Source organism: Podarcis cretensis, assembly GCF_951804945.1.
Source record: "Podarcis cretensis genome assembly, chromosome: 11".
Classification (NCBI taxonomy): Eukaryota; Metazoa; Chordata; class Lepidosauria; order Squamata; family Lacertidae; genus Podarcis; species Podarcis cretensis.
Genome location: NC_137180.1, coordinates 29769217 through 29841305, shown reverse-complemented (window position 1 = coordinate 29841305; position 72089 = coordinate 29769217). Strand labels below are relative to the sequence as shown.

General features: G+C 40.0%; 2 long non-coding RNA genes across 3 annotated transcripts; both read right to left on the bottom strand.

The window, feature by feature from the left end:
* Positions 1-13769: 13769 nt before the first annotated feature.
* Positions 13770-16093, bottom strand: LOC307226955. 2 transcript variants are annotated; one of them, XR_013843737.1, is made up of 2 exons: positions 15898-16093; positions 13770-13997 (listed from the first exon to the last, which is right to left on the bottom strand). It is a non-coding gene; the product is annotated as an uncharacterized lncRNA (long non-coding RNA). The 2 variants fall into 2 exon arrangements; XR_013843738.1 differs by having other exon boundaries at positions 15993-16093.
* A 22357-nt stretch (positions 16094-38450) lies between these two features.
* LOC307226861 lies at positions 38451-60119 on the bottom strand. Its single transcript, XR_013843610.1, has 6 exons — positions 59961-60119; positions 57875-58028; positions 51785-52034; positions 50772-50929; positions 49609-49769; positions 38451-39915 (listed from the first exon to the last, which is right to left on the bottom strand). It is a non-coding gene; the product is annotated as an uncharacterized lncRNA (long non-coding RNA).
* Positions 60120-72089: the final 11970 nt, after the last annotated feature.

Sequence of the window (72089 nt, the reverse complement as noted above, 5' to 3'; positions counted from 1 at the left end):
AATAAATTGCCACAGAGGTGTGGGAACCATAGGACCAGTAAAAAATATGAGGGAGCTGCTGCCCCAAAATTGTTGGTGCTCATTTGCCATTTGAATGATGTGTGTGCCTTGTGATTGATTATGTGATTGATCTTGTGATTGATTATGCAAGGGCGGGGGTGGCACTGTGGTCTAAACCACTGAGTCTCTTGTGCTTGTTGATCAGACAGTCAGCGGTTCGAATCCCAGCGATGGGGTGAGCTCCCATTGCTCTGTCCCAGCTCCTGCCAACCTAGCAGTTCGAAAGCACACCAGTGCAAGTAGATAAATAGGTACCGCTGTGGCAGGAGGGTAAACGGCGTTTCCATGTGCTCTAGTTTCTGTCACAGTGTCCCATTGTGCCAGAAACGGTTTAGTCATGCTGGCCACGTGACCCAGAAAGCTGTCTGTGGACAAACGCCATCTCCCTTGGCCTGAAGCGAGATGAGTGCCACAACCCCATAGTTGCCTTTGACTAGACTTAACCATCCAGGGGTCCTTTACCTTTGATATTGTGACTGCTTATGCAAGTCTTACCTGCCCCCCCTAATTTTATTCAAGTTGGGGTCTGAGCTCTTGTGCCAATGAGCCCACCCAGTAAACTCTGATGCAAGAATATATTGATGCTTTGAGGGTAGAAGGCAGTGGATAAAAACAAAGCAAAATATAACACATGCTTTTATATGCCTTTGCTTGTTTTTGCTGCCTATAGGTTGGCATGTCCCAATGTCCTTAGGTGCTTATTTAATTTGTTTATAATTTTCACTACTCTTCTAGAGCAGGTATTAAAGCTGGGGAGGCGGCATAGAAATTTTAAAAATAAAAATGCTGAAAACTAGTACGTAACAATAAATATTTATTTCTGTGTGTCATCAAACTTTAGAATCTATTACCAGGAAAATGTAGCCTCATTTTTGCATCTCTGCCTTTGGTGCACATTTTGGTAACCATTTATCTAGCTTTTGCATTTGGGCACAGCCCAATTATTACAGGGAAATAAAATATTTTAACTTGAAAAATGGAAATGGTGACTCATAAGCTCAAACTGATCATTTGTTTCTACATACCACAGAATGTGTGCTGTAATTTCCAGTAAAACACATGTGTACATAAAGCCAGCTGGTCCAGAATATGGACCAATTTTAAATGGTTGATTATTCCTGTTTATAGAAATTGTCTGAATTATGACATCTGTTAAAAAGCAGTGACATTAAATAAATTATAAACAAAGAAATTAGGAGTAGCATAAATTTTAATTAGAGACCTGTAAGAATACTCTTATCTATTTTCTTTTTCCAACACGCCTCAATATTAAAATGGATTAAGTGCTTTTCTTTGCCTATAAGCTATTCAATGTTTTTGGAAGAAAAAGGGGCTTCCTCTGTTATATGAATATGATTTGCATTTTCCTACTCTAAATACAAATACATTAAACTTATATTTAGAAATGCTACTGTTTCGGAAAATATTGTGGGATGTGGAAATAGTTTGAACATTGAGATGAACAGAATGCTGCTTGGTTGTGCCTCAGAAAGGTTTGAAAGCCATATATCTAGGTTCAGATTCCACTGTTATGTCCAGGGGCAGATCTACTATGAAACTAAAGCTTAGCTTGAGGGCCCCTAATCCCTGTGGGACCCCAAAAGTGACTTTAGTTTTCATTGCTTAAAATTTTTGGTTCTTATAGACCCAATTTGAGTTGCGCAACTCAAACTGATTAATTTTTTGCTGTATATGTTTCAACAACCCTAAAGTCTGAGAGTCGGTAGCACAGTCATAGGTGTAGCCAGGATTTTTGCTGCGGGGGGCCAAGCTGACATGATTGGTCAATTAGTTAAGTACAGTATTTCTATTGCTTTACTTGAGCTAAGTGGGGCAGCTATCTACCACACCCCCTCTTGGCTACGCCCATGGGTGTTATAAAGGTGGAGTGCCATGGTAAGTTAGCCGTTATGTGGCAAATGTATTTTTCTCCCTTTTTGCTAGAGGCCAAGACCCTAGAGGAGTTCACAAAAGTACTTAAGTGGATACCAAAAATATAAAGTCCCGGAAAATTTGTCATGATCTGTCATGGATGACCCTACTGAGGAAGATAACAGTGGTTACCCAGACCTCATTGCTGGTTGTGAAGGGGGCCCCCGTAACAGTTCAAGCTTTAGGGCCTCCAAAATGTAGGTCCACCACTGGTTATGTCCACACTAGATTTCTAAATGGCTATTTTAAGACTCTCAAAACCTGAAGGGGCTGTTAAAAGGGCTGTTGTTTTTACTTACATAGGTGCAGAAGCCAAGGAATGTCAGAGCCATGGGGGAACAGACCAAAGGCCTTTTTAGTCCAGCATTCTATACTCATCGCGATGAATCAGATGCCTATGGGAAGCCCACGAATGGGGAATGAGTGCAATAACCTTCTCCTTTTATAAGCCACAGCAACTAGTACTCAGAGGTGGTACACAGCCATCATCACCTGTTGTTTTTGTTTGTTATTATGTATTTTGTGTTTTTATATTGTAAACTACCCTGTGATCCTCGGATGAAGGGCAGTATAGACTTTTAATAAATAATAATAAATGATAATAATTAAAATATGAATTTGTATAACTCCCCCCTTTTAAAGCACCAATTTTGTATTATTACATCTTCTTAAGCTGCGTTAAGCTTCTCTGTGCATGCAGCTTGCAGACGTTGATGCTGTCATCAGGCTACACCACTGCATGAAGCTGTCATCAAGCTACATCAGTACACCAGAGGAGTTTACACATTTCTGTAGTCTGAGTACACCTCAGAAGCTGCCAAGCCCATGGATGGATTTTGGTATGTCCTCATATTTCACTTGTAGAGGGTTGGGTTGCTCTATGTATTTCACTTGGGTTCCTCCCCATGTGTAATTATATTTGTCTAAATATTACACTCACTGAACATTAAGAGATGAATACGGTGGACTAAAAAGTCAATAAATAAAGAGTTGCTTTTCATTGCCCTTATATCTAATGTAGTTTATAATATATAATCAGCATGCAGAAAAATCAAATAATAAAAACACATCTAAAATCCAACCCATAACAACCATAACACACAAACAATAACCTGCAAAAGCAAAACCTGATCAACTTAACTTTGGAAGAGCATCATCATCATCATCATCATCATTATATTTATTTATATCCCACCATTTTCCCAGACCGGGACTCAAAGTGGCTTACATAAATTAAAACAACACACATAAAACACAAAAGATAAAAACATATAAAAGGTAATAGTCAAAAAGTAATTAAGCTATAATAGAATTAAAATATAAAAATGAATCTATTAAAATACAGATAGTAAAAACAGCACAGCACCATTAAAAGCTTTTTCCTTTTTTAAAAAAGTTCACAAAAATCTGTTATACTAAAACAGTCGTCACCTGTTTGCTGGCAGAAGGACAACAAGGAGGGAACCAGTCTAGCTTCTCTAGGGAGTTCCAGATTCCGTGAGAAGCTACTGAGAAGATGCTCTCCTGTGTCCCCACCAACTGTGCCTATGAGGGTGACAGGACTGAGAGAAGGGCCTCCTTCGAAGATTTCAGAGCCCAGGCAAAGTATGGGGAAATATAGCCTGGGACTGAAGATTTAGAAGAGCGTCATCATGTTGCAAAAGAAGAAGGAAAAGATGGCCAGGTGGTTCTTGCTGAATGATTTTTTATGGATGGAGCAACACATCTGAGAAGGCTCTAGATCCTGTGCCTACTATACTTCGGATACTGGGGGTACTCACATAGCAGGAAAGAAGAAAAGGAGGATAGGCAGTCTCAAACAAAGCACTATGGTCTGTGTTTTCCAGATACTCTTAGCAAAAGAAGCATATATGATACTTAGAGCTTAGAGGTGGGGGAACTTTTTCAACCTGAGGATAACACTCTCTTGTGAGCAACCTTCCAGGAGCATGGCTAGAGACAAAATGTGGGCAGAGGAACAAATGTGACTCCCTCCTTTGTACAGCAGACTACAAGTGGTAGAGAAACAAGAGGCATCATTGCAGCTGAAGAGGACGTGACACATTCTAACCAGTTAGAAGCACTCCAGCAGGGTGCTGAAGCTGAGCCAGTGACGGGGAAATCCTGGAGAGAGTCCAAAGGATTGGAGAGACCAGGAAGACCCCATTTAGTTCCTGGGCCTGAGGTTCCCCACCTGTAACTTGGAGGTTCCTTTTCCTTGTTTCAGCACCCATGGCATGACATTTGAATATAGGACTGGGGCTAGGCTTCAGGCCATTTGCAGTGTAATCCTCTCCAGGTTTGCTCAGAAGTAAGTCCCACTGAGTTCAATGTTGCTTTCTCCCACATGAGTATGTTTAGGATTGCAGACGGGGATTTAAATCAGCACATTGAATTGTGTGCAGCTTTAGGATGAAAATAATATGCACCCCACTCCACAGGAAACCTCTGTTATATTGCTGTGTTCTCAAGGAACTGTCATTTCACACAGAAATCAAGGGCAGCCCCAGATATCTGCATATTAACACATGAGCTAAATTAAAATCACAGTTTTGGAGGTTAAAAATGCTATAATTGGACAACACCCCATTCAAGTCCCCCCCCCCATATATCTTTGGAACTGACATCTAAATTCTTACTATTTTGCTTTTATGCCATTATACATATCCCCCCCCCCTTAGGAATGAACATGGCAGCAGTACATCACTGTGGCAATTTTGTTTTGGCATCAAGTTGTTATTTTCTGTAAAATGATAATTGTCAGATAACGATAACTCAACAACCTAAAAATAAAATAACATAAAAAAGACTCTCTTTCCATTTTCACTTTTGGCTCTCTTCAAGCTGACAGCTGAAAGATACCAAGTTCCATTGATGGCTGTCATTAGGTTAGGATGACTAAATCTCAGCTCCTTGGCAAGTTGCAGAGAAGTCCCCTAGAGAACTTCTATTTTCACTGAGATACAAAAAAAAAAAAAACCTGAAAAATATCTTCTCACTTTCTTGTCTCTTTTTTATGGCGCCTGTTGAATTCTCATGGGTATCTCAGTTAAAATCTTGAATCTGTCATTCTTTTCCTTATTTCAGAACCACCAGTAGCAGAGGCTGTACAAGTCCAAAGTATTATTAATTCACTGAAAGATATTATATGGCAACACCCAAAAGATTGCTATTCCCTCCTACATATTTCTTCAAAGAAAACTGTTTGAATTTTCTTAGTTGTGTGACAAAAGCATGATTGCCAACAAGTTAACGACTCACTCTATAAGGGCCAAGTTCAAATGATTAAAATCCACATGCTTCCATGTCAAATTTAATTAACTATTGAGGCAGATAGCAGAATCTTGGGACATTTTTTCATTTTATGGAATCTTCAAGCTGAAATTGCATCTGTTTATAAAGACATTCTTTAGCTCAACAAAAGAAAAGTGCTCTAATAAAAGACACTGTTCTCATTTCTAAACCAAACCCTCATTTACAAAGAATCTCAGATACATGCTTAAATCCCACTGCAGCACATTTTAGGCTGTGTACACACTCCCATTTACTCTGCATCCAGTGGGCTTCCAGAACTGGTTTGGGAAGCAGTATATGCACGACATTAGCCACAATCTGTATCCCATATGTATCCTGTCATTTCTTATGGAATACTGCATTTTGAGGCATTTCCGCCCCCCAAACCAGGTTCAATCTGAATTGAGAAAACGAACAACCTAGCTGCATTTTAAGCCAACAATGTGTACATAACCTTAATTGGTTGATTTAAGTATAATCTATCATTTCCATGTGGGCTCAGCAGGAGTAGTGAGTTTTAGAAACACATTGGTCTTGATCTATCATGGCTGAAGTGTGCGTGGAGGCAACAGTTCACATGTCTGTCCCCCTACCAGAGTGAAGACAATGCATGCGCAAGATGCTGTGCATATGAGTCTTAACGCTGGATTTCTGGATTTAGCTTTGACTGAACTACTCAATGGTTTGGGTGGATTTTGGCCATTCCTCTATAAACAGCTGGCCAGGCCCCTCCAAATTAAGAGTGCCAGCCACCTCTTGGGCAGCTATGCTTATACTCAGGCAGCAGAAATATAGATATAGATGATATAGATATAGACACATGCAGCGGCACTCTGGCAGCCTACCGCCATGTGTGCATATTTCTGATTCAGAGGCAGCATACAGTACAACAGCATAACACATAAATATAAGATTATTTCAAGGTACAATATCATTGTAAATACACATGTTTAAATAGAGGCATATGTTGATGCAGTCATTTGTACCATGTTTGCAAGCAACACCAAGTGAATATGCATGCTCTGTACACTAAATAAATAATAAGAGAGAGAGAGAGAGAGCATGCTTGTGTAGTATAAATGCTAACTGCACAGCCAAGGTTTAAAAAGCAAACGCAGCCCCTGGGGTGGTGCCACAGAGCCAGCCTCCCAACAGTGGTATCACAGCTGTTTAGGAGGGTAGTATGGGAGCAGGACAAAGCAGAAGCAATTTTTTTTTTGGGGGGGGGGGAGTCATAGCAGCAGGAGCCTGCACCACCCTAACCTCTCCACTACCCTTGTTTAACCTCACCATCGCCCTGCCCCATCCCCTACACTGTCCTCATAAGAGGCAATGACACTGGTACGAGAGGTCAATTCTGTGTTGCTACCACACCAGCCACTCCCGAAAATCAGTATTTCTTTGTTGTGGTAAAGCCACTTAAGGATTTATTTGTGTAGCTGCCTTTTCATCCCACCCTCCTTCCAATGAGTGCAGAGTGGCAGATGTGCCCCTCCCTTTTCATCCACTCTGCCCACAGTGGCTCTGCAATTTTTCACATTTCTGTAACAATTTGCAAAAAGGTTTTTTTAAAAAATGCTCAATAAAATTCTTCAGCATTTTACTATGAATTTCTCCTAACAGGAACAATTTTGGTATGCAATTTTGATTAACGTATGCATTTTTCAAGCAATTTCTCCTAATGTAAGTGCATTTCTATGTTATTTTCACAAATATCTTTATTTTTATTTACATTTTTACCATAGAATCATAGAATTGTAGAGTTGGAAGAGACGCTGAGAGTCATATAGTCATATAGTCTAACCCCCTGCAATACAGGAATCTCTGCTAGATCATACATGACAGGTGGCCACCCAACCTCTGCTTAAAAACCTTCAAAGACGGAGAGTCTACCACCTCTCCACTGTCATATAGCTCTTGCTGTCAGGAAGTTCTTCCTGATTAGTCGGAATCTCCATTCTTGTAAATTGAATCCATTGGTTTGGGTCCTGCCCTCTGAAGCCAGAGAAAACAAGCTTGCTCCATCTTCTATCTCATCTCAGTTTCCTCTTTCCCAGGCTAAACATTCCCAACTCCCTCAACAGTTCCTTATAAGGCTTGGTTTCCAAAACCTTGATAATCTTGGTTGCCCTCCTCTGCACACTTTCCAGCTCATCAATATCCTTCTTAAATTGTGGCGCACAGATCTGGATACAGTACTCCAGCTGAGGTCTAACCAAGCAAAAATAGAGTGGTACAATTGCTTCCCTTTCCACTTTTGTCCTTTATTATGGAAATCTTTGTACGAAATGTTCCTTTCATATCTCCAATTTTCTTGAACAGATCTCTGGTTCTTCCCATTCTATTGCTTTCCTCTATTTCTTTGCATTGCTTGTTTAAGAAGGTCTTCTTGTCTCTCCTTGCTATTCTTTGGAAATCTGCATTCAATTTCCTGTAGTGCTGACATTAAAAGTGCAGCAGCAGGTTGTCCAATGACTCTTCTCTTCCCTGATCCTTCACCCCAGTGCCCAAATTTCTTCTCCAGCTAACATCTTCACACATCACTGAAGAAGAATGGCCTTGAGATGGAGCCTATTTGCTTGCAGTACTTAACAGACTGCAAGTGATTGCCCAGCACAAGGAACTGTTTGGGGCAACGGGGGAGGGGGTATTTATCTGAAGAGACCCAGCCTCTCAAAGCCTCTGAAAATTCCCATCTTCCAAAGCAATGCCTCTGAAGTTTACTTTCAATCTGCACAGTAGATATATGAACAGTTCTACAGTAATGTGCGTTCATTTTGTAGGGTTTTTTCATTTAAGCGTTGTTAAGCTTCTCACACTGTGAATTTTATGAAAAATGACCTGCTTATTGAAACGATTGCACCTCCTGATGTCTTGTCTCTCACCATCTAATGGCGCTTCTTTTTATCTTCTTTCCTATGCAATCTGCCAGTGCTTATGAATGCTGGGACTCTGTCGTTGACAGGCAATCCTAAGGACCACTTAAGAGACATAATGCTTGCAGAAACAGAGGCTCTCCGGTGGGGTCTAATCTGTGAATTAGCCCAAGGCAGAGCTGGCGTAATATTTCAGATAAACAATCAGGCACGACTCCGTATCTTGTTTACTCCTAAAGCAATAAAATGCCAATTTTTTATTTTTTAAAAAATCTATTTTACCGAAGATCTTCACAAGCAATCTTTCTGTTCTTGCTAAGTGGAACGATTTAAAAATATATGAGGTTGGGCGGGGGGGGGGGAGCCATGTGGAGGGGTTTTTTTTATTCATGTGCCGTATGCCCCAGGTGCATAATGCAAAAGACTTTGTAGGAGAAGCAACTCACATTTGGATTTCTCCAGGAAGGCTGTGCATTGCATACTTTAGCTCTTCAGTTCAAAGCAAGATATTTTAAGCCTGGGAACACAGCAACATGCCAGCCTAAGGTTTAAAGAACTACCATACACTGCAGTGGTAGATGGGGATTTGGCCTTTGGTCAAAGACTGACTTGTAAATAGCCTATTCTTCTAGTAGTAGGGTAGCAGTATTTTAAACTTTCAGTGACTTTTATGCAGCTGTCCAGAGGGCATAATCAGATAGGCTTCCCATTTTTAAGAAAGCTCCACCAGGAGGACATTTACCAACAGAAGTTCGAGAGTAATTCAGTTTTAAGAAATTGTCTTCAGGCAATGGGTGACCTGATCCCTTAATCCATTTTGAGGAACCATGCTCAGGTAAAATACCGGTTGTTTTATGTATTCTCTCTGTCTGATTTACTTTTATGTGTGTTTCTTTTATTTGGATCCCCTGTCTTCCTCTGACAAAAAGCAGTGAAGTTTTGATCAGTAGGAAATCAGGGCACTGAATTCTTTCACATTTGTAAAATGGTGTCTCTGTTTAAATTGAATGTATGGTTCATCCGAAGCTGGCTTAGGATATTAATGGGTCTTGGGTAAGCAGCATGTCTATTCTTTGCAGTTGGAAGAATGTATGTCTGTCAGTCCCATTAAAACACTATTTTTACAGTCCCATTAACTATACACCAGAGGTACACTTTGAGATTTAACTGTCAACTGCAACCAAACTTGGCTTTTTAAAATAAAATATTATAATAATTTTGTTGGTTGAATGTAATCTACTGATTATTAATGGTGCATGTTTTCTTTGAAATTTACTTTTTTTACATTTTTAAAGCTGGTTTTTATCCACAAGATTTCAGCCTAATGAGGTACAGTCAGTTTAGATAGCTAATGGCAGAGTATAAGTAAAAATGGTGGTCTTATTAAACATTAATTAAGTTCTGGTTTAGAAACCCTCTTGAAAAGTGTGACAAAAATCAGCTGGGGTGAGTGGGTGTATGGAGCAGCATAAGTCAAAACATGAAAAGACCTCATTTAAAGACTACATCTGTGCTGGCATATCTTTCTTATAATTATTTTCAGTTTTCATTTCCTGATATTGTGGGCTCAATCCAGCCAATGTTAAGCAGCATAAAGTCCCATTCATCTCAGAAAGTCAGTTCAGCATGTTCCCAAATGTCTCCCATGAAATAAATGAGATTTAAAAGTTATTAACTTTGGCTGGAATACGCCCAGTGTTTCAGTGTATTCTCTCATGCTTTCAACATGTCTTCAACTTTGAACTTCTAACATTGCATAATCCATGATGGCTTTGGCTGATGGGAGTTGTAGTCACCCGCTTTCTTTTTATTCAAGTGAGGAAAATGTGTGATTTATTTATTTATTTTTGCACACAGCATGTGCTATCCTGCAGTATAATGCAGGGTGTTCTCAGAAATGGCTAAATACCTAAACAATGTACAACTTCAGATATACGGGGTTTTTAAAAAAAAATCAGATGGAACTGAAAGGTGCTGATTGTGTCAACAACTCAGATGGGGATTTCCAAAATTATTCATGATCCCCACAAAGCATTTAGTGCTAGTGCTAAGGAACATAGTGGCGAGGTTGGCAAAACACCCATTTTCCTACAACACAGTCTGGAAGCTGAGCACAGATTGCAACAGGATGCCAAAACAACCAAAAATTAAATTGAGATTGTACAAGTAATAAGCAATCTTTACTGGGGGGCTGGGGGGAGCATGTACCACACACAAATTGGCCTAGGTAGCTTTGAAGTTACTTAAATTACCTTTTCTATCTTGTTTGTAGAACAAATTCAGAACCTGGTGTGTGTGTGTGTGTGTGTGTGTGTGTGTGTGACTATTAATGTCTCAGATTTGGTGGCTGTCAAGCATGCAAATGCTGGCAATCCCACGCATATGTGTGAATGCCCAAAAAATTCAAAGATGCAGCAGTGATGTTGATAATACACTGTTGAATGTTAATAATGCCCACTGCACAGGCATCTGTGAAAGCTATTCATGTCAATATGAAGGACAGCAAAGAGGAGAAGAGATGATTAAAACCTTAAGTCAAATAATTGGCAGGAGGTGTTGTGGCTGTGTAGGTGGATCAAGGACTAACACAGAGTCAATTGTGCACATTTGGCCTCAGCTTGTTTCAGCTCGCATCTGCTAGTTATTTTGTATCCAAGCAATTTGTGTGTTTGTTGTACAGTCTCTCTCGTGATTATTAGACACTTAATGCTAATCTTATCTAGAAAGAAGAAGACAAGATATATGTAGTACATGAAATTAATTCTTTTCATGTTTTGTAAAGTGCAGGACCAGCCCAAGACATTTTGCCACCTGAGGCAATGGAGAAGAAAGCACCTTTCCCCAAATTCTTGTACAAAGGCCAACCAGGCTGACAGTTGAATTTTACTTCAACACTGGCCGCACTCGTAGATCCCACGCTTGCTATCCAGAAAAATCCCCTGGTCTTGCGCTGAACTTGATCCAACAAAGTCCAGCAATCTTGATCTGACAAACAAGAGCTGGGTGTCGGGGGCTGAAGCGGGCTGTTTTAAATCCCCCCAGGAGTGGACCTGAAGGACCTCAAGTCCACCCCCGATAGCCCAGCCCTCCAAGCCAGCCTGCCATTTGCCAATTCAGCAGGCTGTCACAGAGCAGGATTTCAAGCCGGGAACAAGAGCCGAAGCTCGTGCTCTAGCAAGGATCAGACCCTGACACATAGCCTTGCATCATCAGCAGGAGGAGAGGCGCTGGCCATTCCGCAAAGTCGCCGCACCCCTAAAAGGGGGTAAGTGGACTTATACAAAGGCCAACTAGGCTGACAGTTGAATCTTACTTCAACACTGGTAATGGGACAGCATTTTCCACCTCACCTCAAGGCTGAAGGCTAGTTTAGGAAGAGTAGGACAGGTGGCGCTTACTGTTAAAGCTCTTTATGGCCTGAGACCCCCATTTCCTCAGATACCACCTCTCCTTATATGAGCCCAGATACTCTTTACATCTTGCTCCATGCGCCCAGACTGCTAGAAATGCTGTCTGTGGTAAGGATCTTTACCATAGCTGCTCACAGGCTGTGGAATGACTCCATTGGTGGAGCTTGAAACAGGTCTGTTTGTTCAGCTTTTCAGAGACAATGCACAATGTACAACCTCTGAAAGGCCTGGGGCTGCTATGTGGGCATTATTTGAGGCCCTGTGTTTCTGCCACTGTTGATTCTATGGTATTTATTTATTATTGCTATTAATGTTACTTTTAATGCTTATGAACTGTTGAAAGCTGACTTGAGCCTTGGGCAGGTTAGATATAAATGTTTCGAACAGATAAATAACGAAACACATGTACAGTGGTACCTCGGGTTACATACGCTTCATGTTACAGACTCCGCTAACACAGAAATATTACCTCGGGTTAAGAACTTTGCTTCAGGATACGAACAGAAATCGTGCTCCGGCGGCGCAGCAGCAGCAGGAGGCCCCATTAGCTAAAGTGGTGCTTCAGGTTAAGAACAATTTCAGGTTAAGAACGGACCTCTGGAACGAATTAAGTACTTAACCCGAGGTACCACTGTATTGCCTTACACCTCAGAAACTATCATGTATACCCAGATGTTGAAAACAGCAAATAGGTGCTGTGCTGCTGCAAGAAAAGAGCTGGTCTTAAGAGGGAACACTTCAGTGGTGACTGATAGTGGTGCATGGGGGAAAGTTGTCCGGGTGCTCTGGTGGACCAGCCTAAGAGAATGGCAGGGAGGCCAGCCAATCTCATAATATGGACTAATCAGGGTATTGTGTGTCCACAGACAGTCTCATTGGAGTGGTCCTCTTCCTGGTTGCCTCTCCAGACACCCGTTGCCTCTGCTGGCCTCAGTCAATAACATAAATCTGTAGCTCCATTAAAAACAATGAATGGGCATGTTTCTGGGGGTTGGGGTGTTAGGGGAGGAGTAGTGCCTCTGGTGGGGGACACATTGTGCTCCTTCTGGGGCTGTTTGTCCACCTCTGGTCCCCTCCCTCCATTCAGCTCCCACCTGTGGCTCCTAGAAGCTGTCAGCATGTGACAGCGGCCACACCCTGGGAATGGCTTTAACAGGATGCCTAATCCAGATGAGGGTAGTTGATGGGTCTCAAACCTCCTGTGAGTTAGGGACTTCCCTGCACGCAGAGACACATAATTACTCTATGAGTTAGTGTTCATGCAAAAGTGCAATGAAGTTGCTCCTGCATGACCAACTTTTTGGTTGATTCTGGCATGTTTTTAGGAATCTTATGATTACCAAGATAATTGATGCCATGACTTTTATTTTCCCCTATCCTATCCATAATTACACAGAAGCAAGTCCAACCATGGGAGCTGATTTTTTGGAAGTGACGCGTAATTGATTGATCATTTATTGGAGCTTTTCCCCATAAGCACTCACATGATTGCAACCTAAGCCATTTCTTCCTCTTTAACTGTTGTTGTGTAGTTTCTCTCCCATTATTTACTCCAAAATTATAAAAGCAGTGCAGTGTAAATCTTTATATAATAACCCAGAAACCTTCTTAAATACAAATAAATGGTTGGCCTGCTGTTTGATTTTGGCATACTCATTTACCTTTCTTTACCTTATCTAAAAAGGTTGAGTAGGACAAAATATTAAAACACAATTACAAAAGCCATTATGAAAGCTATAACGGTCCTCATTCAAAGTCTCGGCAGCTTTTCTATGGATTCATATCGGTCTACAAAAGCTTTTCATTCTCCCCCAACCTGATGAGGCAAGAGGTAGTTAGCAGAATATAATGGAATGGGAAAAGAATGTGATGACCAAACAATATTGGTTGGTTTCAGAATAATCTACTCCTTGTGCTGTTACTTTTTGTTTCATTTGCGCAACATAAACACAGTTTATGGACAACTGTGTGGTGAATTTAAAACCCCAGAGCTCACTTCCTATTGCAGATAATGGATTGTTAATTGCTCACTGATAAAGATTGAGGCCCCAGCACCTGCAAACTGCAATAATAGCTGTATTTCATACATATGCATAGCAGTTGGACAGGTAGCAAAATAGCAACATTAACAGTAAAATCATATTCAATAGGGTTTATGTCACATTATATTTTGCGAAGAATGTGTATGACCACTGAATCAGACATACTTCCTTTTATGTTTTGTTGAATAGTACTTTAAATTGCAGAATTAAATGCTCAGAGCAGAAACCTTGTCAGTTGCAGTGTCACTGAATCAAATGCTATAAAGATGAAGTAGTCCTGCTGTTCTTTCTGTCAAAGCCTTCTGGCTATACTTCACAATTTGTACCTTTATTTGTTCCTCCATTTCGATTCCGCAAATGAAATGTTGAAACAACAGCATGTGCTGTGAAACACAGAAAGTAAATAGGAGGACTGAACTTAGGCAGAGGTGGAGAAAAATCTCAATATGAACGACTGATGTTCCCAATTTTGCAAATAAAACATTTTCTAACGTACTTAAAGGAAGATGGGAAGTGTAGGTGTAAAATACATTTTACAAAGCCAGTGCAGATCTTCTCTTGGGACCAAACTAGACATGGCATTATTCTCGTCATTTAGCTTTGCACTATGGCAGCTAGCATGATTTTATTTAACAAATAGGAGCTTAAGCCAGATCAAGGCCATGGAGGGGGAGCTTTAACCCTTTGCTCCCAGCACAGTCCCAATCTAAATGTGGGGTGGAGGGCAGACCCTCCAAGTGTCCCTATCTTCCAGGGACAGTCCCGGATTTACAGAAGCCATCCCAGTTTCTGATTTGATCACGAAATATCCTGCTTTTCCTTAAGACATCCCTATTTTCATCAGATAAATGCTGGAGGGTACGGTAAGGTAAAGGTAAAGGGACCCTAGACCATTAGAATCATAGAATCATAGAGTTGGAAGAGACCACAAGGGCCATCGAGTCCAACCCCCTGCCAAGCAGGAAACACCATCAGAGCACTCCTGACATATGGTTGTCAAGCCTCTGCTTAAAGACCTCCAAAGAAGGAGACTCCACCACACTCCTTGGCAGCAAATTCCAATGTCGAACAGCTCTTACTGTCAGGAAGTTCGTCCTAGTGTTTAGGTGGAATCTTTTTTCTTGTAGTTTGGAACCATTGCTCCGTGTCCGCTTCTCTGGAGCAGCAGAAGACAACCTTTCTCCCTCCTCTATGTGACATCCTTTTATATATTTGAACATTAGGTCCAGTCGCGAACGACTCTGGGGTTGCAGCACTCATCTCGCTTTATTAACCGAGGGAGCCGGCATACAGCTTCCAGGTCATAACTAAGCCACTTCTGGCAAACCAGAGCAGCACACAGAAACGCCATTTACCTTCCCGCCAGAGCGGTACCTATTTATCTACTTACACTTCGATGTGCTTTTGAACTGCTAGGTTGGCAGGAGCAGGGACCGAGCAACGGGAGCTCACCCCGTTGCGGGGTTCGAACCACCGACCTTCTGATCAGCAAGCCCTAGGCTCTGTGGTTTAGATCACAGTGCCACCTGTTTCCTGGGTATGGTAGGACGTCCTTATTTTCATTGGAGAAATGTTGCAGGTTATGCAACACCCGAGCCAAGGAGATAAATAACTATACAACCTTTAGAAGACATCTGAAGGTATAGGGAAGTTTTTTTAATGTTTAATGTTTTATTATTTTTTATGTATGTTGGAAGCCACTCAGAGTGACTGGGGCAACCCAGTCAGATGGGTGGGGTGTTGTTGTTTTTGCTGTTGTTGTTTAGGGTGTCACTATTTTCATCAGAGAAATGTTGAAAGGTATGGGAGTGCCCCACACTTGAAGTTCATAATAGGAAGATATTTGAGGAGTTGTTTCTCAAACTACAGGCCTGTCTGCACTCCTGACCTCATATTTATTTGTTTGTTTGTTTGTTTGTTTGTTTGTTTGTTTGTTTGTTTGTTTAAAAAACACCTCCTCCATGCTCACAAAAAAGAGCATATCAGAAAGTGGCTAAGTTAGAAACTTCTTCATTAGTAAGTTAGAAACCACTTCATGCAGGGACTCGTGGTGTCCCTCAGATGTGTGTGATGCTTCACTACTTACTTTTATGCACTTGGCAGAAACATTGAAAAGTAATAAGCTGAAACACAAAAACTGTAATTTACTGCCACATGTTTAGAACTGCTACAAAAAAAGGGGATTTGGAACTAAATTTTGGATGCAGTGGAGGGATCCCACCAATATTATATTTGGTCAATTTTGTTCAGTCTCTGGTATCTAAAATGGCAAATGGCATTTACCCCAATGAGATTTCATTGCCCTCATTGCTTTCATTTGTATCTGAAACTGGCATAAAGGAGAGAGAATTGAGCGAGGTATCTTGCTTCTCGCATACTTCGAAACCTTTGGTGGTCCAAGGGAGTGAGCTCCCCATCACTCCTTAGCATTCAGTGCTCTATTGATGCAGCAGCCAACCATCTGAGAGTCAATCATCTTTGATGCCTTCCCACATGGATGGAAGCTATGTGTCAATGATGCATCCACATGGGTGGGGCCAATTGCAAGGCTCTTTCCCATGGACTCATTGTCATGTCTCCTAGAATTAGCTTGACCATTCTATCGGGGGAGGCACACAATCTACCCACAGCCACAGGACAGCACATTACGGGAATGTGAATCTCACCTGTCTGGAGGCTGCATCTACAGGACATGATATTCAGTGGAGGTGGAGGTGGCAATGCTCAAAACCAGATACAATCTAAAGATATTGTGTCATCATTAAACATAGCAGATTGCACTATATTTCTTCCCTTTGGTTACAAAGTGCTCTTGTAAGGGGGGAGCTCTAAACAATTACATTTCATTTTGTGAAATAAAAATAGCATTTTGTATTTGGTTGCTACAATTTCTTTTAAGAGAAGGAGCTCTTTATCTTCAAAAACGGGAACAAACATCTCTGCATGTCAATTGATTGTATTTAAACTTTATTTTCAAAAGCATTAAAAGGAACTCTGGAACAGAGAATAATAAAAAAAAAATGCCAGCGCTCTTGTATGAACCCATTTCTGAATGTCAGGTACCTGAACCACACTCACAAATCAGAATTAGATTTCTTTTTCAGGTGTTGTAGGCACAGATTTAAGTTTTCGGCCATTATCTGAGATTCGTATGGCCTGTGCATTGTAAAAAATCATTGGAAAATGAACAAATGAAAATCTAACTTCAGAAAAGCATTTTGCACAGGCTAACACCTAGGCTAATTCTTAGTCCAGAGAATACCAGTAAATAATACACATCGTGCACAATGTGGAAGCATTTAGCTTTCGATCTGCATTTTGAACTTGGCTGTAGATGATCTGCTAGGTGCCGTGGTTTTAATACCTTATTGGCAAAGATGCAGTGTAGACATTCAAACAGCATATTAGTAACTGACTGAAGCCTATCAGCGCATGCACACATGCATACATGCACACATATATGAGAGCTATCCGTAGGATTCAAAGTGATGCTGATCATTCAAAGAATAGGTAGGGGGAAACCTAAAGAAAACCCCAATGAGAAGCTGCTGCTATGAATTATATGAGCTGTTTCTTCTCAAGTTAAGCATTACCCAAGGGTAATGTGCTGGCTGCAAGGATGAAACATGCCTAGGCATGTGCTGAAGCAAGAGACACAAGTGAATCCTGTTAATTAACACTAAATATCTGCATCACTGAAGACCAGCAACACACATAAATTCACAGGGTTGGATCCCAACAAAGTTTGTTGAATTTAGGTCTCACTAAAATCAATAGTAGGGACGCGGGTGGCACTGTGGTGTAAACCACTGAGCCTAGGGCTTGCCGATCAGAAGGTCGGCAGTTCAAATCCCCACGATGGTGTGAGCTCCCGTTCCTCGGTCCCTGCTCCTGCCAACCTAGCAGTTCGACAGCACATCAAAGTGCAAGTAAATAAATAGGTACCGCTCCAGCGGGAAGGTAAACGGTGTTTCCGTGCGCTGCTTTGGTTCACCGGAAGCGGCTTAGTCATGCTGGCCACATGACCTGGAAGCTGTCTGTGGACAAACGCTGGCTCCCTCGGCCTATAGAGTGAGATGAGTGCCGCAACCCCAGAGTCGTCCGCGACTGGACCTAACGGTCAGGGGTACCTTTACCTTTTAAAATCAATAGTACAAGTTAGTCATCATTTACATCATATGGAATGAAGTGCATTGTCCCATGTGTATCAGTCGGGATGAAGTGGATCCAGCACACCAAAACTAGATAAACCTGTTCATGCAACTTTTGCGAGCACACTATGGGAAACAGAAGAAGCAGTCATGGTTAACTCAACCATCTTCATGCTGCTGCTTCTTGCCGGATCCTATCAGTCTGTAGATTAAGGAACTCCAGCATTATGGTCAGATATTTTGCAATACACTGGTTCTGAGGAGGAAATAAATGTTAGAAATAAGGAACATTAAAGGAAGGTGCCAGGGCTATGAATGCTGCCTTGAAGAAGCTGATTCCTTTACTCCAACAGAGTGGTGGCATTATATGAATTAAGTTATCATTTCATCTTTAATAATCATGTGGCCTTTAAGGCAAAACCAAAAAAGAGAAGACACACTATAACCATGAAGACATTGTCTGTTTCCTTATTTTACTCTTCACCCTTAAAAAAATATTTCTGACAGATGACTTGATTTCAGTTGTTGGGTAAAATAAAGCATGCCATATAACTCAATTCAGATGTAATATGTGTAAAATTTACTTGAGTGGATTGACATTATTTATGTTCCTGGGTTAACCCAGAGTCAAGAAACAGCAGGTATGAGTCACCCACTATTTGACTGTGTGTGGCGATTTCCGATAAGTAAGGCGTGAATCCAGTAAGTGTTTGTGCTTTTGATGTTGATTTTTGACCTTGTGGAATGTAACTAAATCGTGTGTGCGCGCGCGCCATGTATGTATAAAGACTTCTTAGTGCATTTTATGTGGGCCCAGTTGGTGATTGAAAGGAAGATGGTATTCCCCTCCGTACTGAATAACAGTTGGAAAGCTCATAAAGGAATCTCCTTCTGAGGGAAAGTTAGAAGTAGAAAGGATAGGTAAAATTATTATAAAGCTTGCTGAAGCCACATGTGAGGGTGGTAGACCCATTTGTTGAAACCAAGGCCTCTCCTAACCACATACAAAATATATGTGTAGTGATTTTAATAACAAGAGAAGTGTGTGCATGAGGGCAACTGAATCCTCTTCGCATAGAGTTTCTGCAGATGAACTTCCCAGAAGTTCTGAATAATGTGTTCGTCAATAAAGAGGAGTCATTTTCACAAACACTTACAGAAATCAGACTAGTTTTATTTTCTAAATATGAATATTGTATCTAACCTTTGGCAATGTCAGTTGTTCTATATACATAATAACTTAAACTAGCAACAAGTAAAAAAATGTGGAAAAGAAAAAGATGGGATAGAGATTACATAGTGATTTTGGGGTTGTAAGCAAGTAGAGCTGGATACTCTTCTTAATGTTTTTCTTTTTTAATCATTTCATTTTTTTAAAAGGCATCAAAATCTGGGCTGCATTGTCACCACTGATGTAACTTCTGTTTTCCTGTTGCTGTTGAGCAAATTCTTAATACTCAAAGGCAGTTCAGTTTCTATCAACTGAATCCTCTTGGAGTTTCCAGATTGTATGGCTAGCAAGTCACTGGCATATCCTGAGGCCTTTTGCTGCTTATGAATTGTGCATCCTGGTTCTTCTTCTTAAAGCACTGTGATAGATCATTATTGGGTATGCATGGAAATCATCGTAAAACAAACTGAAAACTACCTACCAGCATTCCTCCTACATTGGGGGATTTAACAAGTGTCCAAATTAGTCAAAAAGAAATTTTGCCATGTTGAAGAGTAGCAGTCTTGAAAGTGATGTTTACTTAAGTCAGGAGTAGCTACCTTGGTGCCTTCCAGATGTTGCTGAACTCCAGCTCCCATCAGCCCCAGCCAGCATTGCCAGAAAAAAGTCAGGGATGGAAATGGGAGTCCAACAACATTTGGAGGGCACAACCACTGGCTAGCCCAATTTAAATAATGTGTTACAATATCTTAGCAATGGTATTGGAAGTCTAGAATTAAAGAAGTTGGCTGTTGAGGGGAAAACCCAGTCCAGTGTATTCTATCACAGATTTGCAAATACGGTGCTGTCAGCTCTCAGACAGTCTAGCCTCATTATCATGTTCCAAGTTTGGTTGTTTGAGTCAGTGGTCTTGGTCCATGTGAGCAGCTGTTCAATGATACTAAGTCTTACAGATGCTTTCTGCAGGAGAAGCTCAGCAGCAGTTGCTCTTATCACTGTTTGCCCCAGCAGTAGTCACCTACAGTACTCACTCCATTGACAAATCAAGAGGAATACAATGATAGCAGCTCTGGAACACATTTTTGCATGTTTAAAGATGAAATTACAAACTTAACATACATATGCAGAACCCTGAGATTTTGACTAAGCAGATTAGTGTGGAGAAAGCTCCTTAGTGAAAGAACTCTTTTGGCGACATATGTTAAAATGCTGCTACAAAACCCCACAGGGGTTAAAAACTTTTAGAAATAATTAATTCATAGAAGAAACATGCCCTTTGCAAATCAAATTCCTCTCCAAAAGATCCCTAATGTAATTTATTCATTCTCTGGGCAAGAGAGAGGCTAACATTTGAACTTTTATCAGACAAAACTCTGGATTATTTGTATACTACCAGCCTTTCAGCAACCTTACAGTAGTATTGAATGCCTAGTAGCAGTGCTTTTTTTCTTAAAAAATGTTTAGGGGTACAGTGGTACCTCAGTTTCGGGTTACGAACTCCACAAAACTGGAAGTAATGTTCCGGTTTGCAAACTTTACCTCGGTCTACAAATGGAAGCCAAATGGTGGAAGGGCACCAGCGGCAGGAGGCCTCATTAAGGAAAGCATGCTCGGTTTAAGAATGGATTCGGTTTAAGAACGGACTTCAGGAACAGATTAAGTTCATAAACTGATGTACCACTGTACTCTCATTTTGACTCAAGAAAATCACCGGGAAAGGAAATGAAGCTGTCATCGGAGGTGGTAACAAGGAAACTGACCAATCACCATGCTAGATTGCAACTCCTGCTTCACACATTAATCGCTTGCTTCCATCTGAGACTCAGGAAATACCATGACAGCAAATGTGGCTGCCATCAGGGGTAGCAACGGAACTGATGATTCACCCTGCTAGAGAAGAAACTATTTTTTTTAAAAAAAAAAAGTTTCTTCTCCCATTAGCTTCACAAAATGCTTTGTGGTATGCGTACCCCTCCGTCCCCCCAGAAAAAAAGCACTGCCTAGTAGTATTGAGTGCCTAAATGAACTTAAGGATGGAGCCAGGAGGCATTTTTGTTTGTTTGTTTCTATGCTCCTAGTATTGGGGAGATGAAAAGCTGTCCTATTCTCAATAAAGTATACTTAGGACTTCATATCATTCTGATTCAGGATCAGAGAGGAATGTGAGAAATCAACATTTATTCAAACATTTGCCACACTTGTTTACTTTGCTTCTATCCAGACTTTCTACTTTGTATGTTGACAAAAGAGTAGCACAAATGTTTCCAATGATACTTGGGAATGAAATGGGATTCAGTTAGATAGCTTATTGCTACACTGTACTGTACAACAGACTCCTGGATTTTGATTAGCTGTACTCCAGCATCATGCTGATGCAACTAGACCCATTGTTCAGGAAGACTTCCACATAATATGAAAATCAGTACAGTAATTTAATTTCTTTTCTTTTTGGTTGTCCTCCATGCATTCTATAAAATAGCTGTGCCCATCATAAATTTGAGAATTTTGCCCTTTCCTGGAAGAAATGATATTCAAAATTAGCACAGAGCATCAATATAAATGCAGCCTTTATTTGGACAAACAGAGGAAGTGGACTGATCATCGAGGTGCAGACCCCAAACTCTTGTGGATTGCTCATCTTCTAGAGTATAGCCACTGACCTTGATGGTTGATCTGTCAATAGCATTGCTGAAATATGGAACAGCAGGCTGACTTACTCCCCTTGAAGCAAGATTTCTCTTCCTCTGATTCACAAGCACAGCTCTGCCTGGTTTACAAAGGAGCGAAATAGGAAGCAGACAATTAGGCCTGCTTCTAACACCAAGGACAGAGCCCGCTTTTGCTGCTGTGAATTAGCTTTCCACCTACACAGTCCTTCCTATCAGCATATACTGTTCTTTGTTATTACAGCCAAACCATAGTTAGTCATCAAAGCAAAATCAACTGTTTCAACAAACATGAAGGCTTTTAGGGGGGAAACTCCACTTGTCTCCCTGATCAGCTAACATCCCTTTTTCTTTCTGGAAAAGTTTCTGGAATGGCTGGTCATTCTGTGTCATTTGGCATCTAGATCCTACTATTTTCACATTGAACATATGCTATCCTGACTTTCAAGTTAGATTTGTCACTCAGGCTGTACATACAGTATTACAGTAAAAATCTTCACTTAGATAGTAATTGCATCATCCTGATAATGTTAGATCTTCCTGGCGATCTTGATACTTCTAATCACAGAGTACTGGTACTGAGTCTATGACTGCAGTATATGAGAATGATGTTTGTTTAAGAAGCACGCAAGTTGGCTTCACCCACCCTACTGCATTTTGTGACTGCTGCATTGTATTGGAATGATTGCTTTGCATGTGGAAGGTCACAGATTCAGCCCCTAAAAACTCCAGGATGAACCAATCAGCACAGACAATACTAAGCTAGATAGACCAATTGCCTGATGGGTTATATGGCAGCTCCCTAGGTTTGCGTATGCAGGCCATGTAACTGATGGGCCCCAAATGAGGCAGAGTTATAAGGGGAAACCTTGTAATTATAGTCTCTGGTACCTGAAATTCCTATTCTGTGCCAAATAATATATATCTGTTCAGGTTCACCTGAATAGAGCTGTGAGGCATATTAATAAAAGTATCTGCCTGTCTCGTCAAGACACTGTACCATTATCTGACTGTATTTTTAATATAGCCCCCATAGAGAAAAGAATTAGAATTTGCTTTAAGCAGCAGCAAAATCTGGTATTGTGGGTGAGGATGGGGGTGTTACAGATAGTATATTTTCTATTTTCTCTTTGAGAAATTGTGTTTTTTAAAATACCGATATATTCCGTTTATATTCAGCTCCCCAACCTCTGCAGATTATGTTAGCCTGAAGCTCATTGAAATTCTAAAAGAAATTGCCTTTCTGGGTATTTCCTGTTAAAATGCTGTAAGATTGCTCATTCTCTTGATATTTTAGTGAACAACGAAATGATGGCAACATGAAGATTCTGCTTCTGGAAAGGCAAAGGATTCTATTTAACTTCTGTCAGGTTGTCCTAAAGGAATTCTGCATGATAATATTTATTTCTTCTGGGAGACATTCTAGATGTGAATAGAAGGGGATTGGGCACCGGGCAATGATGCAGAGGCAGCTGTGAGCACAAGTACCATATTTTATTGTAGTTGCTAAAGTAACAGCATCCCTCCCCTCCAGTATAGCCAAGAAGAGGCATATAAAGCGAGTTCAACTTACACATGCTGCACCCTTTCCTTTCAGCATCTTTCAAATTGTTTTAATGAAATCCCTGTTTTGTGAAATCGAATACATTTCTCCGCCATATATCACGAGCAATGGTGCCTGTGTGAAAGGGTGAGAAATCAGGCCAAACAGAATAAAGCCCTAACGTATATTTATCCGCTGATTCTGAACAGCAGGAATACTGCCAATATTCTTTCAGCCTCCTTTATTATCCTTCGTTCCACTTTGTAGAAGTGTCAAACACCAGAGGAGTAGCTAGGTTAGCATGTAGAAAGCAGAAAACACAGATAAAGGCTGAATGTGTGAACGGACTTCATTGAAAAGCACTGTGGCAGAGATGCAAAAGTTCTGTCTGTGCTTTTAAATATGTGCTTGCCCATTTATTTATTTATTTATTTATTTATTTATTTATTTATTAATTATTTATTTGAATGATTTCCATCATGGCTTCCAGAGCAACTTATAGATCACTATTTAAAGATGAAAAACAGTCCTTTTCTAAACAGATACAACAACAAGGGAAATCAGTTCCATAAATCAAAGCAGTTGAGTGGGCATAAACAGTGTAACGTGTAACATAAAACATGTATCATAAAGCATTGAAAAATGTGTGCTTTGCATTAAAGGTGCATGCAATTAAAAGGCAGGGTTTGGATGTGTTCTATAAAAAAAACCCACACAAAATAGGATGGAACTATGATTGAACAGAAGTGAAACTGAAGTGGGATGGAGTAAGGCTTCTCAGTCCATTCCAAACTTCCTTGGAATGTCCAAGAAATATCTCTCCTGGCCACAGAAGCTGTCAGTTCATAGCCAGGGACTGGGACTTACAAGTGATTCCTGCCTGTCAAATATGGGGTGGAGGTGGAATTCCGATTTGCTCAAAAATTAATTAGCCAAGCCATTTCCCAGTTTTAGAGGAAATGGCTTTGCTTATTTCTGAGCAAACCCAATGTGAGCCACTGGTGACTCACTCAATAAAATATTACCTTCAGAATCTTTTCCTTCAAGCCAGACCATACATTATGAAGGTACCCGATGTCCACACAGATCAGTATCACAAATCTGCACAATCTTTGTCATTATGTAACTCCTTTTGGGCGCAGCAAAAGAGCCATAAGTTCAAAGCTGTGAAGTAAGAGTTACTAAAGCTAGACTGGTCACATTGTAATAGTAAAATTGGCACATTTGATACCAGCAATGAGTAGCACAATAAAACACATGTATTTAGGACGTAGCCTCTCTTCACAAACACACAAGGAGAAAGCAGATACTTCGTGTTTCCAGGTGGAGGGTATTCTGTTATTTATTTATTTCATAAAATTTATACACCACTTGATTGTAAAACAAACAAATAAACCCTCAAAGAGGATCTGAAATACATGTTGATCAAGCTGTAAAAGACTGAAGTGGAACAAAATCTGGAAGCTATCTCTAGTAAATACAGTCAACCCCCTTCTTCCTCGCAACCTTAGCCAGTTTTGAGTGATACTTCTGTTATTCCAGGATGCTCAATTTCCTGCATCAAGATCAAACTTTGATAAGACAAACTCTCTGTGGAGCACATTTGGTAGTACTGCTAGCAACACGGGCAGCAGTAGTCCTGTTGCTGCTGGTATAGCTGTTGTTGTTAAGCTTTTAAATGCACTACATGCTCTGTGCCCTGTGCTGAAGTAAAATATCTACTTAGAGCATGGTTAACATGCTGTTTCCTTAAATTTAACAAATCAAGACTGATTTGCTCACTGCAAAAATGTGTGGAGGATTTTCTTTTCTTTTCCTTTTCCTGTCCGTTGTCATTAATAATATGCTGAGTCATGTACTTATGGGTTTTTCATCTGTTCTGTAGGCCTTGTAGTTTTTCCTTGCATGTCTGCTAGCTTTTTCCTTTAATTATCCGTACATTGTTGTTTTTGGCAAGGCTGCACTTTCCATCTTGAAATGTTTACCTTCCAAAAAGGCCTCTCTCCTTCTTATCTTCATTGGCTTATTGATATTTCCTGTTCCAACAACTCTCTTCCTCCCCAAATGCTGTGTAGGAACATTAGCCTCTCGTCAGCCATATCCTCACCTTCACAGCTCACTTCTCTCTCTCCCTCTCTCTCACCACATTTATACCATATCTTTAAAGCAGTATGCTACCACTATAAAGAACCATGGCTTCCCCTCAAATAATTCTAAGAGTTGTAGTTGGCTAAGGGTGCTTAGAGTTGTTTGGAGACACACACCCCAAATTCCTCTCACAGAGCAACAATTCCCACAGTACCCTGTGAAGAGGGATTCATTTTTAAACCACTGTGTAGCACTGTGAGAGGAATAGGAGTCTCCTAACTCTCAGCACCCTACAACTCCCAGAATTATTTGGGGGAAACCAAGACTTTTTAAAGTGGTTTCACAGTGCCTAAAATCTACAGTGTGAACGTGGCCTCTCTCTGCTCTCCTTTTTGAGTAACAAGCTATTTCCTCTCTCAGAAGATGTTTTTGGACTTGTTCCCAAATAGCTCTGACATAAATTATGCCCGTTCTACCCTTGTGTTTCCAGTGAACAACCTTCCAGATGGGTTTCATCAACCTAGGCATTTTACTCTGAAATCCTGGGTAGTTCTGAGTATGTAAATCATGTGCATTGCCATGGACAATGGTGATAGGATTGGTGAGCTTATCCTCACTGGTGATATGCTCCATGGAGCTTAGTTTTGATCCACAAGAAGCCTATTGCACTGGGTTGCCCCAGCTGAATCTGTTATATTTATTTGCCCTCAATGAATTTTCAGTTGACTATATGTTGTTACCTTTAACGAAGCTAAGCTTTTTTCTGGAAATCAGTTTAACTGAGTCAAAACAAACAGGACTTGCTAACTCTTGAAAGTGAACAGGTGAACACATCAGTAAAGCAATCCTATGCATGTTTAATCAGAATTTCAAGGTCCCATTGAGTGCAAAAGGCTTACTCCCAGATAAGTGCACACAGAATTCATGCAGTCCTGGGGAAGTCTATAAATTATTTTAAGCAGTTTGGTATTGATTTCTTGTTTTTATTATTATTTATTTATTTATTTATTTATTTATTTATTTATACGTACATGCATACATACATACATACCCCACCCATCTGGCTGGGTTTCCCCAGCCACTCTGGGTGGCTCCCAACAGAATACTCAAAACACGATAAAAGATCAAACATTAAAAACTTCCCTAAACAGGGCTGCTTTCAGATGTCTTCTAAAAGTCAGAGAGTTGTTTATTTCCTTAACATCTGATGGGAGGGCGTTCCACAGGGCAGATGCCACCACCGAGAAGGCTCTCTACCTGGTTCCCTGTAACCTCACTTCTCGCAGTGAGGGAGCCACCAGAAGTCCCTCGGAGCTGGACCTCAGTGTCCAGCCTGAACAATTGTTAATAAGTAACAATATTAAGTAGCTCATTAAATAAAGCAGCAACATATCAGACCAAGCATATGAGTTGCTGCACTGGCTCTTGGGACAGATGCTAACCCTAGCATTGAAAGAGCTTTACTTCCACCAAGTTCTCTATAATAAGTGGTTTGCAGCAAATGGTTTAACACAGTGGTAGTCAATATGGAGTCCTCCATACATTGTTGAACTAAAAACTCCATCAATCCCAGCCAGCACGGCCAATGGTATGAGATTATGGAAGTTGGTGTCCAACATCATTTGGAGACCTATACAATCACTATTCCTGCTGTAAGTGTTCTTAAATTGGGTGACAAGCCTATTCTCAAACAAAATTGCCTGTAATGGGTGACAACTTCAAAAGAAGGGAATTTTAGAATTGCATGCCTAAACATTTTACTATTAATATTACTACTCTGTGAGGAACATGGCCTTACAGGATATGGAATGGTAGCATCTGTCTCATCAAACATATTCAGGAAAGCAGATGTATCCTCTCAAATATTAATTTATTGTTCTATCACTCCATGTTTTTAGTGCCTCAAGACAGCTAATATTGCATTTCCAAAAATGTCTATGAGTAAAAGTTTGTTCAGGTGTGAGTTCTTCAGATAACACATCACTTTTTTAAAAAAATTGTACTAAAGAAGTAGGTTTTAAACTTCCCTCTGTAGGCAAACTCTTGTGTGGGAAGAGATCTTAAAGTGCACAAGGAGATGTAATTATAACTCCAGCAATCTCCCATTTAACTTAAGAAAAGTGTTTAAAAATATGAGCAAAGGGAGGAAAGGAAAACATGTTTCAGGTGTGAAAAGTTCTACAATCTTTGTCCTTCAGTTTTCCCATTTTACAAATAAGGCACTGAGATTATTTGCCTGAGACTCCCAGTGAGATACAGACAATTCACATTTTGCATGGGGGTTACGTTCCAGACCTCCACTCATCAGTGGGGCCCGTATTGTTCCACCCTGCCCCCATTCCACTCTTTTACCGACATTTTTGGGTCAACTCCGGGTTCAGTGCCATGCACAATCGCATGTCGATTGGATACACGTAAATCAGTCCTTGCCTGTAATTGATTTGAATACAGTTCTAGGTCCGCATATTTGCCCCTAGCCAGCAAGGCAAATCTGAAAGCTAAATTTTACATGCAGTTGCATAACTGATGTGGAAGGGCATGCAGATCCTTATCTGTGTAAGCCCCATGCAGCTGTCCAGATGTGGATTTTGATACAGAAGATGTGCAATCTCATAGGGACCATGGACTGTTGCACGCAAGTAGTTGCATCCAGCTAGAACTTGGATCTGAGCCACTATCTGCTCATCTGCTGCTATTCGTATTTTCATAATTTGAAAATTTAAGGTAAAACAGGCTGACAGTTCCAGAATCATTATTACCACTGAATATTCCATTAAAAAAAACAGAGATTGACTATGTCAAGAAGAGGTATGAGAGGTCGAGAATAAATGAAGCATCTAGCCCCTTGGGCCTCAAAAGCAGAAGGCAAGAGCCCTCAGCCAATATATTACCCATGACAACATACACCCATGTGTTGGGAATTCATTTATGGATAAATATAGGTCTAGTTGTCTCTTGCCAGTTTAGAATGTAGGCAGCTCTATAGCCCAGACCTGTTCACTACTTGATTGAAATAACCTGAAAGGAAGCCGCGTTTTGAGGACTTGGGTCTGTTTGGTGAGAGTACATCTGTTTTATATGAGACACGCAATCTGTCTTATTCCAACCTGCATTTCTGGGTCACTTGAGACATTTAAACTGCACTTATAATTAACAGCTATTTTTAAACAGTGAAAAAATAGAGCACTGGTAAGGTACAAAAGCATTAAAATTGCCCCAGTTTTGCTTTTCAATAGGACACACTACTGCAATATGCTTCAAGATCAAAGAGAGCTCAGTAGAAAGAGACAGGCTGATCAGTAGGGATAAATAGTTCCCATTATGACGGTGTAAGAATAGGGTTCTTTCAATTGAAACAATTTAATAACCACATTCATTACATTGGTGTCCACTTGGTTTTTTATCTGAGCAATTTTTGCATAACTGGGGAGCAAGTTCAATTGAGCTTATTCTCTAGAAATTAAGATGTGCAGGGTTTGACGTTCAGAAATTGAGCACTAATAACCTGCAAAGCAGTTGTCTTGAGAGTTTTCCCCTGGATAGACTTAGATTTTGCAGACCACTAATTATGACCTTTAATTATGTCAAATACAAATGTGTTCTCCAGAATATATCCCCCCCCCCAAAAAAAAAATGCCGTTACTGGTTTTCAAAGCAGCTACGTTTACACCAGAAGGGCTTTTGGTTGTTTGAGCAACTTTATAAAATTGTGTTACAAAAGCAGGAGTTATGAAACAACAAGGCCACTCACAAACTTCCCCATCAGCAGCCTCGGGAGAAGAGCAAGACCTGATTCCTAACAACCCTGCTAAGCCAAACAACCAAGCAGTGTCACCAGGGTGACACTTCCAGCAACATTACAAAAAAAAAGCAACAAGAGGGTCATTGATAGATTTCTTTCTTCTTGCAATGCTGACTTCAGCTACGAACACCTATGTATTAGAAAAGGGTTGGGTTCTCTGCCAAATGGCTTGGCTCGGAATGATTAAGTTTGTAAGTTCTCAAACGCACAGCGAGGCAAATGTACAAAGTGAGCTGCAGTGTTTTGTGGAAAGCTAGCAAGACCTGCTTGTGCACAAATGTGTTTTCAAAGGAAGATCTGACTCAGAGTTTTGTTCGTGTCCCATCCAAGCTTCCCTACCCATTCCTTCCTGCTATCCTCCTAGCAGCAGGGGGCGGGGGGGGGAGTCATCCACCAAAACCTTTAGGAAGAACAAAACATTTCCCAGTGAATGCTCAATCCTATCTTGTTGGGGGGGGGCAGTGTTTGTCACTATCGCCAAACCACCCAAGAGGAAAGAACTGCTGGAGCATGGACCGGGTGGCAACTTCATGCTAGCCCCACTTTTCCTCTCCTCCTGCCCCCACGTCTTTTTTACAAGAAGACAAAGTGTAAAAACTGTGAAGTCACTCTTGCCTCAGTTAAAAGCTTTTAAACGGATGCTTTTTTTTCCAGAAGCACTTCTCTGTTCACCCTTTTCCCTAGATAGGATTTGCAATATAAAGCCATGCATGGATTTGACACACAAAAGCGGGGGGGGGGGGGGGGGAGAGAGACTTGAACAGATCATGGTTCAGATAAAGCCATGGAGATAAATGTACTTTTCTTAAAAGTAAAAAAATGAACAATTCAAGTCAATTAACATGTTACTAATTGTCCATATGATTGCCAGTTTCTATAGGGATGAGTTGAAAGCGATATAACAGATTTATAAATAGAAAATTATATCATTGCTATCTCTCAAAAACAATTATTTTGTGCTCTGTATGATAGATATACTCAATATTATTAATTTTTGTTTAGATACAACCCTGGCTAATTAAAATAAAGTAGGCTAGCTTTTTTTCAGAATGTTGTTTCCAGCCCTGGAGCTCAAATAACAGTGCAACAGCAGCATGAAATGTGGTTATAATAGCCCGAGACCACATTTCCTGGAACTAAAACATAGGAGATAATAGTGTGAAGGTACAAATTAAATGCAAATAAAACAGATTCTCCATTGTTGCTAATCCCTGGATTGGATTTCAGTGAGGAAATTAGCTGTAATGTTTAACCTCTTTGTGTAGTAACCATTGACACATTATTTGTTTTATTTTTCAGAGTTTATGAAGAAATTATTTGACAATTTGGGAAAGTTACCTTCCAACTTTTAAGGAAGTGATAAGAGTAAATGGTTTAGAGGCCATGCGTTTAAGTTCTTGAGGTAGATTTTTATTTAAAGACAGCCATCAATAAGAAGAGAAATAGCATCTTCTGTTGCTATCTACCCATATTTATTTATACTTATACCTCCATAACTTCTTAAAATCTAGAAGACAGCAAGCCCAAGACATATATATAGCAATCATCATCATCATCATCATCATCATCATCCAAATGGTGCTTCCTATCCAGGGCTGGCCCAAGACATTTTGGCACCTGAGGTGGACCTCAAAATGGCATTTCCCCCCTTCCCTCCCTTTTCCTTCATCTTCACTTCTGCCCTGCCAGTTTGAGCTTGATAGTATGTAAGTTAAGAGTGTTGACCTGCTTTCTTGTTTCCCCCTCACTACCATCACCTTAAAGCATCCTTTAATGGTGTCCAAAGTGGTTCCAGTTTATGTTATCATAGAGTTCACCCTGCTATGGAAAATCTTCAATAATGTCCATGCTAATTATTATTAAGCATCATGTATAGCCATTACTTTAGGGGGGGGGTCAACCGAAATACCCTCTTAGGAGAACATGTAACCACCCAAATCCAAAATGTTTTCTTTGAACTCACATTTGCTTTGGTTTAGTGTTAGGTTCTCCTCATCCAACCACTTTAAGACTGCTTCAAGTCAATTATCATGGTCCACTGATGTGATTCCAAATACCAAAATGTCATCACTTAGATTAAGAATTCCTGGGAATTCTCAGCTAGAAATCCATGTGTGACATTCTGAAATGTTTCTGCAGCAGAAGCAATTCCAAAATGGAGGTGCTTGTAGTGATGGAGGTGCTTGTAGTGATGGAGCTCCAACTGATGATGGTCAGCTGTGCAGTCAAGTTAGGAATATACCTGAAGGAGCGTCTACACCCCCATTGTTCAGCCCAGAACTGAGGTTCAGCTCCGAGGGCCTTCTGGTGGTTCCCTCACTGCAAGAAGTGAGGTTACAGGGAACCAGACAGAGGGCTTTCTCAGTAGTGGCACCCAGCCTGTGGAACACCCTCCCATCAGATGTCAAGGAAATAAACAACTACTTGACTTTTAGAAAACATCTGAAGGCAGCCCTGTTTAGGGAAGTTTTTAATGTTTGATGTTTTGTCATGTTTTCAATATTCTATTGGGAGCCACCCAGAGTGGCTGGGGAAGCCCAGCCAAATGGGCAGAGTATAAATAATAAGTTGCTATTATTATTATTATTATTATTATTATTATTATTATTATTATTCATTCCAGTCTGCAACAATTTAATCTACAGTAGGATTAATGTGTCTCTCTCAGTTAGTGAGTACACAAATCAGGATTTTACCTGGTTGCTTTGGTTTTTGGACCAGTACTATTGAAGAGACGCTGAGGTAAGACCTTGTACTCAGTATTGTCAAGCTCTTCTGGAAGTTTTATTTTTCTTCAGCTATTCTGCAATGCAGAAGGGCATTGGCAGACTTTGGGCTCTCAGATTTTAGTAGCACCCTGGGTGGTGCTAACATTCGGCACACACACACATACAGCCTCTCACCACTGCAGTGTGGCACCCAGTGCAGCCACACCAGTCATGCTACCTTAAAACTGCTTCTGAGAAGGGTACCGGTATATGTCTTTGTGACAGCTTCATTGTCTAATCAGTGTTATGAATGTGAAGTTTTGCTTGCTTGCTTGCTTGCTTGCTTGCTTGCTTGCTTGCTTGCTTGCTTTTTAGCTTTTCAATTCCTTTAAACACTTCTTGATGAGTTTGGAGAGTTTGAGTCAGTTTGTCAACATATATTTCTTGGGTCATCTTAACCAGTCCTAGCACACTGGCTGTCTTGTAACTAAGCAATGCATCAGTGCCATCAGCTGCCACATACACTGAACTTGTAACAGATAATGTCTCTGAAGGTGGGCTCAGAACATGCCACATGCTGATAGTGGTTCTGGACTAGTGGTAGCTTCTGAGGGGATGCATCATATGCACACTGAGCCCTCATATTTACAGTGTCAGTGAAAACTTCAGTCTTATGCCCCTGTATGAAAATGTGGCAGTGTGTCAGAAAGTTCTGTTTGGAAGCAGTTGTTTGCTTGCAGCACACAATGTAAACATATTTGTCCTCTTCTTGTGGAGCTTCAGTCTGAAAATCATTTGCTTGCTTTTGGCTGTAACTGTGTGGTGCAAACTGTCATGAAATGCAGAAACTTGAGTAATTTCTTTTCCCAAATTTATGGGTGGGCAATTATCTCAGGGGGGATAGGATGCTCCAGAGTTTTAGCAGGTTACCTGAGCTGTCTTCAAAGACTTTCGCTGTGCTTTGGAAGATTGATTGTCACCTTGCAGGTATGTCAGCTGCTTCTTGTTGGAATGGACCTAGAGTGCATGGGCTCCATTTCTCACTTTCTATGGCATGTCTTTTGGATAATGAAAAATTACGTTGATTTTGGGGACAAGAAGAACGTCATGAAACTGGAAGCCAAAGCAGATCTCTCAGCACAGGTGTAATATGCCCAGGTTATAGCATTCTGTACCACCATCAGCTTCCAACCAATCCCAAGGGAAGCCCCACATAGAATGCATTACTGTCGTTCAGTCGTGAAGTTATCAAGGCATGAATCACAATGGCTAAATGCGCTCTGCTTTTTCCATGACAGAGGACATCAGACCATATCTATAGGTAATTTTTACTTTTTCTACTTGTATACTTTTTATATGTTTTCTTTATTGTTTATGACTACTTTTGTTAGATTTGTAAGTATTTAATTTTTCACATTGTAAGCTGCCTTTGAGGAAAGGCAGCATACCCCAAAAAATGGTGAATGGATGAACCATACAATGAAAGAGGAAATAATAGAGGGATAAGGACTGGAGAGATATAAAGACTGAGGTGAAGCAGAATTTGGGGAAGTGGAGTTGTTGCCATGGGCTGCTGGAGTAGGAACAGGATTAGAGGCAGCTGGAAAAGGTAGTCAGCAAAAGCAAAAAGGAGACAGTGCAGAGGAAGCAAACAAGAGATTGAACAGGATGGAGTGGAGCAGATGTTTGAGAGTATGATGGTGCCATAAACTCTCTCAGTAAAGATGAGAGTGCAGTAATGTGACCAGGTTTGGGGTCTTTTAAAACTGAAGCACTCCCTGTCAGTAACACTTGAGAAGTCTCTCAGTACTTAACAGTGTTTATTAATATCCAGCAGCAAGGACTTTTAATAATGTGGAAGGAAAACCTGTGGCCATGTATCACTCAACCAGAGGATCAACGTAAACATGAGGCATGTTTGAAACAAAACTGGAATTTTATTTAAATACACTTGATGAGGATTAAAGCTTAATGGTTACTTTCATAAGGCACACCACTTTGTTTCAGTCAGATCACTTTACCAAAGAAATTAAGAATTTTGCTTAAAACTTCAATTTAAACCTGTTCTGCTTAAGCTAAGTCTTCCTAGAATGGCTGTTTGTACTACTAAGCCAGTAAAACACTTTCAACCCCTTCTGGAGCTTTTTGTTCCCCTCAGGGAGACGATATTGGGTGTCCTGCCTAGCAAACCACTAACCACCTATCTAAACCCTGGCTAAGCCCAGTTCAAGCCCTATCTCACAGTTTGTCAGGTTCTATCTTTTAACCCAACTCCCTCTTGATCAGATGATAATGTCTCAAATAGGGGGTATATCTGATGTAAAGGCTATTCCAGTGTTACATTATTATTTTTAATGAACCCATATTTCCTCCTCCATTGACTATTGTAACTAGTTATTTGAATAAGAGCTGAGGGAATAAGTATATATTATTATTACTTATATACCACCCTAATACTATTAAGTACTTTCTTAAAATATACAATAAGTAAGTCCCTGCCAAAGCAGTTTAATATCTCCAATAGGGCATTGTAAGGAACACATTAAAGGGGAATAGGTGGCAAGAAATATTAAACTAGCACCATGCTCAAACTTGGGATAGTAGAAGTACCAGTTTGTGTTCAAAAATATAAATATATTACCTTTGAATGTAATTCAGAACAGTTTAACTTTTCCAACGTATATTTTATAGATGTCTTTGAAGTCCTTTTGCCGCAAGTGTGGCTTTTACCCCCATTAGGTAATTTAATAGGTAAGATCAACTTACTCTTTTGCCGCACCCTGCCCTCATTATACACTGCCACCATTAAAGCAGTTTTGGGTCATTGGTCATTATGGTTACAGTATTTTTGTGAAATCTATTCCTTGTTCATTTCACTATCCAGAAATATCTGCTTCTTTAATTGCTACAGTTTTGTTACATCTTGTTATTGTTGTTGTTATTTGTTCATTTAATTAATCCACAGAGAGAGTTCTGAACAAATTGCACAATGGATTTTCTTTCTTTTTTCTTTTCTTTTTTACAGGTGCAAGTGTGTAACAGAGTTGTTTAAGAGAATGGAAAATGAAGTATAAGGGGAATGCAAATATGCATAAGCCTCATTGTCATTTAACCCATTTGGAGTGCAGGACAGCATAAAAGGCTGATCTTTTCCTTACAGTTTTACATAGGCGATGCTGCAAACTGAGCTTTTTCTTCTACTATAACCTTGATAATAATGTGTTCAGTTAATCTGCAGTGTAGAGTCATCCCCTCAAAAAGTAATTCACTTCTTCTTTTTTTTCTTTTTTAAAGGTGGAAAATAAATATGGTGCCGTAAAATTGTTGAGTAGAGGAATCTATCTGGACATTTCACAAAACATTTCATTATGCTGATAATTCCCAGAAGTGCTCTCGAGAGTGCTTTAAGCTGAGGATTACTGCACTGGATCTGATGGACTTTTTTTGTAGCCCCTTTAAAAGGCAGTGAACCGTTTTTCTATTTTATTTAAATAATGCCCCTTAAAATGGATTTTTAGAGGTATAATAACTCCTTAAGAGTCAGTTATGCTAAACAGTTTCTCTTGATAGAAATGTTGTAAAACTCGTTAACTGCACAATTTCAGATGCCGGCTTGGTGAACACTAACTGACATTTGAATGGTCGGAGTTTGTAAAATAAATTGAAATAGTTGTTGTATCACGCAGCTAGCTGTGCACAAGCTGTAGGCCACGAGGGGCTTGAACCTGACAGAAAATTACTTCAAGATGAATGAAAAGTGCTTGTTTCTCTTTATTAGTTTTTGGAGAACAATGAAAATGTTGAATTGTTTACAGAAGGGCTGATTAAAAATGGTCAGTGAGGCCATGTCCCCACTGCTAACTGTTAGCCACCCCCCCCCAGCCACCCCCCTCTTCTCCCCACCATATGCATCTTCTTATACCCATAATAGTCACACATTTGTGTGTGAAATGTGCTCATTTTGACATTCCTCTGTTGCTGCGAGCTGCTGAGGCCATTGTTAGGTAAAGGGCTGTTGTCAAGCCTAACAAGCTGGTCATGCAATTTGCTGGACACCGCGGCAGAGAATAACCCACGATGAATTGCTTCAACCTCAAACAATGCTCAGTTCAATATTAGAATACAGAAGTATTCTTTGGCTTTGTGTCGTCCTGATCCTTGCAATATTTTGAAATATTCTATGCACACACACGCAAATCTTTTTTTCCCCCTCTCTCTCTCTGTCTCTCTTCAGAAATGCATACCTACTGCCCAGAAAGAATATCATGGTAACCAAGCCTTACATGGTTGTTATTTCTAACATATGTTTTTGAATGGTGAAAAGAGAAATTGATACAAAGAGTTAAAGAGCGAGAGACACTTTTGTAACTCAAAATTCTTTTTTTTTTTTTTGTATGTCTTCCACTCCAGGCACAGTGGGATGCTTCAAAGTGCTATCCAATATTCTGTCAAACTGTTTGGTCCAATTTCAGGGCAATTCAAGTCAAGACCCCTTTAGCACAGCTTTGCCTGTAATTTCTTTTACTAATACATATGGTATTGTTCAACGAATTATAAAAGTTTGGGAGTAATTAATATTCCCATGGGGTAAGAGAGCAGTGCAGTCCCTTTGAAGCTTCAAAAACATTTCTCATGATTCTTTAAAAGAGAGAGGGAGAGAGAGAGACGGAAATCACTTGTATTTACATGGTACTGTTTTTAAAAAAGCCTCCCTCTCCTCCCCTCCCCTTCCAAATCCCTTCCCCCTTCCCTTAAACACACACACCAAGAGAAATCACCCATTAACATGCAGGAGTATGAATGCTATTTGTGGCATTCTGTCACTATACATTGCGTACCGCCCCAATGTGAAAGCAGGATTTTCTTTTTTCTATCTGCAGAACATGCATTCCAGGGCCTATTATGTGTATAAACAATAGCATATGTAATTACCTTTCCAGGGTGGCAATTACTCTTCAGATTCAATGGCTAGAGTTAAAGTAAAAAAAAAAAATCTGTTCCCATTGCTCACAAAGCTGCCAACCTTTATGGATCAAATCTTGGTCATCGGTAGCACAGGACAAACCCTATCAATCCAGTTTTAAAAACATCCATGGGGTAGGGAAGGGGTGGTGCAGTCCACAGTCCACATTGCGTTGGGGACTTTGTTTCAAATGTGTTCATTTCAAGCCTTGCCTACCCATCAATTGCTTTATACAATTCTCCTCATGGAAGGGGGGGGGGGACACAGAGAGAGACACACACACAACTTTTTGCTAGGGAGGATTTCCTCAGCAATTCTGTAGGTATGAAAATTCCATGCCTGTCATGTCAACGTTGGTGGCTGGTGTAAAATGCTGACTTGCTTGACTTCCTTCAAGTTATGATGAGTTTTCTGGAGTAGAGGAAAGGAAATTGCATTTCTCCTCCACCTTTCCCTGCCTCCACCAGCCCCACTCCCCCTCCAGCTGCCCAATATTATTCCATATGGCCTGTGAAGCTAAAATACTGAAGCACTTCAGGCTTAGATTTTCCTCAATTAATCATCACATAATCAACTAAACCTTTAATGACAGTTTAAAATGTCACTAATCTGCAAATAATAATAATAATAATAATAATAATAATAATAATAATAATCCAGGATTCAGGATTCAGGACATTTGAAGAAAGTTGTGTAACTGTGAAAGTTTATACATTTCCACAGAAGTAAGTCCCATTGAGTTTGATGCTCCCATGAAGGTGAATATTGCAGGAATGGTGAACTTGTGGTCTTCCAGATATTGTTGGGCTCAGGCTCACATCAGCCCCAGCCAGCATGGCCAATGGTCGGGGTGATGGCAATTGTAGTCCAACAACATATGGAGGGCCACAGTTTCCACAGCCCTGGAGTAGAGAATTGCATCCTAACACTGCAATTCTGTACCCACTTAAGAACATAAGAGCTTTTGAATCAGGCTAATGGCCTACCTAATCCAGCATTATGTTCTCGCAGTGGCCAACCAGATGCCTGTGGGAAACCTGTTAGGAGAACCTGAGCACAAGACCACTCCACCTTACTGCAGTGTCCAGCAACAGGTATTCAGATGCATTGCTGCCTCCAACCATGAAGGCAGATAATGGTCATCATGTCTAGTAGCCATTGATAGCCTCATCCTCCATCAATCTATCTAATCCTCTTTTGAAATCATCCAAGTTGATGGCCATCACTATCTCTTGTGGGAGTGAGTTACATTGTTTAACTATAAGAAGCCTTTTCCTTTATTTGCCTGAATTTTCCAACATTCAGCTTCATTACTACTTAGGTAAAGGTAAAGGTACCCCTGCCCGTACGGGCCAGTCGTGTCCGACTCTGGGGTTGCGCGCCCATCTCGCTTAAGAGGCCGGGGACCAGCGCTGTCCGAAGACACTTCCGGGTCACGTGGCCAGCGTGACAAGCTGCATCTGGTGAGCCAGCGCAGCGTCATTACTACTTACATGGTCATTACTACTTACATGGTAGTAAACCCTGCTGTATTCAGTAGGATGTGTGCCTGAGTTCACATACAATTATTTTGCTGAAATAATCTGCCTTTCTTTGCCAAATTTGAAGGTCTTAAAGATCATTTTCGCTTCTGGTTGCCATCCAAAGCTAGCAGATCATTTGAAATTGTACTTGATCTTCCTTCAGGAACCTCACAAGAGCACCTTCTCTGAGAGTTTGGAACAATCACTTAAAAGCCAGACAGTTAATTGATTAAAATAATTTATTAAGTTGACAGCCCCAACTCCCATTAATTTATGGGAATGGGGCTTAAATCCAGTGCTGAACATTTAATAAAATCAAACATAAGAATTTTCAACTGTACATGTAATACATATGTTTAATTTAATAGGATTACAGTTACTGTGGCTTCAGATGTGTCATTGATACAGGGGAAATGAAAAACATGCCTGGTACTTTTAATTCCTCTATATCTAACAACACTCTCTGTGAGGGACTGGCATTAAAAACCACTCAGAAACTTTAAATGGTGCAGAACACTGTCATTAAATCCTGAATGAGGCAACATGCTGGGATCTTGTGAACCCCTTACCTGCCATTTCCACTCTTGGGTTGGCTGTGGGGCCAGCCTTGAACAGCATCTGGAAGCTACAACTGATACTGGATGCTATGGCCAGATTGTTCAGATTGTTTACTGGATCTGACTACTGTGAACATATCATGACAAGGTTTTTAAAACTTTTTACTAGCACCTAGCTTTTTTCCAAAGTGCTAGCTGAGGACCACCATCTCCAACAGAAACCTGTCCATAGATTAAGATTCAGAGATCCTTCTCCAGATTTCACTTCCTCAGCATGCTTGCCTGGCACTTGGTTTGCTTCCAGATGACCTGTTTAGTAAGAACTCATCTTGATCAAGTGTTTACTGAGCATTCATTTGTATTTGACCCGGGGGGTGGGGTGGCACATGTTATATGGCTTCACATCAAGCCATTTCTATTGTATGCTTTCCAGTGCATTTCCCATCACTTTCCTTACCACAAAAAGTCCCTCCAAAATTGGAAGCCGATTATGGAAGCTCAAGTGTGCCAAATCCACTTTAACTGCTCAACCCGGTCTGCATCTGAATCTCACCTGTGAAACAGCAACAACAGTTTATTATGGAAAAGGTTGTTGTATCAATAAAGATCTCACCTTGAGCATTTTGGAGGATCAGTAAGATTAAAATGTAATATATAACCATAATAATTTGGCAGCCTGTCCAAAGTACCTTTCACTCTGCCGTTTGGACAGCAGAGTAGCATACAACTGAAATGATGGAAGACAACCCAGGTAAAGGAAGATACCTCTTTACTTTGAAACTTTCATGCAGATTATGTGGGAAACCAGCCACATGGACTACATAGTCCACACTTATTAGCTATGTGGATGAGTAAAGGCCAGTATCAGACCCTGTGCTTTGAAACAACAGGAAACAGCTGGTGTGGAGTTCTTTCAAGTCTACTGCCAGAATGAATCCAAAAATCTTGTCCCAAATACTTTTTGGCTCTTAAAAAAACATTTCCTAGTTATTATGGAACTTTGATGCCTTTAGCATAGAAGGAGGTGTGATCTGACCGCTGCAAATGTTTCTGTTTTTCGCTTGAGGGTGTTCTTCCTGCCTCCAGAGAAACAGCCTCCGTGAAAGTTTCCACAAGGCTCACAGTTCTTCTGTTGGAAAGCAACCATCAGGCATTTATTTCCTGTGACATGAGTGCCTGCACCCCACCTCCTCCTCAAGTCATTCCGTCCAGGCGACTCAGATTATGAGTTTTGACAAACCCCATAAACATGTCATTATGGGGAAGATGGGTTGTAGTCATTGCTCAGTAGTCTTTATTATTTACTACACAATGAATAGACTAGCACAAGGAAAGACTATGAGAAGATGAAAGTAAGGTTAGTTAAACATTGAATTAACGGCTCTGTGCTTTATAAGATTGATAGCATCTAAGCTTGAGTTCAAAAGAACTGTGTAAATGTTGTTCATTTACAGGTGCTGTTTGGTTGTTAGGACTGTTTTATTGTTCATAATACTGCTGTCTGTAAAGATATGAGCTTTCCACACTGAAGTTAAAAAAAATAGATTTTACGTAAGTCACAAAGTGACTTCAGGAATTGACCTCTGTAAATATTCCTGTTTATCCTCACCTATGGCTCGTATACACATTATAGCTTTGCACAGAATTTGAGCAGTCAACATGAGGGTGCATGAACTCCGCCATGCACTTAATTAGAATTCCATTCACTTTATGGAAAAATCAAAGGGCAATGACAGAGCATCGTTCTGCTACTTGTGTGTGCCTTCTGAGTTCACACAGCATTCATCTTGCTCTGGGGACTTTGATGATATATTTATATGAAAAAATAAAATCAAATATATATATCTATATATGAAGGGTTGAAAACCTATGGTCCTTCAGTTGTTGTTGGACTACAGCTTCCATCATGCCTGACAGTTGGTTATGCTGGCTATGGCTGATAGAAGATGGAGCCCAGCAACACCTAGAAGACTACAGGATCTAATGGCAGTTCATTGGCTTTGGCTGCAGTTGTTCTTGGTGGCAAGCTAAAGATATAACAAACTCTGCCTCTGTCCTTTAGCTTTTCAACAAGTGATACTCATACCACTTGAAACAAGGGAGGGAAGACTGTTTGCCATCAAGGCACAGCTGCTTCCACCTGCCATGTCCCACTCTCTTCCACCTAGGAGCCTTTATAAGGGAACAGCTGCCAAATGAACTGTGAGGGGGTTCTGGACTCTTGAGTCTAGGTGTAATGGTTGCAGGAAAGTTGCTAGCTATGTACTTCCTAGCATTAGCTATCGAGCTACATTTGGATCTTAATTGGCCTGTTGATAAGCTTTATGCTCACTTAATCTTCTTTGATATATTCTATATAAACCATCATGAGCCTGTTGCCCTCCAGATGTTTTGGACTACAACTCCCATCAGCCCCAGCCATCATGGCAATGGTCAGGGACAATGGGAACTGTAGTCCAACAACATACAGAATTACATTCCTGCTCTTGGGGGAAGCAAAGAACAAGTCTTTGCTCTTTTCTATGTGACAGCCCCTCAAGTGAGATTTCAGGGTGCAGGGACCTCAGTTGTGTTTGGATCAGTAAGCATTTTCTTGACTATGATGTAGCAGAATAGAAAAGGTACTTAGACTCCAAGCCAGACTTTTGAATTATATCTGAGACTATAGCAGTAGAGAAATAGGAATGAAATGGAAAGAAGTGTGAAAATGATGGCTGAACTGGAAACTGACCACAGGAGGGGAGCAGTTGTATCCTAAACATTAGGAGGTTTGGGGTACAACTGTTCCACCCCTGTGGTCCTAAATCCTTCAAGGAAAGACTCATCTAGATTGCAGTACAGTAGCCAGATGCTGAGAATCATTTGTTTGGAAAAGCTCAGTCATCCCTTCTATAATAAGCTTCTATATTAATGAGCCTCTTTCTATGATTCATCACAATGCCTTTCCTTATATGCCACACCCCTAAGTAGCCAGAGGAACATCCTCTCCCTCCACTGGGCATCCCCCATGCTGCGTCAAAATCTGTTCTGGGGCACTGGGGAAAAACCCAGAGCAGATTGGGGAGGTGCAGGGGGTGTGGCAGGAGGAAGGGAAGAGAAGGCTCAGTTGTATGAGCAGGGGTCATTCCATTTATGCAGTGGCATAGCTGAATGCAACCCAAAGTGTAAGAATAGTTTAAAATTCTTCTTCATCCATGATGCTCATTGGCTGGCCATAAGCCATTTTAGATATCTCCACCTGATCTACTTTATAGGTTTGTTGTGAAGAGGATATGGGGTGGGGGAAGGGCAGTGCCACTGAAACTCTCAGGCTCCTGGGAGAAAGAGGAGGATACATACAGAATAAATGAGACCCGCATGTCACTGAATCCACAGATTAACTCACCAAGGAATATTGCATGTGTAGAACTGCATCAGCCCCGGGCAGAAGAAGGTGCAATTCTGTGTAAATAGATATCCCTCAAAAGATAGATAGAGATTATATACTAACCAACAATATTAATTATAATGTGTTGGTCAGTCAGTTGGTTAAGCTAACCCAATTCAACTGAACAAACAAATGGGCCTGAGCTGGCAGCCTTTTCAAAGAGTATCTCCAGCCTCTTTTATCCTGCCTGGTCATTAGAGCTGCTGCTGGAGCTGTTTCACTAGACTTTTCAGGTTTACCTGCCAGCTTTTCTGGAGTTCACGTCAAAGCTCCCACTTCCCTTCGGTTTCACTGCTGCTATTAAAGTTTGAGCTGCACTTTGCTAAGTGTGGAGGCTTGCACTGAGCGGATCCACTGCTGATTATCATGCAAATCAGACTCCTCTGCTGGCTCCAAAGAGGCTCCCAGCTTTGCTACCCCCATTGATCCTTTCATTGTCAGAGGGATAAGGCTAACCCATCTCTTCTGACACCAGAAGCTACAAAGATAGGTTCCTGTGACAGTGATTGGTAGGAGGAAATGAATCTTTCATGTACGGCAGAAATATGGTTTGATTTAAGAAAAGAAAATAACCATATGTAATTGGGCTTCTGTCACTGTAAATTTTAATGGTAATTGTAACACTGAGGTTTCTGGAACCTTAAATTACAGCTTTCAGTGGCTTCCCACTGAATCTCTCTATTATTCTTCATAACTACTTTCTCAAAGCATGTGCACCATGACATCGATATCACAATTCACGTCTAAATTCGAAATTGACAGCAGGGCTGGATGGTGTGCCCTTGCACTGAACATCAGAGGGACAAAAAGAAAGGATGTCATTTCCTAAGATGTAGCCACCTGTTTCTCAAAGTGCTGAGCGATGAGTAATGCAGTCCTGCAGCAAATGCTTCTGGGAGCCAGTGTGCGGGACAGTTTATTCAATCAACACATTCAAATGCTAAAACTTTTCCCTGGACTCTTACTTCAGGTAGCAAGTATACAAGCATGGGTGGGTGGAGTATGGGTATTGCATGTCTGAATGTTCCACTCTTGGAGGAGGGGGGAGACTGGATGTAGAAAAGTTGCATTTCAGGGGATTGTTCTCTCTTCTCCCTGACACGCTCACTTTCTGTATGCCTGTTCACACATCCAGTGGTCCTCCATGCTCAGCTAAGAAATGGAATGAAACCATCTATTATATCACTGGTATGCTATGTAATAGGCCTCATTGATGCTGATTCTGTATACCATATTTTTTCCGTGTATAAGACTAGATTTTTTCCCTAAAAAATAATGTCAAAAATTAGGGGGCATCTTATACTCTGGGCTATCTCCCCCTATTTTCTTAAATCTGAGTCCCCAAAAATAGGGAGTATTTTATACATGGGGCGTCTTATAGATGAGAAATACAGTAATTTTGGCACTCCCAAAATATGGTGACCTTGCATATATCTGGTGCTTTCAAACTTTCAAAATTCTTTGTAGTTTACACTTTATTGATAGGTATACAATTGTGTACATTTTGCTGTGAAATACAAATGGCTGGCATGTTTCATGCTGTGTGGGGAAATCATGTATAAAGTATCAATCAGCTGCTCAGTTGAAGCAGAAAATCGCCAACTTCTTTATACAGCGACATGTGTGAAGAAGAGACAGCATGCCCATACATGTACCTGTTCCAGTATGTGAAAAAAGAAGGTAGCCTATGGGAAAATGTAATAGGCATGTTGCCCAAAAATATGGAGTTAGATGAGGAATAACTTAATTGCACATTGTTCCCATTGAAATTGGATTAAAGCTAAACATCCTATTAATTAAAATGGGAACTAAGTACAATAAATTTCATTGAGTTATATGGGGCTTACTCCCAGGCAAGCGGTTTTAGGATTGCAGCCTTGGTCTGGATCCAACCAATGGTTCTAAAAAGAGCAGAATCATTTAATTCAGACCTGAATGTACATGTTGGCTTTTATTTATTTATTTATTTATTTATTTATTTATTTATTTAAAAAACTTCCAATATACAATCAAAGCATTGTTCCATGAAGTAAATGCTCTATTTCTAGTGTCAGTTCATAACTAATTTCTTGAAAATCATGACAGGTGTGCATAGTGTGCAAAACTTTACACACAAGTACAAATATGTAATGAAGTGTGGGAGAGGGCATAAGGGATATACCACTCGTCACATTCAGGATCGGATGACCTACTTTATCTCAGCATGTTGACGGTATGCTACTTTCATCAAGACTCTGATCCCAGAGAGTACCTGGCAATTTCAGGTAGCCCTGAATGGGTGAGAGCCAATTATCTGACTGGAGTAATAGAGGTTCTCTTTTAAACAATTAATTATGGGATTGGAAGGTGCATGACAGATACCCATCCCTTGAACTCCTGTTATGGCTTTGCACATGTACAACATTTGCAGCACTGCCACACTCTTAATCTTTTAACAGAAATGCATTTCTACTTTTTATGCCGGTGCAGAAACTTTGCAATGGAAACAAAGTTCAAAACAACACAGATTGAAACCTGTAGTAGGTGAAATGAGCTGATGGTGTGATATTAGAAATCCATGAACTAACCATTTTCTCTTTATTAAATCAGATTTTGCAGTATTTGCTGAAAGCAAGAAACACTGAATTATATTTAAATAATCATTCCATAAATACTGCGTGTTTTCACAGCAGTCACAAACTCTGGAATTTATGTGCTAATTACAGACCCCAAATCATCTCTATCCAGATTTGCAATTAAAACTGAAATATTTTCATATAATACAATTCCAGAGTTCGTAACAACATCAATGAGATGTACCAGTTATTATTTGCTTAGTACAGTCAAACATTTTCTGTTTTCCAAAACCATTGTTTCACTTTTTCTGTCCTTGGGCCTGCTGTTTTTACAGCTGGGAGTGGTTAGGATTTAGTGGCGATGTAATTTTGAAGGGCAAAAAAAAACAAGAACGAAATATTCTTACATGGCAATTCACATGTGGTAGAAATCAGTAGAAACCAATGATAACCAGAAGATGCACAGATTATTATTTTTTTAAAAAATCCCCACATAGCATTGACTTCTTAATATAATATTGCGGGCTGTTTTTTAAAAAATAAAATCCCACATATTTTTAGAAGTATAGGCTGACAGTAAAGAAGAGCTAGAATGCAAATTTAGGGAGAATGTTGAATAATTCAGTAGCTTGTTATGTGATTAGATCTGATTGGTTCCCTACTAAGATATTGCCCATAAAAATGATTTCCCATGGTAGCATTGGTCTCAGGATAGGAAGAGGATGGGGGGTTTATGATGTCCATTAAATGGGAGAACAAGGCTTACTTGAGCTAATAATATCATGGTTGCACAGAGTGATTGATGGTCTTTAAAAAGGCCCAGATTGGTTTCATCTTTCTTCAGATTTTATCACTGACTTGTTCTTAGTCATGTGCAATCACTAAGGCCAAGAGAGGTAACAAGTGTTTGATGTATGATACTTGCGCCACTTTTGTCAGAACTGCATTTATTCTTACACTGTACTCCTATAGAGAGAGATTCCACAGAAAATGGAAACATGAATCTGGACATAGGTGGAGGTGGTCAACGTCCCCCAAAATTGATCAAACATTAACAACTTTTTTCTCCTTTCAGTGCAGCTGCTTTTGATATAAATTAAATGAACTGAGTGTATGAAGCCATCTATATGTACCTCTTTTCAGCCTACTTAGGCCTCTTTGAAAGAGCTTATCAGATTCCGTTCATTCCTATCTTTTGCAATTTGCAAAGGAGCACCAAATTCCCTTTATGATGTTGTTGTTGTTTTTAAAGAGTGAACTATAACATGGACAGAATTTAATTTATCAGGCAGAAGCATGTAGGCAAGCATGTTTATCAGCATCTCATATACTACGCCCCCAGATGGATATCTTAATCTGTTACTTCCGGGTTGGCGCCTCCGGCAATGGCTGAGCTCCTCCGATTGGGAGGAACTTACTCCGTGAAAAACAGGGTCTGACCGCCACGGCGAAGGTGGAGACCCATTGAAATCACAAGCGGGAGAAGCTTGTGAACCTGGGATTCGGCTGGCACCTTTTGCGCCTCCCCTACTGTTTTGGGGATCCGGAGCGACGTGGGATGAGTGGCGCGGTGCTTTGAATCGACTGCTTCTTTCACAGAGTAAAGCCGCATTGCTGAGAGCGCTGACTTTTTCCTGTGGACAATTGGATTTTAAACAACTACCCATGAGTAGAACGGAAAATTGGATCTTTAAGTACCTTAATTTGGCGCCGAAGTGGGAAGGTCATAAACAGAAAGTCCACCTTCCGCTTTTGTAAATAGACTGAAGCAAAGACATTACAAGCTAAAGTCTTTGAAAGCTTTTGACAAAGGATTAAATCTCCATCGGTTAAAAATACAAAACCCCCCTTGGAAGCAGGTGAAGAGGGGGCAAATTTTGAACTTAGTAAGCCTGCAGGAGTGAGGGGAAAATCAAATTACACAGCTCTGAACCTGGGAACGGGCTGCCAGATGACATTTGGGGAAAGTTTATTGACAAAACGGATTTGACAGCTAGCTAAAATAAGAGTAAGATACTGTTTCCATTGTCCTCTTCTGCATTTAAAATGGAGGAAAAAGTAACTGAAAATCGAAACTATGTTTATTGCTTGAGTTGTGCTTGAAAGAACTGATACAAGTGGAGACTGTTTCCCTCTAGAGGGAGCCTTTGAAATTGTTATAGGAGTGTAACTGGGAGGTCTCCAGCTGCAAGATAAGGATTCTGAGAACCAGAGATTGACCTTGGACCATTCAAAATGTTGATAGGAGAAGCTATTGTGACTGCATTATGTAAGATAAACTATTTGCTAGAAGAGCTTCATAAAAAGACGGATGACATGACTTTTAAAATTGATAATTTGGAACAGAAAGTGACTAATTTGAGACAAAAAGTGAGCACCAACACAGAAATAATTCAGGACCTGGCACAGGAACCTACTTTGGCAGAACAAATGGTGGAGGAAAAGGAGAAAGTGGGATCCTTAGTTCTACAGAAGCAAATTGAGGACTATAAATTGAGGCCTTTTATGATTGAATCTAGAAAAGGCCAGATTTTGAGGACTGGATCCCGGCTTGGACTGAAGAAGGAAAGTTGGAAAGATCCCTCTATCCAGGGATTAATTGACTTTTGGGACATGGACTTGGATTTGGAGGAGATTGAAGTTTTGGGGGCCTTTGGATTTGGAGGAATCTTGAAATACGTCCTGAAACACTGTATAGACCCTAGCTTCAACTATGGAAATTTGGCTGAACTGTCCAGAAGGAATAAAAGTACTGTTAGGATGGAGTTCTCTCGAGATTTGCTCTCTAGCATTAAAGAATATGAAGAAGATCTGCAGAAGGGGCCTGGAAAAGAGTTAAGGGCCTCGGACATAAGATCTCCAGGTTGATGGACTATATGGAATTGACGGAAAGGACTGGCAGAATCCGAAACCAGGGAGAGGAGTTGATGGAAGAAGATTGGAAAATTTAAAGTTTATATATAGAAATATCACAAAATTAATGAGTGATAGAAAAATGTTGGGTTGATATTTTATGGATTTAGCAGAAATGTTATAAGGAGTTAAGCATATATAAGTATTTTAGTTTTAATGTTAAAATAAGGGTAAAAAAAATATGTTATTTATAATATGATAGAGAATAGAGAAAGATGGAAAGGATTTGCTGAAATAACTAGTAGAAGTGGAATACAAAAAGGGAGGTGAGAGGAGGTCGAGGAAACAAGGGAATGAAAGAAAGAGTATCGAAAAGGGGGGGTGTATTTTTTTTTCTTAAATAGTTTTTGTTTTGTTTTATTTAGGGTTAGGGTTAGGGAGTAGGTTTGGTTTAGTTTAGTTTAATGTGTTTAGTCTAATGGGTTTTAGTTGTGTTTTGTATTGTTTATATATTGTATTGTATTGTCTTTTTTTACTTCTTCTCTCTTTTATTTTTTCTCTTCTGTCTTTTTTTCTTTTTAAAAGTAATAAATATTATTTTTTTAAAAAATCTGTTACTGGAAACATTCATGGTAGACGGTGTATGCATGAACCACAAAATGTTGGGTGGGGGCTCTGATGGAAAGCGAGGGAGTGTGAGAAAGAGTCCTAAAAGGTTCACAAAATAGCTTTGTGCTATGTGAATAGCTTTCATTCTGAGATCCTTCAGTCATCCCTCTTTGTTCTACTGAGAAGACAAAGTGCCAAACCAATAGAATGTCAGATATCTATGACTTGCTTTGACCCAGTTTCAATCTTGCATCCTGGCATGTTCATGCATGTGTTATCATAGATGTACATGCAACATTTGGTACTATACATATGTGCACATGGACAAAGTGTGTGTCCACATTAATTGGCACATAGGTCCCCTCCCTCGTGTTGATTTTATCCCGTGTAGAGTTGAATGGCTTTCTGTTTTGACAATTTGAACACTGTCTCAAGATTGTTTAGCAAAATCAAGAGCAGTTCTTGGCAATTAATTTCTGCAGTCAATAGTATTCTCAAACTGGGCAACTCCCCTTGGAACTGGGAGCCACAACAGAAAAAGCCTGTGCAAGGGAAAGAGCAAGACAATTCATTAGACAATTCTGCAGCAGCTCAAAGTGGCGGGGGGATGTCAGCCCCTGCTCCTGTGCTTCAATACTAATGAGAGTCATTGCATATTCATAACCCTAAATACAGTCAGCTTCTTATAAAAACTTTTGTCATTGAGGCTTCGCGGCAAGAGCAAAGCATTGCACTCTTCGTGTCCTGGCACTTCCGCCAAGAGAGTGCAAGAGCAAGATTGATTGTTTTGCAACGCAGCTTGACAGGGAACTAAGAGATACTGCCCCAAGGGTCCTGAAACTAAGCTTAGTTTGATTACAAGGCTCCAAGTAATCAAAGAAACAAAAGAGGGGGGGAGTGGATTTTTTTTTTTTAAGATAAAGGAAGGCTCTAAAGATATAGCTTTCCTTATTGAGTGTTCAGAGTAATTATCTGCTAGCAGTTTAAAACAGTTCATATCAATTTTTATCACAGAGAAAGAACAGCAGTGATCTCCAGCAAACTTGTTCCCATGTTGTAGGAACACCGCAGCATGTCTTAATAGATACAAATCTCTAAAACCATATGAAGCTTCCCGTCAATATCAATAGCAAAGATTAGGGAACTCAACCTGTCAGATATTAAAATCACTTCTGCCAAGCACTGGGCTGCCCAGAATTCATTCACTCTTTGCAGGTTGCTTTTCCTTTGTTGTCAATGTCTTCCTTCTGTGTGGTGCATCCTTATTAATATATTTATTAAATTTGCTTACCTGTCTTCCAATAAAATCCTGAGGGTACACACAAGCATGCATACACACACACACACACACCATTGCTAACCTCTGACCCCACAATACCTGTCTGGCGGGGTAGCTATCAGCATCCCCTGGAGTCAAAGAAGGAAAGCGCCTCTTTCAGCACCCACTTTGAAAAAAGGCCTTGAGCATTTTCTCACTCATAATGATGTCTTCAGCTGGAATGCCAGCACATTTCCACATCTCCTTGACAGGCGAACAGACTAGAAGATATACATAAAATTAAAATAGAATGGAATGGGATGGAATGTTAAAAGAAAGGTTTGCACTTCTGATTACATTCAGGCTTGTTGTAATTTTGTATTTAAAAAAGGCAGTTTCCAAATGGATCTGCTAATACATGCATAAGCTCTCTGTTGCTCAATAAAATGTCATAAAATATTAGTGGGAGGGGGATCTGAAATGTTAAACATCTTAGTCATATTTATACAGACTCAAAAAATAGAGGAATCCTGTAGTTATGATTGATTGAGGTAACTGATTAGCCGCAGATATTATAAGTGTTGAGACTAAATTATCAGCCGTATCAGTCTGGTTGCAGTAAAACATGAAAACATTGACTTTTGTCTAGTTAGAGAAATTTATTTTTCCCTGAATGACAATCCTTTAAGTAGAAACCAGGCAGTCTGCCAGCTCTCCATGTCATACACTGAAGTTTGCAAAGGCAGGCTGTATTTTCAGCTGTTTGTCTGAGCTCAATGAGCAGTGCTCAGGACTTTTACAGTTTCACAATAAACATATCTCTGCAGATACTGCTTCAAGCTTCCTTAAGCTGTGTGAAGGACAGTCTCTACACCTTTGGGATAAATGAAATTTTAAATTGAATGGTAACGATAGCCTACATGGAGTTAAGTCTTTGGTGAAATATTTCTTTTAAAAGAAACAGTAAGCCACTTTAGAGCACAGCTTCCGGTGGAAGCTCAATTAATATGTTTAACAAGATTGAAGTAAATGTCCACCGTAACTGTCAGCAGTATGGCAGTTTTCAAAAACAGCTTTTGCTCCCATAATTTTCTTTTAAGATCAGCCACCATCACTTCCTGCCACAATGAGGAGTATAAAACCCAGGACCAGACCCAAATATGTTTAAAATATAACTTGCCAAAATATGATCTGCCCAGCATTGAACTTGGAGGTCTCTGAAACTTCCTCCTTTAAAAAGTATGGCCAGGGCTGTTGAATCTGATTATCTCTTGGATATTCACTCTTACTGCAAGATACAGATGGGATGAATCGCTCTCTCTCTCTCTCTCATGCCCCCAGTTGGCACATTGTGAAGACATCTGGTAATTTTCCCCCAAAGTCATGATTTGGTAGTAGAAGGGTTTGTTTCGATGAAAAAAAAAAGCAATATCAACTTTAGCTGCAAATTTATGGAATGCTTGTAGATCACAGGTATTATTCCCTTTATTACAATAAGTTTAAAAAAAACCCTACTGACAAAATGTGTAGTGTTCAAACTTTGTATCTTATTAGTAAATTTAAGAGCAGGGGAATGTGGTATAACCATATGAATTAATGTGTGATTAAAGCTAACCACATAAAATAAAAGGAATCCAATATGAATCCTATTTTCTGTTCTGACTAATATAAAGGAAAATACTTGGTTTGGTTCAAGACCATGTTCAGTTGCAAGCTTTTTCTCTGAATTTCACAAGGGGATTCATGACATTATTAATGAAAGCAGTCTGAAACACAGGAAGTTTCTAGACAAGTAATATCGGTCTCACTTAAAGCCACAAAAGAGGAAACCCAAAGGGAGGTCAGAATGCCAGGGTGGCATGCTGTCTTCAACTTCTGTTCTTGTGTCTATTTTCCTAAAAACTTATTAGAGGTTGTGGTTTTTTTAAAAAAACCCAATCCTGTTCTTTAAAAGCTGAGGACGATTTCCTAAATTGTATATTAATAACAGTCTTTCATCTCATCAATGTTTTGTTAACCATGAATGGAAATCTAAAAGTGCAAATTAGCATTGGAAAGGAAAAGTTGGAAAGCCATACAAGCTACCAGAAAAGATATGTTAGGATGCCATATAGCTTTGGAACCTAAGGTGCTCCTACTTTGTTATGTAAAAGGCATTTTCTCAGAAAATGATCTAGAAGTGATAACTGGTGCTAAGCTCTTAGCTATGACAGCTAAATGGAACTTCTATGTTCAGAGGCAATATGTCTCGAAATAACCACCACTAAGATTCAGACAAAAAAAGTGAGAGTGGTACCTTCATATCCTGCTTTTGGGTTTCCAAGAAATTTCTGCTTGGCCACCATGATGAGCAGGATGCTGCTGGACTAGATGGTCCTTTGGTTTTGATCTAGAAGGGCTCTTCTCTGTTTATGATGAATCAATGAGAATCTTCTTTTGCAGTTATTTAATTTTTATCACAGTATTCCAAATCCAGAATTCCTTTCCAGAAGAAATAATCTTCTGCCCATTCTAGCTAGCACTCTCTCATCTTCTCCCTCCTCTCCCTAAGGTGAATAAGGAAAGAGAATAAACAAGCAGGTGACATCAGTTCTAAATTTAAAAGAATGACTGATGGTTCAAAACATAGCAGCCATTGTGTGGTCTTGGGCTAGGGATTTTGGGGGGTTGTTGTTTCAAAGAGATGCTCATTACATGGAAAAGCCCAGGCATAGCAGTTAATGATTTTGTCCTTAGGAGTGGATATAACCACTTCCTTTAAAAAAAATACCTAACATTTTGAAAACTGATTTTTGTTCTTGTACTCAAGTAGCTTATGGTTCCAACTAGAAAAAGTCAGTTTTTCTAAGCCTCAAACACACAGCCTGTATAAATATGTAAATGCCAGCTAAATTAAATTTGTTTATGATCTAATTTGCAACACTTCCTATACTGAGATACATTGTGTCATATTTATATAAGAATCTACCAAATGTTCAATATTTATATAAGAATCAGTGGATTAAAACAGCATGATTGTGTACATATATCTATCTGTTTTGCAATGGGTTCAACAGGCAGGCACACATGGCCGCTGAAGTCATTTTTCTGCCCCCATTCCATATAAGAACTAAACAAACTACATGGGTAATTGAATGATACCAGGAATTAAATGGTGCCAGCCTTGGTGCTGGCATAGTTTATTTCCCTCCTGGTTTTTTTCCAATGGGGGGGGGAGGAATAATAATGAGAAAAGGATGGAAAAGCACACAATTACTTGTCCACCCTCACTTCCACCCTGACAGCAAGAGCCTGACAGAGTATTGGAGGAGGCTGTTTAATCCCCAGTTCTGACCTCGCCCCAAAAGCTGTAATATATTGCATGATTTCCATTTTTGTATGTGTGCCATACACTTAGGTTTCTCCCTCTGAAAATGCTGGTGAACATTTTCGGATATTAACCTGGAGAAAAAAATCAGGAGATTATGTAGGCCACATCTGCATGTTTTGCATAGCATGGATATTCCACACTGTCAGTTCAGGGGATGTTCTGGGTATTCAAAGCTATCAACAAAGGCTTCTGATGAAGTCACAGAAGCATGATCCCTGCTTAGACAACATATCCCTGTTGACCCAACATCAACAGAGAGAGCAGAATTGCACGTGCTCTCTTCCCCATGGATACTCAGCACAAGTTGAGTTGTGTACAAGTCTGTCCATGTACAAGTTGTATGCATGTTGACTCTGTTCAAAAGTGATGGTAAATGCACTAAGGGGCAGCCCCCATAAGCACAATTCAGTTCTGCCCCACTAAACAATGTTTGAACTGGGCTATGGATTTGTGAATAATTTAAACATGTTAAAGAAGGAGGATGCTTCAAGAGAAACTGGAATTCTAATATACACTATAGCTGGTGCTTTTTTTTTCTGGGGGAATGTATACCCCTAAACATTTTGTGAATCTAAGTTTGGCCGCATTGAGAGGGGCAGTATTTCAATATGAGTAGGAAAATGAGGCTACCCCTAAACATTTTTTTTAGAAATAAAGCACTGACCACGGCCAATTATTATTGTCCATCTGACTATACATATATCTGGAAAGAGGTTGGGAAGCTCTCACTTTGCCCAGGTATGAAAACAATCGTCAGAACTGGCTCCTATGACAGATGTGCAGACTAACTATACTATTTCAAATAGACTAGGATATTTTTGTCTGAACAGAGCTGGATACAATACGCCTCAGATCTGCAAATTGTTCATAAACTCTCCAGTAATTTCATCCCATGGATAGCAAGTACTTGTGCTTATGGAGAAACACAACCAAAATAAACCAACATAGACTCTTTATGAGGTGCTGAGCCTTCCTCCCCATAAAGGTTGTATACATTAAATGCACAAATGTCCAACAACTGTAATAGTAGAAGGGAGGGAAATCAGTTTTGCTTTTCTACTTCTTTTTCACTTACTTGGTATTAACTTAATGGTATGTGACACTCCTATCAGTGCAGCGCAATAAAAATGAAATGGTGCCCAATGTGCATAGACACCATGAAAATCTCAATGACAACAGCGACAACAAAAATTATATGTCCTCTTTCCTTTCCTTTCCTTTGCTCTTTGTATTTACTTGAGAATATGAGGGTTGGCTCTCAGCACACCACAATAAAAGTAAAACTGGTGGTCAAAGTGCCAAGAAAGAAAGGCAAATAAAACCCTGCTGTTTTGCATCATGCAAGGAGATGCAATTCTGATCACAGAATATCACTTATGAGAAGTGAGAACAGCTAAAATCTTCACTGCTAGTTATTTTAAAACCACTATTCAAGCATTAAAAACCAGGTTTTAAAAGAGGGTTTTCATACACTACACTCTTATTGTGTTTATACTTTTAACAAAATGAATGTTTTTACTTAAATGTTTACAGCGAAATTTATCATAAAAATAAAATATACAATCATTTTATAGGATAATAGGCAAGCAGACATCTGCATGCAACATTTCCCTCATTAGATGTTATCATGTTAGTTTATTTTTATGACGTTGCTGCAAAATACAATGTGCTGATTTGTAACCTCCTTAAAATATATGTTTTGAAATCTTTAAACTGTGTTTGGGGGGATTGTTTCATTGTTTTACAATGAGTAGTAAGAATCCTGAGGATTAATTATACCAAGACCATCATGTGAACCAAAAGTCCTATATGTGTTACACCAGCTCTTCTCAGATCCCAGCTGCAATTTCAAAAGTGCAATAAGAGCTGCAAATATATTAAGTATACATGTGTAGATGTGAGAACTATTGGTCCGATATAGGCTGCCATAGATAGCAACAGCTGCAATCAGATACAGCTTCAAGTATGCTTACTCCCAGTGGGCAGAAGACCATTTAACTGAACTGTGGCCAATGTATGCAAATAGTCCTCCTTTTTATTCAAATCACTGTACAAAGCATAGGTGCCATCAGTTCTTTGACATGCTGGGCAAGCACCATGAACTGACATCAATAGCATGTTTGAAACGGTGCAATGGGGTGAGGTACTAGGCATCACCTGCTCATACCTAAAGTTTGTATTACTTCTGTGTGCCCCAACATTCCTGTAGCAGGGGGCAAAATGACCACAGAGGTGGAATTAGGGGAGCACAACCAGTTCGGCTGCACTGGGCATGGAGCCTTGAGGGTGTCACAACTATGCTTTAGAATGGAACATGAGAGGTGGGGGCACTAAATTTTGGCATTGCATAGGGCACTACTGAAATTTGAGACCCCAAGGTGTGCCACTGATGACCAGGAGAGCAAGGAAGTTATTGGCAAATTTTAGATTTAGCATCTACAGATTGCACATCACATGCTTCCAGTGTGCCAAATCAAAGTGTCTCAATTGTTTTCCTAACAGAACTATTGTTGCTGGTGATGCAAAAAAGGAAATCGCTTATCAATGACTCTTGAAAGGTGCCCCCAAACAGCAGCATGACACTTGCTATTAACATTAGGAAAATCTAGCTCTAGAGATTAGTTATACCTGCTGGAAATTATTTAGCTAAAACTGGTGCTTTCCTTTGAGTTTTCCATGCAAAAAGAGTGATAAAAGGGATCCTTTAACGCTTTCAGACATGTTCCTCATAACAAAGGTGACAGGAATGCAAAACTGATATCTGAATTTGAATTAAGGCCTTCTACGAATCTACGAATCTATGATTCTAGCACACACTTACCAGATCATCTGAAATTGGGCTACAGTCCTATATCATGCTGTGTTGGTGACACAGCTTTTTGGCATTCTGCTGCTAGATGCAACTCCAGGACTAGCACTAGCCCAGCAACAATGATTAATACTGCTATTCTTACAAATTGTTCTGTAGTAGAATTCCCAACCAAACCCAGCAGTGTTGCATGAGAATAATTAAGGGTACAATGCAGATGCAAGTGGAGACGTGTCAAGACTCACCAACAGCATTTCTATACAACATTCTCACAGACATTTGGCTACCATAATGACACTAATTCCAGTGCAATCTTGAATTTAATGCTTTCTTTCTAGCAAATGCCATAGAGTGTATGGTGCAATGGCCACACTGTCATATTTGCCAGGCATATTTGCACACATATATCCAAATCATATTTACATGATCAGCCTGCTCCAAGAGCACTGTCAAGTGGATTTCTTGATCCAGGAATGAAAGGAAGATCCAGCTTTACAAAGTACGATTTGCATAAGGTAGTCAAGTCTTGCGGTTTATTGTCTATTTGGTCACATAATGTCATGCTTCCTACAACTACTCTTGGAAATTGTTAAATGTCAGTTGCACTACCATATAAACTTTCATGGCAGTATTCCCACTGAGCTTAGGAAACCTATTTCCAATAATTTTGCATAGGACTGGGCTGCAAGTTACCAATATTAATTCTAAAACACACTGAACATTAAGGGAGTAATTAAAGATCAGGTAATCATTAACAAAATTGGACTGGAATTAATATGAGCAAAAATTCAAGGAGTTGTCCATGAGTGTAACCATCATTGTGCAATGCAAACATCTGTATTTGCAGTACTGACATACCATAAATCAAAGCGTTAGAAGAGTTACTGATCAGCATGAAAGAATTCCCATTAAAGCTACATATGTTGCTGGAATGCTGTCAAACCACTCTCAAAATGCATGGCAACATACCAGATTGTTAGGCCAGAGGTGTCTTAAAAACCTGTCTCTGAACTGGACAATCTGCATGAAGTCCTGGTTCAGAAAGTACTTTTCTGCTTTATTGGCTATGATTCAGAGTGGAATGAATCCCTCAAGCCACCATTTCTTTCATCTGGGTTTGGTCAAACTATTACACTTCTAAGCTCCAGGTGCCAAAATATGAATATATATCTGAGAAATTCCTTCTTTTTTCTCTGCAAAACTTTAAATCCAGCAACAAAGGAATTTAATGGGGAAGTTACTTCCTCTCTGAAGAGAATTCCACCCCAGCTTTCTGCAGCTCTGCTGTTTGGATAAAAATGATTGGAAATCATCACTCCAGTCATTTAAATAATCTGTTAAAAAGCTATTAGGTTTCCCTAATGCCTAGTCATTTTTAAATGGCTCTCAATTTGATTCATGAACAATACACGGCCAGTACATGATTCATGTGACCAATCACTTAGCAAAAATGCAATTTTTATTAAGAGCCTCTTCAGGAAACTGATATCATATGGGGGTGAAATCCATTGCATCTTGTAGCATTTCAACACAATTTTTCAAATGGTTATGCCTCAAGGGTCAACTTTTCATGAACCAAAGTTGGCAGAAAAGTTAGAATTGGTAGAGAAGATCAAGGAGCCCAAAGGAGAGGGAAGATGTGGCGCAGATAATTGTGAAAATTGTGCTCCAGTTCAAGTGCAATTGAAGCTTTGTAAAGACATTGAGCTATCAGTGCATCTCAAATTTTATTGTAATCAGAGCTCATTGCGCAGTCATTAGAGGTGTGTACAAATGTAAATGGCAGTGGCTACTTAGTTATGAATACATGGAAACGTTCAATGAGACAAATGCATTCTAGCCCTGCTATTGAGACAGCATGTGTTCACTTAATCAATATGATAAATAGGAGTTGCTAGATTGACCATGTACTCATAACAATTACATAAAAGTACATATTTGCAAATATGTGCAAAGGTGTGGAATTAGCTTGCATTTACCTTAGGGATTCAGGGAACACAAGACAACTGGGAGCTAAACTGGTTAAGAAAATGAGCTGTGGTGGCCCTGATTCAAATCTCATCTCTTCAATAAGCTTTCTGGCTGGTCACAGGCAAGCAAAGGCATACCTACGGGTTGATTGGGTTGGCCCCCTGCCAAGGGGGCAGGCCTGTGGGGGCACAAAAATCACACCTCTCCACTTTGGCTCAGAGTGGCTAGGAACCCACCTGTCCATCTGCGCACTCCCTGAGCTGCTCCTCCACTGTTCTGGGCAGCCAGGCGAAGGGACAGGGAAGGAAATACATCTCCTTTTCAAGGGTACAGTGGGTGGAGAGTGCTGATACAGCTGCTTGCCAAGGATGCAAGGGAGCCTAGGTACACCTTTATTAAGACAAGCCATATTTGTCAATTCCCAGTACATATCTAACATAAGAATAAAAGGTACATGTCTAAGTTGTTGGAAGGATAACTAAATTAATGTTTGTGAAACTCCAAACACTTCAGGACAGTGCTATATGAAAACTTTATTACTAAAATGTTGGGCTGGGTACATCTGCACAAAGTTTTAGCGGACCAAAGTTTACCCAACAACTGCTGCCTCTGTGTTCTGAGTGCTAGACTGAAATTGATCTCAGGCACCTGGTGCTTAATTCAAAGTGGAGTTTCCTCTTGCAGCACCCTGGAATAAGTATCTGTGGGGGTTGGGAATGGTTCTTCTCCACATTTCACAAAACAATCATGGAGATTTGTTAGTTACTTTTCAAAATCACTAATATGGTTAAAGAAACGTTGCATATTTAAGGATTACAGCTAAGGCATAAGAGATATTGAATCATGCAATTCAGTGTGTTAGATCTGCTTATAGAAACATTTTAATTTATCTTAAAGCATTTAAGATTCTAAGTAAAGGTTTATGATGCTTCATTATAAAATGTAAAAGTGATATGGAAAACAATGCACTAAAATCCTAAACATGTTAGGAATAAACCCTTCACTTCCCTTACCTAGAAGTAAGCCACATTTAACTCAATAAGGCTTATTTCTGAGTAGACATGTATAGGATTGTGGCTGTTAATGCAGTTATGGCAACAGTCCTAAGAATATTTACCTGAAAATGTCTCATTGTGTTTAGATGGATGCTATGTATACATACTTAGAGTGGGAATGTGTGTTGTGCCATCCTTCATACAGAACAGAAAGCAACACATAGCAATATTAAGTAGAAGTGATCTCTTGAAATTTGTTGGTTCAGTAGAATTCATTTTATGCACTTTAAGAGGCTACTAAGCAAAAGTTTAATCACGTCATGTAAACTCATATTTTGAGGAAATCAGTATTTGCACTTCACAGAAACTATTACATAAAAGTCAATTCTATACCAAAATGCTTGGTCACTTGAAAAAATGCAACATGCTTAGCAACCTGATCAATGGTTCATTTAGACTTTTTACATTGTGAATACCCCAGTTACTGACTTAGTAAAGAATGATTCATAGTCCATAAATGTTAAGCACTCAAACATGCGTACAAAAGACTTGGATATTATCATAGACTCTTTCTTGGTAAATGATACTGGTGTTATTGTTCAGTTAATCGGTCCCATAATATGTTAAACAATGTACCAAGATACATACAATATCTTACAAGGTAATCCTCTTTGGAATCCACAGTTCAGCTAATAAGTATTCCTCTCTCTAATCTCTCTAATCCTTAGTTGATATAGGTCAGGAAAACATTAAAACTAAGCTTCATTTGATAAAACTAAGTGTGGATTTCTTGTTAATTCTTTCTGCATTTTTTGTTATTTTATTTTGAGAACAATGTCAAAGTTTGGGATTTTTAACTTCCATTCATTTCAACGGGAAAGACTGAAGCTGTAATCCTATACCTACTTCCCTGCAACACCATCTTCAGTTACATATGCATAAACCCCCAGGTTTCAAAGGAACACGGCATCAATTTATAAGGATTTTCCATCTGCATAACAGCAATAGTTGTTAAACTTCTGCATGCAATCTGGTTTGGGACAAGTTATTTGAAGGACTACCTGCAACTACAGCCTTAGGCTCTGTTCACAGGTCTGCCAGCAAGATCAATTAGATAGATGGGCACAAGACCTTTTTTTTTTTTTTTAGTGATGTCCCTCTGCTTGTGGAAGTCCCTCCCAAATTTGGGAGGAGTTCAGTGTTGTGCTCCACCAGTGCAAGCATTTCTGTTTGCCCATTAGAACAATCTTCCCTCTCCTCCCCACATGTACGGTTCTGGTAGGGTTGCCATATTTCAAAAAGTAAAACCCAAAGTTGATTGACTTGCCTTCGATCCAGGGACAAAGTGCCGACTTTCGGGGATGTGTGGCTGGGGGTTGTCTTTCTTTCTTTCTTTCTTTCTTTCTTTCTTTCTTTCTTTCTTTCTTTCTTTCTTTCTTTTCTCTCTCTCTCTCTCTCTCTCTCTCTCATACGGGCAAGAGTGCAGGGGGATGAGATGGGGAAAACCTCATTGCATTAATGGAAGACATTGTGTGGGTTTCTGCTAGTGACACCAGTTACCTGAATCTGGCCCACAGTGCCCTCCAGATGTTTTGGACCAGGGATATGTTTCAGCCAGAACTCAGTTCCAGAACCTGTCAGGTGGGCGCCATTGCCATTATAAGAGAAAGAGGGAGGCATTCATGGTGAGTTCAGGTGGGTGCCTCTTTTTCTAGAAAAATAACACTGTTTTGAACTATAGCACCCATCAGCTCCCGCCAGCATGGCCAAAGGTCACGAATGGTAGAAGCTGTAGTCACCAACATCTGGAGGGCAGCACATTGGCTACCCCTGCTAGAAACTATTTCAGACAGCTGTTTTAGTGAGTGGCGCTGTGGGTTAAACCACTGAGCCTCTTGGGCTTGCCGATCAGAAGGTTGGCAGTTCGAATCCCCGCGATGGGGTGAGCTCCCGTTGCTCGGTCCCTGCTCCTGCCAACCTAGCAGTTCGAAAGCATGCAGTGCAAGTAGATAAATAGGTACCGCTCTAGCGGGAAGGTAAACACTGTTTCCGTGCGTTGCTCTGGTTCGACAGAAGCAACTTAGTCATGCTGGCCACATGACCTGGAAGCTGTACGTCGGCTCCCTCGGCCAATAAAGCGAGATGAGCATGCAACCCCAGAGTTGGTCACGACTGGACCTAATGGTCAGGGGTCCCTTTACCTTTATATAATGTTTTAAATCATGTAAGAGAGTCACCCTTGGAGAACATGACCTGAGAGGTAGCATATATATCTTGGAAATAAATGAATATAATGCAGTTATTGTGGATATGTGTGCATCTTCCCAAAAGAAGGTGCTGGGTGTGTTTCTCTACTTGATTGGGGTTCAATTTACTGCTTCGCTGCTTGGACAATTTCACATGCCTTAGGCTGTTTGAACTCATTTATATGAGCAGACATAGTCAGTATAAATATGAACGTGAACATCTTCTATCTCACACAGTCATGCATTTCCATAGTAAGATAGAGCCTTATATTTGGAATAGTCTTTGTTTAAAGCCTTCTGACTTTATTTTATTCTTTCTCCCCTGCTCCAGAAAGGAAAAAAAAAGGAGGGGGGAAGCCCAGTTATAATGGAAGCTTCAATTTATGCTTTATGAACAATGCCAGCATCATCATTTTAATGTTGTCCATATGGGCTTCTAATAATAGATAAGAGACTACACTTGTATTGTATGTCTTAGAGACATTTAAAATCTTGATAGGGAAAGGCTGATTTCATTGGCCCCACAGTTAAAGGAAAGCAGACCCTAATTAAAAGAATTCTGTTCTGAATTAACTAGTTTGACATGTGCTAATTGACAGTTCCTGTGAAATGGTTCTAATTAAAGTCAATATGTCTTTTTCAATTAAAAGGAAATTAAGAATATACTAATATACATTAACAACTTAATCTGCCTTCAATATCCCATATATCAGCAGCCTTAATGTTATTGGAGAGCCATCTGACATATATCTTCCACTGTTTGGTTGCAAAGTCTTATTACTCCAAAAGAGCACCAACCATATATGAATCCCCTTCCACAAGGAGAAAGCTGGATTTTGCTCTCATTTTTGAAGACCCAAAGTGCAAGGATGATTGAAGGTAAAACCACGTTTCTTGACAGTTAAGGTAAGGAGGTATTCTTATTATGCTGCAAACTTTGGTTACAAAAGTTATTCTAGGAAAACCTTCTGACATTGCTCCTACTACTAATCAGAAGGCTGGCCCATTTTCAAGATTTGACCCAAGTATAAAATAAATTCATATGAGACATGTGCCCAAGAAAACTGACTTTCCCCCATTATATTCTTTTTATCAGCTTGAAAGGAGATGCTCTCAATAAATACTTTTTGATTTATATAAAAATGAAAAATATGATTGCTTGGTAGGTAAAGGGAGAATTCAATATTGAGCAAGTGGAACACCACTCATGCAGCAGGATTTCACTTTCCCTCTCTCTTATAGCCCCTGTGTACCCCAAAAATCTGCTCTAGTGGGTCACCCAACTCTCCAGAACAGATTTTGATGGCTGCAGAGTGAAGGAGAAGAAGGCAACATCCTGATGTCTATAGGTGGTAAATTTTACTCAGAGTATACCCATTGAAATTAATGAGCATGACTAAGTTAGGTCTATTACTTTCAACCGGTGAGTAAAACTTTGTTGAATACCACCCCACATGTCTGGATTCAGCCCAATGTGCTGGAAGCTGCCCCTTTACTATATGCGATGATAAGGAAGTGCTGTTTATCAACCACAATATTAAATCAAATATATATTCTCAATACTTTAATGCTAACAGCTGTGCTGATTGATAATATTCCTTTGCCCTTTCTTCAATACCAGCACTGATACATTTAAGCAGCTGCAATATATGGTAGACTATTAAAATTCAAATGATTTCCTTACATAAAATATATGGTCTAACTTTGGTTTCTGTCTGTTTCAATTGTTTACAATGAACATAATTAATTATGTAAATTTTGGAGTCGCTATTCCCTTCTAAACAGCGTACAGTTTAATTGAACATGGAAAACTGCCTTATATTGAGTCAAACTACTAATCTATCTAGCTCAGTACAGTGGTACCTCAGGTTACATACGCTTCAGGTTACATATGCTTCGGGTTACAGACTCTGCTAACCCAGAAATAGTGCTTCAGGTTAAGAACTTTGCTTCAGGATGAGAACAGAAATTGTGCTCCGGCAGCGCAGCAGCAGCAGGATGCCCCATTAGCTAAAGTGGTGCTTCAGGTTAAGAACAGTTTCAGGTTAAGAACGGACCTCCGGAACGAATTAAGTACTTAACCCGAGGGATTCTTCCTAACCAGCCATGTAGCCAGTTGTCCTTATGGAGATGGGCAACCACATTTCTAGATTGGGCATTTGGGGGCGGAGGTGAATTGTGCCAACCAATTCCTCCACTACCGCCCTACATCACTGCTGGAGAGGATGTGAGGGCCAGGCCAAGGGAAGGGAAGGGAAAAATATGTTTCCGCCCCCCCCCATCTGCCCCAAACATAGCTGGCAATGCCAAGGATTGAACTTGAGGCCTTCTGCATGGAAAACACATGTTCTGCCACTCTCTCCCTTTTTTAAAATAAGAACTTTAGTATAAGTTCTCATCCTAAAAGACATGAAGAGAATCCATGGCCACATTCATACCATAAATTTGAAGCACTGTGATACCGCTTAAAACAGTCAAGGCTTTGCCCAAAGTATCCAGGAAGCTGTAGTTTGTTAAAGGTTCTGAGAGTTGTTGGAAGACCTCTAGTCCCCTTACAGTTCCCAAAGTTCCCTGCGAATTTGTAAACAGTTCTGGAAAATGTACCTTTGGGAGGGGGGGTGTCTTCTAACATCAGGTGTACATTGCTTCAGGCATCAGCGGTATGAGTGCACTGGAGCCAGAGGAAATGTGTACACAGCCCGAAAAAATGCCATACGGGTCCTCCATCAGCGTGAGACCTCCTGGGCAAGGTGGCCAGGAGACTGCCTGTACCACCACTACTTTGCCACAGTGACTAGAATTTTTGGCCCTCCCTCTAAGAATGAGGCAGGGTGGAGGAAGAAAGCCCTGCAGTAGCATCATATGGGCAGCAACAAGAGCTTGAGGAGTGGTCCAGCAGAGAGACCACAAATTTACTACTACGTCGGCCCATTGCTTGAGACCATTTTTTCATTTTGCCCTGTGACAGGACTGGCCCTGGAGCAGAGTGGGAGGAAGCACATGGCTGAGGCTTGCTCATGTAGCCCTAAGCCATGGTTCAGCATTACATCGGAAGTGGACCAATGCATCAAGATGGTGTGCTATGCTTATAGCTCAGTCCTTTGGATGTATACAGGGGAGAGCTTCCAGGGTATTACTGATAACCCCTCTTTATTTCCAGCAGATCCAATGTTTTCCCTAAGAATAACTTCTGCACTACATTCTTACTCACAATTCGCAGGAAGCAAACTCCAGAACAGAAGCAAGTAGGAACAGGGGCGAAATCATTCATGTATCCCCTGCTTATATAAGCCACTTCCAAATGAAGTTGTTGATTCAAGCTAACAAATCTGGATCGCAGCCTCAGGACCATGTAAGCAGACAACTTGAAGATTATAGCAAGCACATTTCTGAAGGTAAATGCATAAATCTAAAGGTGTCATATACAGGCCTGGTTCAAACAATCATGTCTTAATAAGAACAAACCTAGGGCTGCCATATTACTGGAATGTCAAAGGCGGAATTTGTGTCCTGGGGAAAGTTCTGAAAGGTAACGCTTTGTCTCAACAAGTTTCGGTTTTTCCTTTAAAAAGCTTTCGGGGTTTCCTGGTTTTTACTTTTTGAAATATGGCAACCCTAACAAACCAAGATCTTAAATCTACTTCAAACCATGGTTTAAAAGCCTGGCTTGCTTTGAACCTGGTAACCTTGGTTCAAATAAAATGGGAAATTGTAGTTAATTAAAGACTTCCGGTTTAATTGTTTCACACTGTGGGGAGAGGCAAGAGGGGCCTTTGCACAGGCAAAGGATTTGTACATATTTCTTCTTATTAAAATGAGATATATTCCAAAAGCAGCTATAGGATCCAAACCAGGATGATTAAAGTTCAATAACATGTGCATTGTTAATATCAGCATTACCAACTGATTTATTTACAGGTATTTGTTTTGCCTTTTGAAATAAGCTTCATTGGACATGGATTTTTTTCCTAACTGTACTACAGTAAATGTGTTTTTATTAAGTCACTAGATTACCAGGATTTTTATAGTAAGAACAGGGCAAGTGAGAACTGCAACAAAATATTGCAGTGCATCCTCGTTCCTAAAAGCATCTGAAATGTCCGGGGAAACCCGGGGTCTTTGGCAGCCCATATTGGAAGTGTTGTTTTTTTGGCGATTTTCATTTAAAAATAGGTTAAAAACTTCATTTTCTTTGGAGGCTTTGCAAAAAAAAAAAAAGCCGCCACCACCCAAAAAAATATTTAAAAATAAAAGTTCAACAACTTGCCTGAATTTTCACTTTTTGAATATGGGAATCCTACCTCCAAGCAATACTTGTTTTCCCTCCACCACCTCACAATTTCATTTTTCATCTTCCAACCATTGCTCTACATTGTGTAGCTACTGAGTTTGTCCAGTACTCATTGGACAATTATTATTATTTATTGAATTTATATACTGCCCTATACCCGGAGGATTTCCCCCTCAGATTTGTTTAGCAATGACTTATGTTTGTTTTTATTTCCCAGTTCATTAGACTTCAATTCCCATCATCCTTGACAAATCGGCCCACACTGGCTGAGGCTGATGGGAGACGTAGTCCAGCATTACCTGGGGTCCCAGGGTTGGGAAAGGCTGCCTTAAAGGAACGATTTGTGCATTGGCAATAATTCATCTGCACCATTTTGCTCCTCTTTCTATGGCTACCGATTATCATAACCCTTCTACAAGATTAAAGTGGGAGAGTGCAGACAAGAATACAGACATTCTGTCCTGCCTTTCCATTATGTAATGCTCAAGGTGGCTTACAGAAAATTCATATTTTTTAAAAAGCTGTAAAAATCAAATCAAATAAGCACTTTTTTTAAAAAAAGGTACAATTGGCATGTTTTTTAGGCTGCTTCCCAGTCCCAAAGCCCCTCATCCAAACCTCTGGAGAACAGGTCCCTGGAGAGCCAGCACACCCTTAGACTAGGAGTACATGCATGCCACTTTCCTCTTTCTGACTAGACAATACATTACTGCTGCTATATAAACAGAGGAAGTGTGATGATTTATTATTATGACCCAGTTCTTACGTTTCTCTGATTTTCATGGCTTTAAATCAGAAAGAGTTTTAAACTGGAACTATTTTTAACTGCCTTTGTAAGTGAAATTGTTTTTAAATGTTTGTATTATTTTATATATGGAATTGTTTTTAATTGTTTTTAGACTTCTTTTATGGCTATAACTCTTTTTTATATTTTTTTATTTTAAGATTGTAATATGTTAGCGTTGCAACCCACACTAGGACCCTGTTGTGCAGGGAGGTAAGAAGCAGAAATAAATAAATACATAAAAATCCAATTTCATGATGACACACTGGTTTTATTACATACACCACTCTGATTGGTTTTTCTTGATTTGTGGTGTATAAAATAAATAAGCAAACAAAACAGGCATGCAGGTTGAGATCATGGTCACCTTAGGCAGTACACCTTTCTTTAAATTAAAGTCATTTCAGCTAAACATCTTGAAATTCTATATACAGTTTGATGGTGCAAGGCTATTCGTGAAGGGTCTGGTGCTTTAAAGCTATTTGGAAGAAAGGCTTTCTGACTTTCTGGTGATCTCAAAATGGTGCAACGGTTGGGATTTCCTTTTCGGCTTGCTCACACGTGTGCAAGGCTTGGCTCTCCAGTTCTTGGCTTGTTCTGGTTTTAATCTCATTGTTGGCAGATGGCAGATGGGAATGTTTTGTGGCTTATAGGCTTTGGACATCACTGATGCAACCATGATCGCTCGCACAGATGCACCAGAGAAGAGCCATCTCAGTCCTTATACAATTTCCAGATTCCAGCGATATTTGCCTTTATACAAATAATTAACCCGGCATCCTTTCTGTTTATATCCCAACTAGCAAAAGCAGAACTGTTTGTGTGAGGAAGAAACTGCTGTGTTGGCAAGGCGAGGCAAGCACATCCTAAAAAACGCTCCAGTCCAAGGAAAATTTTTCTTGGCAGTGGGTCTGTTCAAGTAATCAGCATGTGGGACATGGTATGCCATGGCCCAGGCAAGACCCCCTGTTACTAAAGCCTGTTTCTGCTCAAGTATCTGTCCCCCATCTCTCCTCCTCCCTCCCCCCACACCAGTCACATTTGCCTGCCCTTGAGTTCTGTGAAATAACTATACATCCTCTCTTAATATATACATTCTGGAAACTGTTTTCACTGCTAAAACAGAACAGATAAACGTATTTTCAATATTTATTTGTTCAGCAGATAGAAAACAAAGTAATATGGGGTGGTTTTAATATCTTATTGGCTTTGCTATCCCAAGATCTTGGCCTCCGGCAGCCTTTCTTTACACACCAGGCACTGTGCTTCCCCTTCCCCTCCCCACCCCCTTTGTTTGGTTTTTTTAATTGAATATTTCATACCTTAGGTCAGCTGATTCTGGCCCCTGTTTGTTTTCCACATTCCAATGTGTGTTGCAGCATCAATTTTTAATTATTGTGGTTGTTATGATGAACATGAAACACCATTGAAGTTGCTCTCTTCGTTGCCTGGGAAAAGAAAGGAAAACTCCTTTTAGGTATCAATGGCTGTATCAGACTGACTGCTTTTACCATGTGTTCTTACCAGCTTTATTTTTTTATTAAAGTTCCAAGCTCCTGTTTCTTAATTTTCTAGAACCTTCTGAAGTTTTCCAAACTATGTGTAAAAAATAAGATCCAGGCTGTTTCCAGACTGTTGTTATTTTGCAGATGGGATTCAGCGGCAAACCAGCAAATGGTAAGTGCACAGTGAAAATGGGTTTGGAACTCTTGCACAGCTCACCAATGGATTTTTTGCTGTAAAGAAAGTGATGGGCAATAGGCACCAGAAAATGTGGGGTAGTAACAACTGCTTAAGGCGGTTGTATAACCTCCTGGCAAACAAATCAGAATAAAAGCTCAATAAACAAGTGATGTTGTATAATGCCCCACATAATTAGTGTATACAAATCTGGATACATCACAGATCAATTACCACAGATAAAGCTTTATCACCTCAAAGGTAAAGGGAACCTCAAACACAATACTTAATGGAGCTACAAGCTTCTATAGGCTGAGATATCAGCTGAGACATCACTCAAGGATGTGTGAATATCAGCTCTACATTTTTGGCCTTTTGTGATGTGGAGGCTCTAGCTGTTAATGAAAGAAAGAGCTTCAGTGTGACATCATCATGCAGCTTGGTTATTCACTGGTCATACACGGCAGCTCTTAGCAAAAGGCAAAAAATATGGTGAACCATCAGCTCGCTTTGATGGAGTTGGTATAGTGCAGGCTTCCTCAACCTCGACCCTCCAGAAGTTTTTGGCCTACAACTCCCATGATCCCTAGCTAGCAGGACCAGTTGTCAGGGATGATGGGGATTGTAGTCTCAAAGCATCTGGAGGGCCGAGGTTGAGGAAGCCTGCTATAATGGTATAAGTAATTGCTCACAAGTAGAAGCAAAGGCTTCACAGGTTGAGTTTTGATGTCTAATATAAATTTGAGTTTTGAATTACAGTGTAATTTTACTGAGAAGCATCTGATAGGCAGAAAATAGATACCATTTATGCAGGATTTTCACATACCTTCTAAAATGTTTTTCAGCCTAATGACTGTATAGAAAGACATATAGATGCATCACACTGCAGATATGCTTTTCCAGCCAGGCATGTGAGAGAATTTGCAATAAATGAGGCTGATTTTCGGAGAATAAATCTCTAGGGGGGGGGGGATACACTGTACATTGTGCTTTCTGAAATGTAGGAGCCTGCCCTTGATATATGGCAATAACTGAATAAGTGGACATTTAAAAATTCATATAGGCTTTTATTTTATTTTTTCCACGTAAATATATTCAGTAGAATAGTTACAATTCACTGGGTTGAAAAAGTCTTTTCTTTGATGAGGAGTGTCGCTATGCAACTCCGAATGAGTGTGTTTTGAAGGTTTAATGGTGTAAAATGACACAAATGTTTCAAGACCGGCTATGCTTTAGTACACAAGAGTGTGCTATGAGGATAACAGGAACACTGAAGCCACAAATTGCTGGGAATGAAGCATCATTCTCTTTAAGTTTGTGTGTGACAGGGAATCCTCTCAGCACTTTCATCAATGCAAATGCAATTAAAACATTGCCTGCCCACAATAAAGGGGAAGGTGTTCTTTATTTTCAGCTAGCTGACAACCTTTTACTTAGCAAGTGTGCAGGTTTGGAAGGAAGCTGGGGATAAAACGTTCCTCCAAAGGTCCTCCAAAGGGGGGAAACCTTTGCTCTTTCCATGGTCTTTGCCACATGTGTCTTCAGGCTCTACAAGGATCTCCAGTTACTGTGGAATTTTTAAAGTTTGTTCATTATATACTTATTTATTTACTGTACTTATCACCCTGCTCTTCCCACTGGAGTTCAGGGAGTCTAAGAACAATGTTTAAAACAAAAGAAATGTATTTAAGACAGTAATTAGGAGTCATCAATGAATCAACAACGATACAGTTGACCGTAGGCCATTTCTTTTGCAAGATGTGGCAAACCACCAAAAGCCTAGAGAAATAAAAACATTTTTAGGTTGCCATCTAAATGTCATTGTTTGGGGTGGCAATTAAATCTCCGTCCAAAATGAATTCATAGACCAGTGGACAGGGGTACATTATGCAAAAGATGTTCTTACTCTTTTGAAGATTCATTTTTTGCCAGAGCTGGCTTTGCCATGAAGCAGAGGAGGCAATACACTTCAGGTGATCCTGTCCAGGCAGGGTGGAGCTGAGGAAAGAATAGAGGAAAGCAGAGAATGGTGTCTGAATGGGTCAAGTCCTTTGAAAAGTGGTGGTCCTCAACAGTGAGGGAGAACAATTTGGGTCTGATTTCAGACATCAAAATAGCTCGGGGAAGTAATCCGTATTGCATTCATATTAAGGATGGAGAGAAATTTTGTTCGATTCATATTTTAAGGCAAACCTGCCTAATTTGGCCTTCCGCACATACACGAACTGTATTCGAATTTTGCAATTCATTTCTCCTACCCAAAGGATGTGTAAAAAAAAAAGATGCAAATATTAGGGGAAGATGTGCACACACACAAAAATATATAGTTTAGTAAGAATAACAGACGAAAATTCAATATATTGGTTTTAAAAAATGCTTGCAAAAATGTGTCTATTAGGCAAAATTGGGGAAAAGTCCCACCTGTAAATTAGGAGAAATGTGCACCAAAATGCTGATGGGTTTTCATCAAGACTTTTTATTATATATATTTTTTAAAATCACCAGATGTTGAGAAACTGAAAAAACTAGAAGTGTCATCTTAAGAGAGTGACTGGGGAATGAAGCTGGAAGATACTAGTTGCTGGAAGCAGAATGTCAAAGAACCAGACCAAGTTTTGTTCCAAATCTCTTATGAACTGAACTGAACTTAAGGTTGCACCTTATTGTGAAACAAAATTGGGCAATCTGTTGCCCCCAAAAATCGGCTAGCACAATTGTTACCTGGTCCTCTGTTCAGCAACATTAAAACTCACCTACCCAGTACTGTAAGAGCCTTTGTGCTAGTGAGCAGAGAATGCTGGACACCACCTTGTGCCGTTTTTGGTATATTACCATTACCAGCTTAATGGTCCACATACAGTAACCATCATTAACATCTTTCAAACCTGTTATGGACACTCTTGGGGTCACATTTCCCTGCTAAAATCCACATAGTGGCACAGCCAGAAAATGACAGCTGACACACTTCTCCGTGTCACAAGGGTCATATACAATTAAGAACTGAATAGCTAATAAAGCTCCTTTTCTCTTCTCTTGAGTTCATGTGTCGCTGTCGAATATTCCGCTTGTATTTACAATGCCATATTGCTGTTTAAGGATGTTTTCACACATGAGGTTTAAATTGATTTTTGTTTCAATTGATCTGTAATGCAAATGTAAAACTTACAGTGACCAGAATGTACATTTGATTTTAAAATGGCTATTTTCTGCTTTCTTTCACACATTAACAACATTCACACATGGTACAAATAAGCAACGTGAAAGGGACTCAAAAGTGCTCTTTATGACATGTGTGAAAATGCCCTAGTACTCTACAATGTTTTTCCAACATGAGCAGAAATCCGTAATATGTGCATTTGATATAAGAGGAGTGTGCTGCTGTCGAAACCTAAGGGTAGCTCACACAATTTCCGATGTAATAATACAGTGGTACCTTGGGTTAAGTACTTAATTCGTTCCGGAGGTTTGTTCTTAACCTGAAACTGTTCTTAACCTGAAGCACCACTTTAGCTAATGGGGCCTCCTGCTGCCGCTGCACCACCGCTGCACGATTTCTGTTCTCATGGTACTATTTCTGGGTTAGCGGAATCTGTAACCTGAAGCGTATGTAACCTGTGGTACCACTGTAATGTTCATAGAATCATAGACTTGCAGAGTTGAAGTAACCCCAAGGGCCATCTAGTCCAAACCCCTGCAATGCAGGAATCTCAGCTAAAGCATCCATGACAGATGGCCATCCATCCTCTGCTTAAAAACCTCCAAGGAAGGAGAGTTCACCACCTCCCATGGGAGTCTGTTCCACTGCCAAACAACTGTTATTGTTAGAAAGTTCTTCCTGATGTTTAGTCGGAATCTCCCTTCTTGTAACTAGAATTCATTGGTTTGGGTCCTAGCCTCTGGAACAGGTGAAAACAAGTTTGTTCCATCCTCCATATGACAGCCCTTTAGATATTTGAAGATGGCTATCATATCTCCTCTCTGGCTCCTCTTTGAAGGTGGCTAAGATCTGTGCACTTGCTTGACATCATCACTACATGCACAATATAACATATTTATTGCAGTACTGTATGCACATTCCTATGCATGCATTTCCCCTTCCCAAAGCCCACCAATTCACTTTTTAGATGGACGGATTACAAAACCTGGGTGCATGCATGTACATACCAATGTAAGCACATGTTACTTTCATATTACATCACTCATCTATGTGGTAGGCACATACAAAGGCCGCCACACCACTATAGATGCTTCCCCCCCAAAACTGGAGACCACAATAGTAGCCAAGGTTGAAAAATTAAGAGAATGCCTTACCCAAACTATTCAACACAACATTATCACTGGGGTTATAGTGTGGCATCTTATCAAATATTATCGTTCAAATTAAATACAGTCAGGTGTAGTCCATTTCTTTGTCCACATGACCTTGCTTTCTGCGACTGTTGACTTTACTCATTG